At 43.8% G+C, this 72089-nt stretch overlaps 2 long non-coding RNA genes across 2 annotated transcripts; one reads left to right on the top strand and one right to left on the bottom strand.

Annotated features, from left to right (window-relative positions):
* The first annotated feature begins 26881 nt into the window (after positions 1 to 26881).
* Positions 26882 to 51287, top strand: LOC147352973 (uncharacterized). The gene is made up of 3 exons (XR_015144975.1): positions 26882 to 27068; positions 50371 to 50406; positions 51056 to 51287. It is a non-coding gene; the product is annotated as an uncharacterized LOC147352973 (long non-coding RNA).
* LOC147352974 (uncharacterized) lies at positions 44166 to 45597 on the bottom strand. Its single transcript, XR_015146704.1, has 3 exons — positions 45187 to 45597; positions 44803 to 44931; positions 44166 to 44338 (listed from the first exon to the last, which is right to left on the bottom strand). It is a non-coding gene; the product is annotated as an uncharacterized LOC147352974 (long non-coding RNA).
* Positions 51288 to 72089: the final 20802 nt, after the last annotated feature.

Raw genomic sequence — 72089 nt, 5'->3', positions numbered from 1 at the left:
ACCCCATGGCTCCTCTGCCCGTGAGATTTCCTGACAAGAATACTGGAGTGGGTTGCCATTTCCTTCTCCAGGGATCTTTCCAGCCCAGGGACTGACCCTGCGTCTCCTGCATTGCAGGTGAATTATTTGCCACTAAGCCTCCTGGGAACCCCTATCGTTTAGCATAGGATATTGACCTGATGTGAAGAACTGACTCATTTGAGAAGATCCTGATGCTGGGAAAGATTGAGGGCAGGAGGAGAAGGGAACAACAGAGGATGAGATGGCTGGATGGTATCACCGATTCAATGGACATTAGTTTGGGTGGACTCTGGGAGTTGGTAATGGACAGGGAGGCCTGGCATGCTGCGGTTCATGGGGTTGCAAAGAATCGGACACAACTGAGTGACTGAACTGAACTGATTGAATATAGTTCATTGTGCTGTACAGCAGGACCTTGTTTATCCATTCTGTGAATAACAGTTTGCATCTGCTCACCCCAGATTCCCAGTTCATCCCACCTCCAGCCCCCTTGGCACCCACAAGTCTGTTGTCTATGTCTGTGAGCCTCTTTCTGTTTCATAGAAGTTCATTTATGTCATGCTTTCGACTCCACATATAAATGATATCATATGGGATTTGTCTTTCTCTTTTTGATTTACTTAGTATAATAATCTCTAGTTCCATCCATGATGTTACAAATGGCATTATTTCATTATTTTTTATGACTGAATAGTATTTCATTGTATATGTACACCACATCTTTTTTATTTATTTATCTGTTGATAGACATTTAGGTTATTTCCATCTCTTGGCTATTGTGAATAGTTAAGCCATCAACTTTGGGTTGCTTTATTACATAGAAATTGGTGACTGGTACATCTCTCACCTATGATTCATATCTAGTTTTGAGTTTAAGCTCTGGAATTAGCCTTCTTGGGTTTAAACCTGATCGCCAAGTCTTAGTAGCCATGTGATCTCAAACAAATTATTTTAATTCTCTCTGCTTCAGATTTTTTATCTATAAACTTAAAATACTGAAATTCATTTCATAAGGTAGTTGTGACTAAATATGTTAAATATGGTACTTAAAATGCCCAATAACTACTTACTCAACAATACACTGAGAACCTGCTGCTGCTGTTGCTGCTAAGTCGCTTCGGTTGTGTCCAACTCTGTGCGACCCCATAGACAGCAGTCCACCAGGCTCCCCCATCCCTGGGATTCTCCAGGCAAGAACACTGGAGTGGGTTGCCATTTCCTTCTCCAGTGCATGAAAGTGAAAAGTAAAAGTGAAGTCGCTCAGTTGTGTCTGACTCCTAGCAACCCCATGGACTGCAGCCTACCAGGCTCCTCCGTCCATGGGATTGTCCAAGCAAGAGTACTGGAGTGGGGTGCCATTGCCTTCTCCAACACTAAGAACCTACTAAGTGGCAAATACTGTTCTTAGTTCAGTTGCTCAGTTGTGGCCAACTCTTTGCAACCCTGTGGACTGCAGCACGCCAGGCCTCCCTGCCATTACCAACTCCCAGAATTTACTCATGTAAACTCATGTCCATTGAATCAGTGATGCCATCCAACCATCTCATCCTCTGTCATCCCTTCTCCTCCCGCCTTCAATCTTTCCCAGCATCAGGGTTTTTTCCAGTGAGTCAGCTCTTTGCATCAGGTGGCTAAAGTATTGAAGTTTCAGCTTCAACATCAGTCCTTCCAATGAACACTCAGGACTGATCTCCTTTAGGATAACTGGTTGGATCTCCTTGCAGTCCAAGGGACTCTCAAGAGTCTTCTCCAGCACCACAGTTCAACAGCATCAATTCTTTGACACTCAGCTTTCTCTGTAGTCTAACTCTCACATCCATACATGACCACTGGAAGAACCATAGCCTGGACTAGATGGACCTTTGTTGGCAAAGTAATGTCTCTGCTTTTTAACGTGCTGTCTAGCTTGGTCATAACTTTTCTCCCAAGGAGTAAGCATCTTTTAATTTCATGGCTGCAGTCACCGTCTGCAGTGATTTTGGTGTCTAAATAAATAAAGTCTGGCCACTGTTTCCACTGTTTCTCCATCTATTTGCCATGAAGTGATAGGACCAGATGCCTTGATCTTCATTTTCTGAATGTTGAGCTTTAAGCCAACTTTTCCACTCTCCTCTTTCACTTTCATCAAGAGGCTCTTTAGTTCTTCTTCACTTTCTGCCACAAGGATAGTGTCATCTGCAAATCTGAGGTTATTGATATTTTTCCCTGCAGTCTTGATTCCAGCTTGTGCTTCATCCAGCCCAGTGTTTCTCATGATGTACTCTGCATATAAGTTAAATAAGCAGGGTGACAATATACAGCCTTGACATACTCCTTTTCCTATTTGGAACTGGTCTGTTGTTCCATGCCCAGTTCTAACTGTTGCTTCCTGACCTGCTGTTCTAGGCTTGGGGCATATCAGTGAAAAAAATAGGCAGAAAGTCCTGGCTTTTTATAACATTTATCTTTTTTTTTTTTAAGATTAAAAAAAATGTGGACCATTTAAAAAATCTTCATTGAATTTGTTACAATATTGCTTCTGTCTTATGTCTTGGTTTTTCAGCCCTGAGGCATGCAGGATCTTAACTTCCCGACCAGGGATCGAACCCACACTTCCTGCATTGAAAGGTGAAATCTTAACCACTGGACTGCCAGGGAAGTTTGCCATATACATCTTAAATGAACAGATGAATAAAACCCAGAACTCACGGAATCAAGGGCCTTCTTAGACTCAGGATGTATCAGTTAAATTGTGCTCCTTTGTGACATTTCTGCACAGCTCTGCTTTCTTATGTGGATAATCTTTGACTATGGTGATGGTTAAGTCACTATAATAGAGATTATGATGACTTACAGGGATGATCAAGAGCAGCCTTCAAAAGGAAAGCAGCTGTGTAACTATGGACAGCTGAACTCTCTGAGTCAGTTTCCTTATCTGTAAAATGGACCAGTTATACTGAAAGCAGTTTAAGGTCTCCCCTACCCCTGATGACTTGTGTGTGTGACAGGAGGCCACCAAGAAGGGTGTGTGGGGAGGGAAGTTGGCAGCGGTGAGGGGATTAGAGCCATTTGGATGTTTTTTGCTAAACTTGGAATTTGCGTCCATGGTCTGATAGTCTAAGTGAAGTTTCAGGGACAATAGAAAAGCATATTTAAAGAGTGATTTGAGAAAGGTAAGGCACATGACTGCCATGCTGCAGAGTTATTTGCATGTAGGTGGCCATGAAGAGGATATTTGCACCAGCACGAGGCTCCTTCATTCTCATGCTCAGACATTCAGCACGCAGCACTCTCTCTCCATCTCTTTCTCAGATTCACATGCCTTTTACAGCAGGGCAATCACTCTGATTTATTGAAGTTACCAATACCTCTGCTTGGAGCCTCACGAGTTGGTATTTTCATTTATTCATGCATTTGTTCTATGACCGTGTGTAGTGCAATCATTTAGTGCTGGATATACACAGGCAACTGTAGCATTTTGTGTTAATTGCACCAACAGAAGTTTGCCCAGGATCCCATAAGAGCTGGGGAAAGAGGCTTCGAAGGCTGGGAGGCTCAGGACAGGAGTCAAGGACATCTGTTGTTTTTGTCTTTCCAGCTCCCCTTCCCTTCTTTGCAGGCAACGGGCCTCTTTCTAGTGAAGGATAAATCCTACGTGTTCTAAGTGGGACTGACTCAGCAACCCCTGGCATGTGACCCAGACACATAAATGTCTCCCGTAGCAATTTTACGACACAGGCATTGGCAGAGACTCATTTTCTTAGGGTTACTAATCTGAAGGGGTATAAATTTGGGGTGGCCACCGGTCATCTTTCCAATCATTTGAAGTAAGTCCAATTATGAATGGAACATACATTAAAACAGCTGCAGAGACACTTCCCTAATCAATGGAACGTAATTGAAATTTGGCTGCAAAGATTTATATGAAAATCAGAAAATACACCTTTTAAATTTTAGGCTGCTGCTTTCCTATTACAGTGATGACACTGTCTTGAATGGAGGGAAAGACAAAGTCCTAATAAATAGCATTCAAGTGCCTGGATCCAACCATGCCTGAAGCTAGACATTTAGTTCTGTGTTTGTTATATGATCCAGTGAGTTGCTCTCCCAACTTTTTTCCCCTAAGTTAGTTCAAGGTAAATTTGTGTTATCTGCAAGTACAAAGTTTTGCTGGAGTATATAATGACTTAGCTGAGTTTTAATGGATGAATAGGAATTCATTAGGTGAGTTGAGGATGAGTAAGATTTTCCAGCAGATATATCATACAACAAAGGCTTGGGGAGATAATTTCTAAGGGAAGTATCTATACAAAATAATACAGTGGGAATTGTCCTTGATCCAGGCTCTTCACTTGGAAAAAATACTGCTATAGAGTGGCCAAAATTAATTTAGAAACAGTACCCACAAGAGCATGGCCTTCTGAGTAAAATCCACAAAGCAGTAATGAGTTGGAAAAATACTAGCTCATAAGACTCACTTAAAAGACTTCTGGGATGAAGTTATAATTGTGGTAGATACATAAGAAGTGACAGAAATATTACCTTTAATAAGAAGTTCCATTTAATCTATTCGGACATGCTCAGAAACATTGGGCGAAATCAATCACATTCATTTGATGGTCTTGTTTATTTAGAATGGCTGAAAAATAAGGTGTTTTATAATTGCTATGGCTAAAAAACCATTTCACCTGAGATCTGCCAATTTTCAAATACCACATACTAACTTTAATCCAGCTAATGATGAAAATGAATCTTTTGTGTCTTTCATAGCCAAAAGTATTTTCAGCACATCGGTCTCCTTGCTTGAAATGAGTCCTGTCTCCTGTTCTCCTTTGCTATCTGGATTTACCCATCCTTTAATTCCCACTTCAAATTCTGTTCTTTCAAAAAGTTGCTTCTGAATGCTATAGCAGAATCAAGACCACCTTCTTCTCAATACATGTCTGAGTTTACCTCCTGGCCTAGACCATACTTACTGTCTTTATGAAGTTAACTTTGAATTACAACTTAACTTTGGATTAGAGGCCTACTTGGATGTAGCATCTGGGGCTGAGGGGGCTTTAATATCTGATCTTGTAGCTGCAGAGTAGATTCTATATATTACTTTCCAGGAGTCCCACCAATATTTCCCTCCCCTGAATGAAAGATGTAGCCAGGAATTATAGTTTCATGGGGTACTGATAAGCCTTATGAAAAAAATGGACCTGTAATGAACATGTTTCATGTATTAGATGTAACAGTGTAAATTCAATAGGACTCTAAAGTGAAGGATTTATCAGAGCCTTCAGTTGATTTTTAAACAACACAAGTTTGAACTGTATGGGTTCACTTATACATGGATATTTTTCAGTAAATAAATACTACCACACCACATGATCCTGGTTGATTGAATCCACAGATACAGAACTATACATGTGGAAAGTGAAAGTGAAGTCGCTCAGTTCAGTTCAGTTCAGTCGCTCAGTCGTGTCCGACTTTTTGCGACCCCATGAATCGCAGCACGCCAGGCCTCCCTGTCCATCACCAACTTCCGGAGTTCACCCAGACTCACATCCATCAAGTCAGTGATGCCATCCAGCCATCTCATCCTCTGTCGTCCCCTTCTCCTCCTGCCCCTAGTCCCTCCCAGCATCAGAGTCTTTTCCAATGAGTCAACTCTTCGCATGAGGTGGCCAAAGTACTTCAGCATCATTCCTTCCAAAGAAACCCCAGGGCTGATCTCCTTCAGAATGGACTGGTTGGATCTCCTTGCAGTCCAAGGGACTCTCAAGAGTCTTCTCCAACACCACAGTTCAAAAGCATCAATTCTTCAGCGCTCAGCCTTCTTCACAGTCCCAGTGAGGAGATACCCCTCGTCCAAGGTAAGGAGCAGTGGCTGCACTTTGCTGGAACAGCCGTGAAGAGATACCCCACGCCCCAGGTAAGAGAAAGCCAAGTGAGACAGTAGGTGTTGCAAGAGGGCATCAGAGGGCAGACACACTGAAACCATACTCACAGAAAACTAGTCAACTTAATCACACTAGGACCACAGTCTTGTCTAACTCAATGAAACTAAGCCATGCCCGTGGGGCAACCCAAGATGGGTGGGTCATGGTGGAGAGATCTGACAGAAAGTGGTCCACTGGAGAAGGGAATGGCAAACCACTTCAGTATTCTTGCCTTGAGAACCCCATGAACAGTATGAAAAGGCAAAATGATAGGATACTGAAAGAGGAACTCCCCAGGTCAGTAGGTGCCCAATATGCTACTGGAGATCAGTGGAGAAATAACTCCAGAAAGAATGAAGGGATGGAGCTAAAGCAAAAACAATACCCAGCTGTGGATGTGACTGGTGATAGAAGAAAGGTCCAATGCTGTAAAGAGCAATATTGCATAGGAATCTGGAATGTCAGGTCCATGAATCAAGGCAAATTGGAAGTGGTCAAACAAGAGATGGCAAGAGTGAATGTCAACATTCTAGGAATCGGCGAACTAAAATGGACTGGAAGGTGAATTTAACTCAGATGACCATTATATCTACTACTGTGGGCAGGAATCTCTCAGAAGAAATGGAGTAGCCATCATGGTCAACAAAAGAGTCCAAAATGCAGTACTTGGATGCAATCTCAAAAATGATAGAATGATCTCTGTTCATTTCCAAGGCAAACCATTCAATATCACAGTAATCCAAGCCTATGCCCAAACCAGTAACACTGAAGAAGCTGAAGTTGAACGGTTCTGTGAAGACCTACAAGACCTTTTAGAACTAACACCCCCAAAAGATGTCCTTTTCATTATAGGGGACTGGAATGCAAAAGTAGGAAGTCAAGAAACACCTGGAGTAACAGGCAACTTTGGCCTTGGAATATGGAATGAAGCAGGGCAAAGACTAATAGAGTTTTGCCAAGAAAATGCACTGGTGGCTCAGTTGTGTCCAACTCTTTGTAATTCCGTGGACTGTAGCCTACCAGGCTTCTCAGTCCATGGGATTCTCAAGGCAAGGGTACTGGAGTGGGTTACCATTTCCTTCTCCAGGGGATCTTCCCGACCCAGGGATTGAAACTGGGTCTCCCACATTGGAGGCAGACGCTTTAACCTCTGAGCCATCAGAGAAGCCCCATACATGTGGAGGAACCACATATATGTGAGGCCAAGTGTAAGTTATATGCATATTTTCAAATGTACAGAGGGTCAGTACACCTAACCTCCACATTGTTCAAGGGTCAGTGGTTTATATACTCATATATTATCTTGGTCAACCTGTTTTCCATATAATTTATTCAACACTAGACTCAGTTTTATAGAGGAAGATGTATTACACTTCTGTTGCTCAATCAATGGCTTCTAGAAACATCTCTTCTCAGATACCTGTTTCACTTGGGAGGCAAAATATTTCAGGGTTGTCATTTTACAATAGGAAACACTCTTGACCCAAGAGACTATGCAGTATTTGCTGGACTTTCAGTTCTTTCTCCTTCTTTAGGATAAGCCAGCAATGAAGACTGAAGGAGTTTATTTTACTAAATGCAGATTTCTATAACCTTCATTGTCTAGCAGAAAGATACTCTCCTTTGTGAAAACTTAGTTCATAAAATGGCCAACTGGTTTTTCCTGCTTAACTCTTTCCATCATATTTGAATGTAAGAACTATTTTAAACATAGTAATTCACCACATTTACCTTGACTTTTATTTATATGTAGGAATTATACTTATTTCAAGTGGATTTTATGAACAATGATTTCTGTGCCTATATTTGGAAATGCTAGAAAGACTGTTTATTTCTTCCTTTTACTTATGGAATTGGTGATTCTGGGAGTCAGGATGTAGAAAAAGTGTGGGCTGTGGAGCAAACCCAACTTGGATACCTGTTCTATTTCTTGCTAACTTCATGGACCTGGGGAAGGATTTCACCGTTCTGAACCTGTTTCCTCACAAAATTAGAACCCACTTAACCTCGTTGGAAAGTTGTGATGTTCTTCTCTTGCCCTCCCTTGTCTTTGCAAACTGAAATGTGAGCTGATGCAAAGCCTCATTATTGCCCTGTGTCCATCTATTGCTCACCTTGTTTGAAACTGCGTTTCCCTCTGTTGTGACACTTCTTTTTTTCACACTGGCCTGCGCTCACCATCCACGCCTCTTCAGCACTCTGACCCTTTCTGCCTGTCTTATTGCCAGTTTTTCTGCACACGTGACATCCATGAGCAGTAGGTATCATGTGATTATTTCAGAATGTATTTGGTCAATTAGGTCTTGAGATTAAATTCTGGATTATTTTGTTCAAATAAGATTGCCCAGTATTGGGCCTTATATGCCTTCTGTTCTTTTCTGAAATACCTTGGAACAAACTTAACTATAAGAGAAATCAACCTAAATTTATCCCCTAATATTTATGCAAAGCATAACAGTGTATGAGCCTCTTTTTTTGTATTGAGGAATTTGTTTTAACTTTATGAAAAATTTCAGACATACAAAATAGAGATAATATCAGATAATAGTATAATGAAATCTCATGTACCTGGCACAAAGCTTTAACAATGACCTGTTTATGGAAAATTTTGTTTCAACTTTATCTTCCACTTTCTCCTTACCACTGAATTATTTGGGGACAAATCCACTATATCTTTGCATTTCATTTGTGAATGTATCAATATGTATATTTTGAAATGAAAAGGCAGCTTCTAAAAATCTAACTGCAATACAGTTATCACACCAAAAAATTTAGAAGTATTTAAAAAATTTTATGTCAATCATTTTGAGTGGTGATGGTAGGGGAGATAAAACGTGCAGTAGTTGAGGTTCACTACAGAGCCATGCAAACTGAGAAAACAATGCTGTGCAAAGCCTGAGCACTTTGTGACCTTGACCTTCACCCTGGTTTGCAGATCAGAAGAATCTGGCAAATTCTAAAATCATGAAAAAGAAGGAAGGGAGGTCTCTGGGATGACCACCCAGTATTCCTGCTTCTACCCAGCAAAGATTACAGGGAGCCAGAAGTTTCTGGAGATTGGTAGACACATTTCAGTTCAGTTCAGTTCAGTTCAGTCGCTCAGTCGTGTCCGACTCTTAGGGACCCCATGAATCGCAGCACGCCAGGCCTCCCTGTCCATCACCATCTCCCTGAGTTCACTCAGATTCACATCCATCGAGTCAGTGATGCCATCCAGCCATCTCATCCTCTGTCGTCCCCTTCTCCTCCTGCCCCCAGTCCCTCCCAGCATCAGAGTCTTTTACAGTGAGTCAACTCTTCGCATCAGGTGGCCAAAGTACTGGAGTTTCAGCTTTAGCCTCATTCCTTCCAAAGAAATCCCAGGACTGATCTCCTTCAGAGTGGACTGGTTGGATCTCCTTGCAGTCCAAGGGACTCTCAAGAGTCTTCTCCAACACCACAGTTCAAAAGCATCAATTCTTAGGCGCTCAGCTTTCTTCACAGTCCAACTCTCACATCCATACATGACCACAGGAAAAACCATAGCCGTGACTAGACAAACCTTTGTTGGCAAAGTAATGTCTCTGCTTTTGAATATGCTATCTAGGTTGGTCACAACTTTCCTTCCAAAGAGTACGCGTCTTTTAATTTCATGGCTGCAGTCACCATCTGCAGTGATTTTGGAGCCCCCAAAAATAAAGTCTGACACTGTTTCCACTGTTTCCCCATCTGTTTGCCAGGCAGTGATGGGACTGGATGCCATGATCTTCGTTTTCTGAATGTTGAGTTTTAAGCCAACTTTTTCACTCTCCTTTTTCACCTTCATCAAGAGGCTTTTTAGTTCCTCTTCACTTTCTGCCATAAATGTGGTGTCATCTGCATATCTGAGGTTATTGATATTTCTCCCGGCAATCTTGATTCCAGCTTGTGCTTCTTCCAGCCCAGCGTTTCTCATGATGTACTCTGCATATATAAGTTAAATAAGCAGGGTGACAATATACAGCCTTGACATACTCCTTTTCCTATTTGGAACCAGTCTGTTGTTCCATGTCCAGTTCTAACTGTTGCTTCCTGACCTGCATATAGGTTTCTCAAGAGGCAGGTCAGGTGGCCTGGTATTCCCATCTCTTTGAGAATCTTCCACAGTTTATTGTGATCCACACTGTCAAAGGCTTTGGCATAGTCAATAAAGCAGAAATAGATGTTTTTCTGGAACTCTCTTGCTTTTTTGATGATCCAGTGAATGTTGGCAATTTGATCTCTGGTTCCTCTGCCTTTTCTAAAACCAGCTTGAACATCTGGAAGTTCACAGTTCATGTGTTGCTGAAGCCTGGCTTGGAGAATTTTGAGCATTATTTTACTAGCGTGTGAGATGAATGCAATTGTGCAGTAGTTTGAGCATTCTTTGGCATTGCCTTTCTTTGGAATTGGAATGAAAACTGACCATTTCCAGTCCTTTGGCCACTGCTGAGTTTTCCAAATTTGCTGGCATATTGAGTGCAGCACTTTCACAGCATCATCTTTCAGGATTTGGAATAGCTCAACTGGAATTCCATCACCTCCAGTAGCTTTGTTCGTAGTGATGCTTTCTAAGGCCCACTTGACTTCACATTCCAGGATGTCTGGCTCTAGGTGAGTGATCACAGCATCGTGATTATCTGGGTCGTGAAGATCTTTTTTGTACAGTTCTTCTGTGTATTCTTGCCACCTCTTCTTAATATCTTCTGCTTCTGTTAGGTCCATACCATTTCTGTCCTTTATCGAGCCCATCTTTGCATGAAATGTTCCCTTGGTATCTCTAATTTTCTTGAAGAGATCCCTAGTCTTTCCCATTCTGTTGTTTTCCTCTATTTCTTTGCATTGATCGCTGAGGAATGCTTTCTTATCTCTTCTTGCTATTCTATGGAACTCTGCATTCAGATGCTTATATCTTTCCTTTTCTCCTTTGCTTTTCGCTTCTCTTCTTTTCACAGCTATTTGTAAGGCCTCCCCGGACAGCCATTTTGCTTTTTTGCATTTCTTTTCTATGGGGATGGTCTTGATCCCTGTTCAATGTCATGAACCTCCGTCCATATTTCATCAGGCACTCTGTCTATCAGATCTAGGCTCTTAAATCTATTTGTCACTTCCACTGTATAATCATAAGGGATTTGATTTAGGTCATACCTGAATGGTCTAGTGGTTTTCCCTACTTTCTTCAATTTAAGTCTGCATTTGGCAATAAGGAGTTCATGATCTGAGCCACAGTCAGCTCCTGGTCTTGTTTTTGTTGACACATTTACTGGGCTACAAGTTTTGAGGCTCTCACTGATGTCAGTAATTGCTGCATCATTGACAGAGGTGGTCCCTTCTGTTTTGGAGCTGATGGCGTCTGCTGCAGCATGGATTTTGGTCCCAAATGGGAGAATCAGTACACTGATGATACCATCATTCCTCTCAGAAACTAACAACAAGGAAAAAGGAAAAAAACTCACCAAAATAAGTCCTAAATGTGCTACTGAGGACCAGTCAGTATCCCTAAGTGTTAACATTTCTTATCAAAGTGTGACAGAAGTTCTTTTCTTAGAAAGGTGCCAAGTTAATTAGCACCTTATAGGGCCTTGCTATAAGGCAGAGCAACTTTCCATCTGCTGAAAATTTAATCGGTATACACGTGACACAAGGAAATTGAGCTTCACATTCCATTATATAATGGAAATCGGCAGTCAGTGAATGCTGCGTAATAGCTTGATGTCATTAATAAGGTTGTTTCTTAAACTTATAGCAAATATGAAGTTGTTTTCTCAGTAGGTTAAAAAAATAGAGCCAATCCATGTGGCAGTTTTGAGAGGTGAACCAGCTGGGCACATCTGCCAGGCTTCTGGAAGTCATGGGCTGCTGATGGAAGAAGATCATGTGGGCACTGAGCTTGTTTGAGGTCAAGAAGGTTCTAGAAGAACATCCTGTAGGGAGGGCAGGGTGAAGGACCCTACAGCCGCCACTCTCCCAGGTTGTCTTTAGCACTGGGCTAGGGGTGAGGGATGGGTGCTGGTCCCACTCTGGAGGCTTGAGCCTGGCTGGCATGGAGATGCAGAGAGGCAGTGCCACACTAGGACGAGGGAAGAAGAGCTTTGTGAGCAGGTGGTCCCTTCTTATGCTCCACAGGCTTTCGGCACGGGGTCCAGAACGTTCTCTGATAACATTCTGGGAACCCCTGAGGTCTGGTACCCCAGCAGAGCAGCCCAGGGAGTCACCGTACAACTGGGGGGCAGCATGAGCCATGTCCCTGCTCTGACCCTCATCCCAGGGCCAGCCTGCATGGTGGGCTCTGTGCTGCCTGGAGAGGGGGCCCCTCCCCTGCTTGTCCCCGGAGTCGTTGGCCTCGCTCCATCCGTGACTTCGTTACATGCTCCCTCTCAAACATCCCATTGCAGGTCAACAAGGAAATCCTTCCCGCCTCTTTCAGGTGGAGTGGGATTGTGTTCAAAGTTAAGACACGAAACCAAAGCAAACAGACAAAAACAAAGCCAAGTCAACAATGAAAACAGAGGAGGCAGGAGCTTTGGGCTGGCTGCAAAGATCGTAACTGTAGAAAGATCGGGTTGGGTGGAACAGAAAGACTGAAGATATCCTTAGATTGCTCAGGGTGTGGGCTGAGGGTTGACAGGAGTGGGCGTGACTGTCAGCAGCCTGGGAGGGTCCTGGGCACCAGTGAAGCAAATATGTCTGCAGCCTGGTGGGTAAAGTGCAGAGAATTAAGTCAGCCTGGAGGCAGTGCAAGACGTGGTGGCTATTTAGCCAAACTACTAAGCTCCCAAACTACGTGAAATAGACTCCAAATCCAGCTTGCTCCGAGTTCTTGGAATAACAGACTGCCTAGCTTGAAACCTGTGTCTGTTTTCTTTTTGGTAATAAATTCATGGTGATTTCAGAAAATCATGAAATTTAAATAGTAAAAATAAAGACAAGCAAGGCACCTCCCAAATATTCTATTATGTAGAAATAAATCAGTCATAAATTTGATGGATTTTCTCCTTTCTTCCTTTCCTCCTTCTTAATCTCCTCTCATGTATTTGTGTGAGTGTATAAATATATAAGGGAACAGTGTCAGACTTTATTTTTCTGGGCTCCAAAATCACTGCAGATGGTGACTGCAGCCATGAAATTAAAAGACGCTTACTCCTTGGAGGGAAGGTTATGACCAACCTAGATAGCATATTCAAAAGCAGAGACATTACTTTACCAACAAAGGTTCGTCTAGTCAAGGCCATGGTTTTTCCTGTGGTCATGTATGGATGTGAGAGTTGGACTGTGAAGAAGGCTGAGCACCGAAGAATTGATGCTTTTGAACTGTGGTGTTGGAGAAGACTCTTGAGAGTCCCTTGGACTGCAAGGAGATCCAACCAGTCCACTCTGAAGGAGATCAGTCCTGGGATTTCTTTGGAAGGAATGATGCTAAAGCTGAAACTCCAGTACTTTGGCCACTTCATGCGAAGAGTTGACTCATTGGAAAAGACTCTGATGCTGGGAGGGATTGGGGGCAAGAGAAGAAAGGGATGACAGAGGATGAGATGGCTGGATGGCATCACTGACTCGATGGACGTGAGTCTGGGTGAACTCCGGGAGTTGGTGATGGACAGGGAGGCCTGGCGTGCTGCGATTCATGGGGTTGCAAAGAGTCAGACACGACTGAGCGACTGATCTGATCTGATAAATATATCACAAATATATATATATTTATATATATATATATATATAGTATTCTACCTTATATCATACTTTTCCTCCTTAATATTGAAGACACATTTTCCTGTGTCTGTAATATTACTATTGATCACTGAATAGCATTCCACAGTATGAGTTATTCAATCTCACTGCTTAATTACTGACATGATGGTCTTTCTAGTATTTTCTTTTGGTAGATTATATTTCCTGACCTGCACCTCTAATCATGAGCCCCTACAGTTTTCTGGGAAGAAATGAGGAATGCTTATAGCCTCACAGACGCTCTTGATGGGAAGAGAACTTGGTTGCGGTTTTGGAAAACTCCGACCTCATTTTTTTGTGTTTTTGGTGCCATATATAGCCACCTCACCTCTTGGGTGGTCCAGCCTGAATTGACAGTGACTGGGAAATCACTATGTGAGAAAGTCAGCAACGAGCTTATTAAATACACATCAGAAAATGTCCTTTTTTTCCATGAGATGATCCAGAATCTGCTTTAGAACATGGGGATCTGGAGCCAGATAGACTGAATCTGGTGTCCTGGTTCCTTTGCCCGCCAGCAATATGGTCTTGGACAAAAGGCTTAAAGCTCTCTAACCCTTAGTTTCCTCCTATGGAAAACAGGTATGATAAAAGAGGAGGTGCCTCAGATGGTTGTTAGGAATATTGAATGAGATGAGGCATGTGGAATGCATAGTAAGTGCACAATAAAAGTCAGCTGTGATACAATAATATCTGCACATTATTGTAACACAGAATATACTCAGTCACTGGCACCCGACAGACCCGTGGCAATTTAAAGGCGCTGCTGTGTCATACCCCCTTCCCTGGTCTTCCTTTCTTTCAGAAGAGATTTCATAGGACAGCAATTCATATTCCTTCATCCCATCCCACTCTCTCTCTGCTGAATATACTCCACGTCTACCCACTTCTTCCTTCTCTTCCCACCCACCTCCACACTTCCCCGGACAAAACCTAAAGCCTCAAAGTGCTTGGACCTTCCAGCAGGCTCCCCTGCCTCTCAGTAGTTTGATTAGTGAACACAGGAGAAAAAAATTCTTCTGTGGAGACTTTTCATGCATCAGTATTTTTAAGAAAAATGAAATACACAGTAGAGTTTTGGTTGGCAGAATTCCTAACCTTGACACAATGGGTAACTCTTTTGGTGCTGGTGACTCAAACTGTTTTGACAACTCATGTGACTAGAGCTGTCTGCTAAAAACCATTGTGTGACCAACAAGGTTGAGTGCTTTTCCAGGTCTTTCCACTCTGACCAGACATTTTGTCCAGCCTAGTGTCTTCCTCCCACTGGAATAGATCAGAGAAAATGGTGTCTTGCCTCTAATTAAATTCTCATCTTTGCCCAACTGTTTTAAAGGGCAACTGTCTTAAACCTTTGAACTTTATTTGTAATACAAAACTTCAATTAGATAAAGGACAATAATTAGCAGATCTTTTATCTTTGGGCATAATTAAATCTTTAAGAAGGGACATTTTAATCAATAAGTTGTAATGACAAGTTCATAAATTAATTAATCCCACCAATGGAGGCTTGGCAGTAATCAATGGATCTTTAAAGAGGTTCAGGGTGAGGCGACACGGCTGTGGGAACACAGATGCTCACTCAGTTCAGTTTGGTGTAAAGATTCTAATTTATTAAGGATTAGCTGGTTCAAAAGATTACCTATTTATTCAAGGGAAAATCATTTAAAATATTAACTTTTAATGGGAGGGAAAACCTTCTTGCAAGTTTTTGCTTTTGAATTTTCTTCTCAGAGCACTCAACTCAGACAACTGCTGCTGACATCCGTTTATACCCTCGTTCTAGGGCTGTTTTCCAATTTACTCGTTTGACAGGTAGTTTGAATTAGAGAAACCAAAACTGAGAATGACCACCCTTAGATGTTTAAAGATTCTTCTTCTAAAACCTCTAAAACCTGAGGGAGTCAGCAAACTCCGGCCCACTTGCCAAATCTGGTCCTCTGCCTGTTTTTGTGAATAAAGTTTTATTGGAACACAAGACATGTCCATTTGCTTCTGTATTGTCCACGATCATTTCACACTACAAAGGCAGAGTTGAGTAGTTATTCCAGGGACTATCTGGCCTCAAAGTGGAAGATATGTACTATCTGACTATTTGTTTTATAGAAAAAGATGTTTGTCAGCCTCTGTTCGAAAACATTTTGTCCTTTTTACCAAACCTGGAGAACTGTGGTGAAATTTAAACCCAATACAGCACTACATAGATGCTGTTTACTGTAAGAATGTAAATTAAATATTTGAAACATGAGGTTCTTTGGCTTTAATATCCTCTAAACCAGATTCCTGGGGGGAAAAAGCAAGGGAAGAGAGCAGCTAAGGGAAGAATATTGTTGCTGTTGATGGCGGTGAGAGGACAGCCATGTAAAAGCAGGAGCCTGGTGTGTCCCACAAACAGGAAAAACACGAGGGTCATGAATAGTGTAGCAGGAGCCTGGGGGTGGGGGGCTGTGAGGCAAAACTGGAGGCTGGAGCTGTTATCAGGGGCCAGATAAGAAGGCTGGAATTCATTCAAACGGTGAATGGAAGCCATGGGAAAATTCTAAGTAGGGTGCACTTGCTTCCTGGTGGTGGTGGTGGGGGGTGTCACACAAAATACCACAAACTTCATGGCTTCAAACAACGGGAATTTGCTTCCTCAGAGTTCTGAAGTCCAGAAGTCCTAAATTAAGGTGTCAGCAGGACCCTCCTCCCCTGGAAGGCTCTAGGGGATGAGCCTTCCTTTTCTATCCCAGCTTCTGGGGGCTCCAGGCATTCCTTGGCTTGTGGCCGTGTCACTCCAGTCTCTTCCTCTGTCTCGCGTGGCCTCTCCTCTGGGTCTGGGTATCATGTCTCCTTTCTCTTATAGGAACACTAGTCATTGGATGGAGGGTCCATCCTAAATCCAGGATGACCTCCTTTCAAGGTCCTTAAGTACATCTGCAGAGATCGTTATTTCTAAATAAGGTCCCATTCATAAACACTGGCACTGACTCAATGGACATGGTTTTGAGCAAACTCCAGAAGACAGTGAAAGATAGGGAAGCCTGGTGTGCTGCAGTCCATGGGGTTACAGGGTCAGACATGACTTAGCGACTGAACAACATAGGTACTGGGGGTTTGGAAATAGACATATGCTTTGGGGGGACACAATTCAACCCATCATCGGGGGGCTAACACGATCACTCAGCTTTTGAATTTAGGACCACAGTGCCTGCTTTCCTGGGGCAGGAGATGGGATCAAAGTGGCACAAGCATGGAACCAGGGGGCCGCTCAGAGGCTGCTGTGAGCTTTCACCACTCCCAAATGTGGTGGCTTTGTGGTGGGCAGGGGATGGAGAGGTGCCCAGAGCAGGACCTGTTTCTCCGGAAAGCTGTCTGTGACTTGGGGGGTTCTTTTACAAAGTTAGGTGATTTTTTCCTGCTTTCCTCAGAGTGAGTGTTCAAAGAGAAGGACTCAGAAGATCAGGGAGACATGAGTTCTTGGAAGGGTCTAACCCAGCACAAAGAAGATGCTCAAACACTCAACATATGCTGGTGGAATAGATGCAAGCAGAGGATTATTCCAGAAGCTTCCTTCTCTGAGTGTATGTTGGCTTTGGGCAAAGATGCAGGTCTCCCCTTCACAAACTGTTTTGAAAAATAAACTCTTTTGAACGGGGCTTAGAATTCTTTGGCAGGAAGACATTGGACACTTGGAAATATTACTATTATTTCTGGAGCCAAATTTAGCAAGGACGGCTCTGTCTTTAATTACTGGTTGATGCTGAGTTGTACAGGCAAATGATTACATGCACAATTAGTTGTTCCCACAAGTAGCCAATTATGGGAACGATTATTTAAGAAAATTGTGGCTCCTGCTAAAGGGACTTTACATTGTAGCCTCAAAGTACATTTCTGTATAAAATTTCCTTTTATTGCATGTATTATTATTTTTTCCCTTCTCCTGGGCTGCTGGAGAAAGTGGCCCTTGTGGTCTCATTTGTGGGGAGAGAGTCCGTGGAAACCCAGAACTTTGGGACATGTTGAGACTCGGGCAAGAGTGGGGTTGACAACTGGGGTTGACAGCTCTTCCATGACCCCTTTTGCTCTGGAGACTGTGTCTTAACCCCAAAGGTGGAATGACTGGAGGAAGACTTAGCTCTCTGAATGGTGACAAGGGATCATCTGGAGGCACATGGAGCCCTGTAGCACAGCCACGTGTTACTGTTGACTCAGTCTTGGCCTTTTCCTGCTTCCGCCTGACTGTGCTTCTTACCTAGGCCTCTCCTCTCCCGGAGCATCACAGATCCCACCATGCACCCAAACCGTCCTAAAACCATAACCTTTCAGAATCAGAGGGGCAGAAACATCATCTGGTCCATCTATCTCATTTCAGAGATGATAAAACTGAAGCCAGAGAGGAGAAAGACTCGCCCAATGTTCATAAGCCCAGCTGAAACGTGACCCCAGCATGCCCTATTCCAAAGCCTTGGCTCTTTCCACTGTGCCGTGCCAGCTTCTGGGGGCAGCAGCCATGGGGCAGCGTGGCCACAAGCATGTTGTGATCGTTACAACTGAGGGGCTGATGGCTCCCTCCAGACCCGAAACACACTGGGAACCATGCCAAGGCATGGGGAAGGGAATCCAGAGAAACTTCTAGTTCCTCTCGTTATGTACCTGCGTGGAATTGGAAAATATATTTACCTGAGATCCCCTTCTCCCTTTGAATATTTCTTATGATACAGACCCTGATACCTGCATGAGCAACCCTGACCTCATATAAGAGAAACCACAAATCCAAATGCCAGTGTTTGGCATCTGGTCCATAAAACCCTGTTCCGTCCCCCTAAATGTTCAGTTGGGTTTCTGTGTTAACTGCTGTGGATAAAGAGTCTTTGCCCGCCTTGTTTTCATAGTGACACCTACTCTTCTGTCCTAATGTGGCTGTATTACGTGACTGGGCCCAACTCTTCTGAACCCTGCACTGGTATTTTACAGTCATACCCCTGCCACAGCCTCACGGTGCGTGAAATGTACTCTCCTGTTTTTGAATTTGGATTTGGCCACGTGATTTGCCTTGGCTAAAGAGTTGCTGATATATGTGGTGTGAGCAGAGCTTTGGAACATGCCCGCACATCTGGCCTGCTGTTTGTGAAGGACTGTATCCTCAGTCACCCCACTTCTGGGCCACCCTTCGAATGTCTGGAATGAAGGAATGAAAGGGCAAGACACTGCTGTACTCTGACCACAGATGTCTCTCCATGCAAGCAAAGGATTCCTTTGTGTCATATTAGGAGAGAGACAGCAATGTAATGGGTGAGTTTTACATGTAGCTGTCATTTTTTCTCTCTTCGACATGAAATAAATGGCTTACAGCATTTTATAGCCCTCAACTGGCTGTCTGATAAAGTCACCTGGCAAGACCTAACAGCATTTTGTGTATCTTTCAAAGACCACTGGTGACCTTTGCTCAGTAAGCTGGAAGTAACACCCAGATCTGCTAACCACAAATTTCTCTCCATGGCCACTCAGTGTTCTTTGCCTTTTGTGGAATCAGGATCTGGCCAGGAAAGACGCTCTCTTCACCTCATGAGAAAGCAGATCTGATTTGTTCACTGGGGGGACCATGGCACAAACTTCCCTTCTTCCAGAGCCAAACCTTTCGTGGCCTTCCATGACCTTGACACATTTGAAGAGCACTAACCAGTTATTTTGTAGAGTGCCCTTCAGTTTGGGTTTCTCTGATGTTTGCTCATGATTAAGCTGAGGTTGTGTGTTGTTGGCAGGAAATCACAGAAGGGATGTGGGGCCCTTAGGTCTCATTGCTGTGAGGTTAGTCTTGATTACTTGGTTAAAGTAGTGTCTGCCAGGTCTCTCCTCTTTAAAATTACTCTTTTCTTCTTTGTAATTAATAATTATCTTGAGGGAAGATTCTTTGAGGTTATGCAAATACGCTGTTTCTGCATGACACTACCAGCCCACTAATTTCAACATCTGCAGTTGGGGTTGGTTCTCCACCTGCCTTTTAAATCGGGAATTCTTTAGGCCTTGGTCCTAGGCCCTCTCAGCACCTTCCTATCTTTCCTAGGCAAACTCATGCCCCCCACAGCTTCACTCCTGCTAGAAAGCTGGGAGGTTCCTTTGATAAACTTTTTATTGATTAATCACCAATACCTGTTGATTCTGTCTCCTTAATCTTTCCAGTCATTTCCATGTTCACAGCCAGTACTACAAGTCAAAACCACCGTCTTCATCTCTACCCAGGACTATATTGCTTTGCCCTTAAAACTGGTCCCTGGTGCTTTGCACAGAGCACCCAAATGCAAGGCTATTCATGTCTCTTTCCTATTAGGTAGGAAATGTGTAAATCTCAGAGACCCGCACTTGAGATACTGTGTAGCCATTGCTAACAATGAGCTGATTATGAACTAGGGGACTTGAGCATATTGAATAAATGAATGAATACATGAATGATGGAAAAAAGGGAACACCTTTCTCTCTCCTTATGGTGCCAGTGGCACCTTCCCAGGGCTAAGATTAGAGGCAGACAAATGAGGCATCCACCTCAGGGTAAAACATAAATGGGGAAGAGATGCCAAAACATTCTGTAAGGAAGACAATATTTTTAATTGAATATTAAAAAAAATTAAAGCAAAAATCTAAAATGAACAGAAAATCAAAATTTAATTTTTCTTGAAGATTGTTACTCAACTAACCCCACCCCTGGCCTTCCTATTACTAATGGGAGAATTTAGCCCTGCAGATTGTAATCACGTAGAATAGGAGTTCTTAAGAACAGTGGGGAATGACTTTACCCGCTGGGGTGATAGTTGGCATTAGGAGAAGTTTTGGGGTGTCACATGGGTGTGTTGAGTGGGGGTACTACTAAACATCCCACAATGCACAGGGTGGCCCCCACAACAGATAATTATCTGGTCCCGTATGTCAATAGTGCTGAGTGATAAACCATGTCTTAGAGGTCCTTAAAAAATACTGGGTCCTTGTCTTTAAAAGCTCTACATAACTAGAATATATCAAATAAAGTGTGGCAGGGTAGTAAACAACCTCAGTAGTAGGGATATGCTTCTTTTCCCCCTCTGCTGAAAAAAAAAAAAAAAAAAAAGTGATTAGTCTGAAAAGAAATACTGTGTTGTCTCAACTTCTCAGCCACGGAGTTCGCTCCTTCACACAGAGTGGGCTGGGCTAGAGGAAGGCCAGGTAGCCAGGGGTCTCCCTGAGCAGGTCCCGCATCTGTCTTTGGTCCCTGGACAGTGAGCTCCCAGTGCGCACACCTGGGGTGATGGGTTGAGAGACAGGCCCGTTCAGGGGGTCCCCTCCCGGGCCACTGGCTGTGGACCTGGGGAGGCATGTGGGGGTGCTTGAGGCCACAGGTGTTTCCCCAGGCCTCCGTGGGCCTCGTTTGTTGCCTGTTTACTTTGTGCCCTCTCCTTAGTCTGTAGCACCGCTCCTCCTCCTCTGCCCTTGCTGTGTTGGCCTTGGGAGTGGTGACAGTTTTGCCCTATTGCTGATCCGGAGGGGAGGCCCTACTCTGTGCTTGTTGCCTCGTCCCTGTCTGCATCCCGTGAGCCGCCTTTTCACTGTCATCCGAGCTATATGGGTTGATGTCCTTGCTGCTAGTACCCTGATAGATAACCCCCTGTCAGCTCTTCTCATTTCATTCCTTGATGACCTCAAGTTTTTCTGCTAGTTTGTCTTCCACCTTCCAGCTGGACTGAGTTCTCTGTGTAATTAGTGAGGTGACTGTGAGCAGGGCTCTGTGATTCCAGCAGCCTTGGCTTTCTCATCTGTTAAACTGAGATCATAATTATCTGGTCTCCGGACCTCACAGGGCAATTTCAGCCGTCTAAAGAAATCACGTTTGCCAGTGAGCTTCGTGAATTACAAAGCGCGACACAAAACGAAGCTCCTATTACTGTTCTCATTTCTCCGCATTCACACTATGTTATCACATCTGCTTTCAAAAGCCTCCCCCATGAATCCTTAGTGATGTAGGAAGGATGCCTGTTCTTTTTAGATTTCAGACAAAACAGACTCCAGTAAGCTTCACCTGGAGGTTGGCAATGGGGCTAAACCATGGAAACTGTAAAGAGCCCTCAGCGCATCTCTTCTGAGGTACAGAGCAGTGAAGTATCCTGGTTATTGGTTAATTTAGCAGGCATCTCCAGAGTGTCTTGCATGAACTGGTACAGTGGTGTATAGCCCAGTGTCTTAGCTTAGGCTGCCATAACAAAATACCATAGAATGAGTGCCTTAAAAAACAGAAATTTATTTACTCACTGTTCTCGAAGGTGGAAGCCCAAAATCAAGGTGCTGACAGGGAGGGTTCTCAGTTCTTGGTGAGGGCCCTCTTCTTGGCCTGCACACAGCTGCTTTCTTGCTGCGTCCTTTCATGGCAGGAGAGGAAGCTCTAGTTTCTCTTCCTTTTCTTATAAGGGCACTAACCCTATCAGGGGTCCCCATCCTCATGACCTCATCTAACCCTAACTATCCTGAAGACCCCAGCTGTAAATACCATTGCTTTGGGCACTAGGGCTATAACATGTGAATTTTAAGGGGGATACAGTTCAATCCATACCACTTAGTAGTATCTGGTTTTTCTATTACCTGGGAAACTTGTTATTATGTCAGTTCTGACTGCAGAAAGTCAGTATGTCTGGGATGTGGTCAAAGAGTCTGTGTTTTCATATGCACCTCAGGTATATCCAGAGCAAGTGGTCTCTGTACCACCATGTAGGAAACATCAGGGGTAATGGTTAAGAGCATGAGACTTTGAGCGTTCTCTCTTCCTTGCTACGTGGGTGACCCAGCCTAGAGTATTCTCCATCTCTGTCTCTGAGCGATGAGGTTTGTTCATGCATAAAATGGAGATCATCATAGTCCCGTGCTTCTGTGGGCTTTCTGTGGGGATTAGTTTAATATTATTGCCTACTCATTCATTATTGTTAAGTATTAGTTCTTTATTATTAAATATTCATTACCATTTGCAGAGTGCCTGGCAGACCTTAAATGCTTTAGATACACAACTATCATCACCAACACCGTGAGGTTATTTTCTCTGCCTGCACATGATATTGTGACACCCACTTGCCCCTTTCTGGTGTCTGAAAGGATCTCAGGAGCGTGGATCAAGAGCAGACCCTCAGAATGCCGAGTGGGGAATGCTCAGCTGCCCCCTGGAGCACCCACATTTGGTGGGTTTTTCTCCATCCATGAACACTTTTTACCATACCCGCCATTCCTTTCCCCTCAGCCACAGATCAGACAGACTGGCCCTGGGCCAGGTTTTGCCTCCTGTGCTGTTGGTAAAGGCATGGTTGACCTTTGTTTTCCAAATGCCTTCCCTGAGTTTCTTGCAGCCCGAGACAATGGGTAGGGGGTGCAGCTTATCTCCAGTGGAGCCACCAGATGGCGATGTCTCCCTTGTCATCACCGGAGGCCCCGCATCCTCCATTTCAGTGCCCAGCCTCCTGCTCCAGGTGCCAGGCCTCCCTGCTGACCCTCACAGGGTCCCCAGGGGCCATCTCTGGGATGTGGGGAGTGCAGCTCCGCTTCTCTCGGCAGAAATTTCATATCTTTGTATGCACAGAGCATATGTGGTGTTGGCCCAAGAAAACCAACTTTCCCCATTTCTAGATGACCAAGCTATTGTTTGCTGACAGCTTTGGTCTGTTAAACAACTGATTCTATGGATTCAGTTGACTTTCCTTCCTCTCTTCTTTCTCTGAATGCTCCCATTCGTGGCTTTCTGATAAATACCCCAATAACTATCCTCCATAACATGAATGCAAAACCATTTCCTACACTATTTGAAAAGCAGAGAGTCCCCAGTTACCATTTTTGCGTGAGAACAGAAACAGACTGCAGGCAAAATCTTCTGCTTTGATACTGAGAAAGGACGTCAGCTAAGCGTGCGGCCTTAGCCGCCTCAGAGTACTTTTCCTGCAGCTTACCTAACGCTGCCATTGGCTGCAGCACTCCCTGTAAACTATTCGTTTCTCCAAGCTGTTCACCTCCACCTCTGCTGGGAATCTATAGGCCTGACTTCTGTTTAGATGCCCACACCGGACCTTTTACTTCTCTATTGTATTGACCACCGAGTGTGCCCTGCAGGTGCCCCGGGTAATTCACACTAGCAGGCGTCACGGTCGTTAATATGATGTCAGCCATCAGCCTTGCGGGTTTGAGTCCTGACGTAATTATTTATTTCTTTTGTGTTCTGGGTAAATAATTTAAACTCTGATCCCAAGATGCCTTATCTGTAAAATGGGAAGAGTAACGATACATACATGTCAGGTTGCTGTACAATGTAAATGAGGTCATATTTGTGAGACGCTTGGGACAATGTCTGGCATACTCTCAGAAGACTTTATTACCTGATTTAACCCTGTCAGAAGATACACAGAAGGAAGGGACTCTAGGAAGGGATGGAAGAGGAAGAGACCAGAGGTCTGAGTGGCACCCAGGGTATTGGAAATAGACACCGTCTGGAGTGGTGGTGGGGTAAAGCAGCGACGGTGAGCTTCACACGGCTGGAGCTGCCAGTCCCTCAGTCTCGTCTTACAGAACTGATGAGCCATAGACTTTGACCCCATGATGGAAAGTCTTCACTAACTGCAGATGTGTGTGTGTGTGTTTTCTCCTTCCCATCCTTCTTTCTCTGTTCACAGTTCCTGCCTTTCCCCCTCCGCCGTCTCCCCTCGCAGGGAAAGCCACACTGGCTCTGCAAACATTGCTCTGTCTTGGTTGTGCCCCAGCCCCCAGCCCTCACCGCCCTGCCCCCTGCCCCCTCCTCTGAAACTGGGAGCGAGCGCCTCCAACTGTGTGCCCTCGGCTCCTGACTCATTTCACCCTAGCCCTGGCCCTGTTACACTTAGAGTGCTTACAAATTAAATTATATGGTAATGGAAACAATTATTTTCTGTGGGCTCCCCGGGTGGCTCAGCTGTAAAAGTATCCATCTGCAGTGCAGGAGACGCAGGAGACCAGGGTTCAATCCCCGGTCGGGAGGATCCCCTGGAGTAGGAAATGGCTGCCCACTTCAGTATTCTTGCCTGGAGAATTCCACGGACAGAGGAGCCTAGCGGGCTATAGTCCACGGGGTTGCCAAGAGTCAGACATACTTAGCAACTGAACCATCATTACCACCAATAGAAATAATATCACTAAAGTTATGACCAACCTAGATAGCATGTTCAAAAGCAGAGACATTACTTTGCCAACAAAGGTTCATCTAGTCAAGGCTATGGTTTTTCCAGTGGTCATGTATGGATGTGAGAGTTGGACTGTGAAGAAGGCTGAGCACTGAAGAATTGATGCTTTTGAACTGTGGTGTTGGAGAAGACTCTTGAGAGTCCCTTGGACTGCAAGGAGATCCAACCAGTCCATTCTGAAGGAGATCAGCCCTGGGATTTCTTTGGAAGGAATGATGCTAAAGCTGAAACTCCAATACTTTGGCCACCTCATGTGAAGAGTTGACTCATTGGAAAAGAATGATGCTGGGAGGGATTGGGGGCAGGAGGAGAAGGGGATGACAGAAGATGAGATGGCTGGATGGCATCACCAACTCGATGGACGTGAGTTTGAGTGAACTCCGGGAGTCGGTGATGGACAGGGAGGCCTGGCGTGCTGCAATTCATGGGGTTGCAAAGAGTCAGACACGACTGAGCGACTGATCTGATCTGATCTGATCTGATGTTTTTTAAAAAATCAAACATTAATTATAAAGCTCAGATTGTCTTTGATAGCCTTCCTCACCTGACTGTGATCCCCTGTATCTACCTGGAGTGATGTGGTGGGGCATCTACTGTTACTTATTTTGAAACGTGTCCCTCTAGACCTTTTTTTTTTTGGTCTATTACATTTAATATGCTTGTTTGCTTCATTGTAATGTTTCCTGATAACAATATTTATTGCATTATGGTGAATGTTTTGTTTCTGTATCTGTCTCACTCAAGAGGCTACAAGCTATGAGACAAACTGTGCCCTATTTATCTTTCTCTCACCAGGACCCAGCACTGAGGCAGGCACACAAAGGCTGTGTTTCTGTAGGGAGGCCGGTGAGTGTGTGCTCACTGGTGTGAGCTGGGGAGAAGGGCCAGGCAGAGTGTGCAGCGGGGAGTGACAAGAGACAGAGAGGAAAGTTTAATTGGAGTGTAACCTCCCCACATGGGCTAACAGTCCTGGAAGATGTCTCAGATCTTTACAGGAGCCATGAGAAAGGGCAAAGTTGGAGTGAGCAGCTGAGCAGAACATTGAGTTAAGTGCGGGCGCTGATCCCTGAAAGGCCCTGCTCAGCGAGGGAGAGCAGGGGACCTGGTGTGCAGGACACGTGTCCCAGTGGCAAAACCTTCCAGCCCTGTGGCAGCGCATTACGATTCGCCTGGTCATTAAGATTCAGCGGGAGAAGCAGAGACTCTGTCTTGAAGAAACCAACTGAGAATAGACTGTACAGGCTCAGATCTGGACGGTAGAAGGACTCATGAATTATGTCTCAAAACCTGTGGGAGAAAGTGGTGTGAAGCGGCTTTTGTTATGAGAAGTGTATTTTATTACCGTAGTCGGGAAGGCTGTTTGCAGACGGGAAAGCTTTCCCCAGGATCCTCCCCACAGGTGGAGAAGGTTTTCTGTATTTGCAGCCTGTCTCCTTGCCTATAAATCATTCTGATTCTCTCCCCCTGTGCACATGTCATGGGCCTCTCTATTTGAAGACTTTATCGGTATTTATCTTGTAGCTTTTAATAAATCATTTGTTGATGGCATGTGATCCAGGGTATTTTACATGACTGGAACACCACCCTAACCCCACTCGGCTACATTTCTTTGACATGTCTGAGTAACTTCTGTTCTGGCTCCCTCTCTCTGAAATGGGAGCTGGAAAATGGGTGAAGTTGGCTATGTCAGAATGCTTGTTTGGGAAGAAAGCGGGATTTCACTTGATCTAATTATCTGCAGTCATTGTTTTAGTCAGAGGGTGCACGTTAAAGCAGAAACCTTTGTTAGAATAGTGTATACCACTGGAACGGAGGTTTGCCTTTCAATGGGGGGTGCGCTTTAATTTCCCACCCTCCTGAGTTTTTCCCATTTCTCCTAGGTTCTAATCTAGTGGAGGGCAAATTACTGCCCTCGGGCCAAGTCTGATTCACCTCCTGGTTTGTCAATAAAGCTTTATTGGCACAGGACCACACCTGTTTGTTTTACTGTATTCCAGGCTGCTTTTCATGCTGCAACAGCAGAGATGAGTTGTTGTGGCAGGTACCTTCTGGCCCATAAAACCTGAAACGTTTACTCTCTGACTTTTTACAGAATACGTTTGCTGGCCTCTGTTAATTATTTCAGGGATGTCAGCGGGTGGTGTGCCAGATCTCTGGCTAGGGGGTCCTCTACCGTTGCTACAAGTCTGAAGACAGATCCGCCAGGGAATGCCGCGCATATGCCCCTGTGAGTGTGTATGTGTGTTTGAGATGCACAAGTGTGTGCTTGGGTGGAGGGACGGTCCTACAGGCTGTACCCCAGGCCTGTGTTCCTTTTCTCTTTACGTGTGTATATTTTTAATCTTTCTGCAGCTGCTATGTGCTAGTTATACAACGATAGCAATGACAAAGCTCTGCCTTTTTGTGTTGCCTAACTTTCCCCTGATGGTTTGTGATGGTGAATTTACGTCCCTGTAAAGAAATCGAGTAGAGGAAGTGCCCCTTGTGATCAGGGACTCAAGGAGGCCTATGTGATACATGAGCGCGTGGTTGCAGCTCCGCTGACACGTGGAGAAGGAGCAATTGAAGTTATCGTTTTGGCATTAAAACAGTAAAGTATGTGTGTTTGTATATATATGTATATAGTACACACATGTAATTATTTTTCTCTCTTCCTCTTTTCTGTGCACCCTTTCTTTTCTCTTTATGTATCATCATCATTGTCATCATCATTATTTTGTTCAGAGTAATGAGTATAGAATGTTTTGAGCAAACCAAACAATGTCTTTTGAGATAGATTAGTTCATTTACTAATGGATTCCATAGTTTCGAGCACCTTTTTTATGCCAGCTGTGGTGCTACGAGGGACCTTTATCACTGACCACATCCTAAATGTCCCCCTCCCTCCTCATACCCGCAGGGTCCTGCAGGTTGATTCTCTTCGCTTATGTTCTGTCACCTTGTCTGTTTTCCTCCCCTTGGGGCTGCCATCCCCTTCTTCTCCAGAAACATTTCTAGTTGTCATTCAAAACCAAATTTTAGATTTTAACCTCTTCCTGGAATCTGCCCGAAAGCCCCCTAGAGTGGGGTAGCTGCCTCCCCCCACGATGAGCTCTCCCCCTGGAATAGGACTGTCTGCAGAATCATGATTCTCTGAGGGAGGGACGGTGTCTGGTTCTGTGCCTGGAGAGGGAGGAAGAGGAGCACAGATCACACTGGCCCTGTGTGAGCATCTTCATGCGCTCTGTCTCAATAGAAGGAGCCTGTGCTGAGGTCCTTTTCGCTGTGTGACAGACGGGGAGAGTCACAGAGACCTGAAACCATTTGGTCCAGAGCTGTCAATGGCGGGCTGAGGCTGGAACCAGCTCTGATTTCCTTCAGATTCCGAAGTTCAGGGTTTTCCTATCGTGCTGTCTTCTGTCTGGTGTTCCATAGAGAAAGGGAGGGAACAAGGGCTGTGGAGGGGCTAGCGAAGGGGAGGAAACAGGTCCGTGAAGACGTGGCAGTGCAGTGTGGTCATGGGCATGAGGGGGGTGGTGCAGAGCTGGGCACCTTGGACGGGGGAGTAACGCAAACGCAGAAGAATTGCTTGTACTGGTTTTTTTTTTTAATTGAAAATGAAAAAGCAGTCTTCTTTTTTTTTAATCTGGAAACTTACTGAAGGGGAAAACAGCCTCGGTGCCCTCCGACTCTGAGTGCTGAGTTTCCGGGCGGGGCCGCTGCTCCCTCGTGTCGGCAGCAGGGACACTGGCAGACCCGCATCCCGCCCTGCACCCCGAGGTCTGATGAAGGTTTGCTCTCCCGCCTTCCTGCCATTTGCCAATTGAAAACACACTTAGTGCCGACAGGTTTTTGGCAGGGCCCGTCTTCACCAGGTTCAAGTCGTCACACCGGAAATGGAAGAGTCAGCATCCTGTTGGAAGAGCCGGACTCTGATTCTTTGGAAAGAGCCTTGGCCTTGTCCCCCGCACGCCTCTCCCGCAGGACTCGGGCCTCTGCACTGATACAGTCCTCTCTTTATTACCCCCGGGCACTCTTGAGGCCCTGTGTGGGATTCTGGAATGAAGTCCTCATTGGAAGCAGCGGCTTCCTCCCCTCACCTCCCATCCAGGAACTTGCGGAATCTGCACCTTTGGACAGAGTGGTTCTCTTTATTGGCGACTGTATTTGGTCTGGTTTCCATTCAACTTTTTTAAGAAAGCCCGTTGCGGCTGTTGTTTTGGCCGCGTGGCCGGGCAAATGGAGCCGAGAGCTGAGCCAGTCATCTGGAAGAAGCAGGCTCCCAAGATTCCAGCTCCGTGTGTCTAGAAAACTAAGCCAGTGATGAAATGTTTGAGGTGGCTCTTTGTGTCCCTTGTTTACCCATGCTCTCATGTTAGGGGAGGGGACCCTAAGGCCTGAAAGGGGCAGGCACTTGGCCAGCTCTCACAGGACACTGCTGGCGGATGCTGTGCTGGAATCCCCGCCTCTGTCTCCAGATCCGTCCCCACCCCATCCCCTCTCCATGTATCCCAGTGTCACCACAGCAAACACTTTCCTCTCAGGTCTAAACTCAGTGGGTGGAGCTGCAGGGGACAAAGATTCTGATATTTTGTCCTTTTCTGGCTAACTTTTGTGATAGGGATTTGCACAGAATCCAAGAAACCAGGCCAGTTCTTGATGTTCACAAGATGCTGGGTGAGGAGCATAGACTTTGGAGCCTGAGCCCACTTGGGTGTGAGCATCAACCCAGCCACAGGGGACTGTGGGGCTGGGGTGGGGTCAAATCGGTTTCCTTTCCTGACATCTGGTTTCCTCCTTGCTATGTTGAGTGTGATGGCACCTTCCTCACAGGTGTCAGGTGTAAATGAGAGGCCGTGGGAAATGCTGGCATCCCTGTCAGCTCACCACACGATGTGCCTCCCTCCCTTCTTCCTCCTCTCTTCCTTAGGTGCATCATGTCACCTAATTATGTTCACTTTTGAGATCCCTAAACCCTTGGGGGTGTAGTAAGGCAGGAAAAGAGGGGGAAGGGAATATTTGTTGAACAACTCCTTTGTGCCAGGCCATATGCTTCTGGAGCCATCTTGTAATTAACCCTGGGATGTTCTTCACAGGAGAAGTAAAATCTTTCTCTGAAAGCTCATAGGTTTGGCCACTCATGTTCACCCGTTTAGTCCACAAGAATGTTAAAGCAGGCCTTGGACTTAGTCCACATCTTGTATCCCAACTCCAACCACATCCAAGATGGTGGAGATACAAGAGTGGCTTCATCTCATTCCTCTGCCTGAGAGCGGACATGCTTTGCATTCCCCCACTTGCTTTATTTTCCATGAGAGAGATGATCACCCAATTCATGGACAGGGAAGGTGGGGCTCAGAGTGCTTATACAACTTGCCCAAGGTCACTCAGTGAATGGAGTTGGGTTTTGAACATGGGCCTTTCTAATTTCTAAGCCTGCGTTTCTCTTTTGACCCAATCTTAGCTTTGGATTTTCCACAGACCTGTGTGTGAATGTCACAAGGCAATTTTGAGTAAACTGAGGTCATATTGGAAAATCAAGTCTAGAGAGAAGGCCTGTGTTCTTTAGATCTTTGTATTAACCAGCTCAGACTGCCACAACAAAATACCTTGGATTGGGTGACTAAAATGACAGATATTTATTTTTTCACAGCTCTGCAGGCTGAAAAGTCCAAGGTCAAGGTTCTGGCTGGGTTTGGTTTCTGGTAAAAGCTCTCTTCCTGGCTTGCAGACTCTCTCTGTGTGCTCACATGGAGGAGAGAGGGTTCAGGCTTCTCTTTCTCTTTTCCAAAGGGCACCAGTTTTATGGAATTAGGGCCCCATCCTTATGACCTCATTTAACCTCCTGCTGCTGCTGCTAAGTCGATTCAGTTGTGTCCGACTCTGTGCGACCCCATAGACGGCAGCCCATCAGGCTCCCCCATCCCTGGGATTCTCCAGGCAAGAACAGTGGCAAGAACAGTTAAGGCTCCATCTCCTATATAGTTACAGGATGGTTCAGAGCTTCACATATGAATTTTGGAGACATAAATATGCAGTCCATAACAATCTTTGTGTTGGGGATTCACAGAGTTGGACATGAATTTAAATGATGGATTCTGATCACAGTCTTCTTAACAGTAATAAGGCCCAGCTACAAAAGGGGAGCATGTTAGAGAGTTGAAGAAAGTATTTAGAAAAAGCCGGTCTTGTCTGAAGGACTATCCCCTGATTTTGTGTAACAATAGGGAACCCCAGACCACATATCTTGCCCTATTCATTTCTAACTCTGCTTTTATCTTCTTGGCTTGGTTTTCCCAACTTGTAACAAAAGTAGTTAACACTGTGTTGTTGTTGTTCAGTCGCCAAGTTGTCCACTCTTTTGGATCCCGTGGACTGTAGCCTACCAGGCTCTTCTGTCCATGGGATTTCCCAGGCAAGAATACTGGAGTGGGTTGCCATTCCTTTTCTGAGGGGATCTTCCAGACCTAGGAATTAAATCCACATCTCTTGCATTGGCAGGCAGATTCTTTACCACTGAGCCACCTGGGAAGCCCTAGCACTGTGTTAGATTATGCCAAATGTGTGCGAATGTTAGCTCTTATTATCCTCCTGTCTTGCTATGGTAGTTATTAGTGCAATTAACAAACTATTCCTGGATGCCCTTGCCCCATTCCTAGCATTTCTAGGACCCCTGAGTTGCGTGTAGTTGTATAACTTGCTCCAGCCAATGAAATGGGAATGGAGGTGGAGGGATCACTTCAGGTGAAAGCTTTAAGATCTAACACCTGATTCAGCCACTCCAGTTTTCCCTTTGCCACTCTAACCAGAAGAGCTCTGTTTAAGGGCTCCTTCATTAGGCTGGGTCCTGGAGGGACAACAGTGTCGAACAGAGCTCCCAGCTGATCAGCCATGGACGAGAAGCATGAGCAAGAAATAAACCATATTGGTTTAAGCCCCCAGATTCTGGGGAAAGTCGTATTGTGTCATAATTTAGCTTTATCCTGACTGTTTCCTGCTTCTGCACTGTCTACACCATCAGCTCTTGATTCGTTCAGCCCCTGGGGGTTCTGGGCTACCATCCCAGTTTGCAAAAGGGGACACCAAGACTCATAGTGATGAAAGCATGTTGTAACTGGAGACACAACTAGGAAGTAAGTTTGGTTGTGAACCCAGATTTTTCCAACTTGGGAGCTCATGAGATTGCCACACTATGTGTATACTCTCATTTCTTCTCAGGAGTCTGCTGGCATTTCGACCTCTGAGTCGGGGTCTGAGCTGTCACCTAATCGAAGACTGTCAGCCATTAGGTTAAGGGGTCTGCAAACTATGGCCCCTGGGTCATATCTGTCCCTTTATTTGCATTTATAAATAAAGTTTTATTGGAACTTGACTATGCGCTGCTTTCTCACTCCAACAGTGCAGTTGAATAGTTGTAACAGAAACCAACTGTTTGGCCCACAAAGCCCAAAGTATTTGCTGAGTCTTCAGAAAAGTTTGCTGACCTTTAATCTAGGCAGACTATGTTTCATTTGAAAAGTTAGGAAACTGAGACCAGAGCAGTGGAATATGCGTTAAAATGGAAAATTATTTTCATGCAAAGCTGTGCATAATAAACCATTAGGCATAAGAAAATAATCTTCGGGGTCTATGTGCATAACTGTTCTAAAATTATATAATTCCAACATACCATTCATTTCTCTCTGCATTAAAAACTGGCTATGTTTTTGCTTTTCTTAAAGAAAACTAATAAACTGATTTTTGATAACCCTAACCAGAGATTAAATGAGAGAAAAAAATCGACTTTTGAATTTAGAATTAAATGTTATGTTTGTTCTTACTATATGTCATAGATGGCATTGTCCCTGTTTTAGTTCACGTGACCTTATATCATGAGCATTTCCCAGGTCATTAACATTTTACATGAATGTAATTACTGATGGTTGCACAATGTTCTGCTCTATAGAAATGCTATAATTTATATAATCACTATAATGTTTTTGTTTTTTTAGAAAGTTTTCCATTATACTGCGTCTTTTTGCATAAATCTCTGCCCACATTCCTGATTTTTTCTTGGCACAGATTCGTAGAAGTAGAATTCCTGGCCCAAGCATATGAATGTTTTAATGGTTTTGATTCATTCTATAAATTTCCTTTTTGAAAGAATTTTCCAGTTTATATTATACCTTGAGCTTTAGGTTATTTGTCTTACTACAGTCCTTGAATCATTGTATGTTGTTATTTTTATGTCTTTCCAATGATGATATGTAAACATAGTATTTTATTTTCATTTCATTCAGCATGTTTTAATCACCATTCAAGGGGGATTGTTTTCATATGATACTAGCTATTTATGTTTTATGTTCTGAAAATTCTCAGTTCTCATTATTTGACTTTTTATTAAGAACTCAAAATACTTTTTAGAACTTTCCCTGATCTATTTACTAAATCAGTTTTATTGATTACTTCTACTATTTTCATTTTTAATGGTTTTCTTACTTGGTTGGAAATGGCCCTTCCTGACCGTAACCCTGATCCCTAACCCTCTCTGTTCCTTCACTCCTCTCTGAGTGTGATATTTGTCATCCTTACAATCTGCATTTCCTCATCTCAGCCCTATTCTCCTGGGTTACCAGCTTCCTTTGCCAACTGCAAAGAGTCTATAAATGTCAATGTTGTGATTGCTCAACCACGACCCCACGTGTAGTCCCTTCAGCATCACCTTTGACAGCCTTATTGCCTTGGCCTTCCATTGCTTCCATTGCTTCCATCTTCCAAATTCTCAATAAATCCATCTCATGTTTAATAAGTGGGAGAACTTCTAGAGAGAGTCTCAAAAGTGGAATCATTCAATGCATTTCCTTGATACATATTCATTGTGCACCTACTGTGTTTCAGGCACTGTTGTAAATGTTTGGAATATGTCCATAAACAAAGACCACTATGTTCAGAGAGCTTTTAGTCTATGGTGAAGACACACAGTGGTCAGTAAATTAAATGCGTCTACTAGTCACCAGTATTGCAGAAAAGGAAACAGTGGACAAGAAAAAAGGAGATCATAGGCTGGACGGTGGTTGTGATTGTAAATGACTGGTCAGGTTAGCCTTCAATAAAAAGGTGAGATTTGAGTGAAGACTTAAACCAGGGAGGGGAATAAATATGCAGTAGAAAAGCAATCCAAGCAATCCAAAGCCCTCAGGCGGCCCTAAGGAGAGAGCATACGTGGTGCGTTCAAAGAACAGTGAGGAGGGTGGTGGCTGGAGCAGAGCACTAACAAGGAGAGACAGTAGGAGATGACCCGAGCCCCGACCCTAGCCCTAAGCAGACAGGTTAAGCCCGAGAGGCCAGGAAAGAGTGCTGGCCATGTCAGGCCACTCCAGGGAGCGTGGATGCTACTCTGAGATGGGGGAGCTGGCTGCAGCCACAGCGTTGAGCAGATGGGTGACTTGCCTCACACAGTTTGAAAGCCCTCTTCAGGTTGCTGCTCCAAGAAGCCTCAATGGGGGGGCAAAGGCAGAAGCCGTGCACTGTGCTGCACTGCTGCAGAGAGGCTTGCCGCTTGGTGCTGGGTGGCAGCAGTGGAGTGGCCTCGGGTGCTGTACTTAGTCGCTCTGTCGTGTCTGACTCTTTGCAACCCCATGGACTGTAGCTTGCCAGGCTGTAGAGGTGGGGAGAGGTGATCAAATTCCAGACTTATTTTGACGTTATGGCCAACTGGATTGACTGCTGGACTAGATTTGAGGTCCTGGAGAAGAGGAGAGAGAAAAAAAGGGTAACTGCAAGGGTTTGGCATTGAGCAGTTGGCAGGATGGGCTGCCATTATCAGAGAGGGGAGAGTTAGGGGAGGAGTGGGTTTTGGAGTTGAAGACTGGGGATTGCTTTTGGGCATGTGGCATGTGAGATGCCTAATTAGAATTCCAGGTGGAGATGCTGAACAGGTGACAGGACAGCGGGTTACAGGAGCGGGGTCTGAGCTAGAAAAGGAAGTTGGGAGTTGCTAGGATATAGATCGGAGAAGGCAATGGGACCCCACTCCAGTACTCTTGGCTGGAGAATCCCATGGACGGAGGAGCCTGGTGGGCTGCAGTCCGTGGCGTCGCTAAGAGTCGGACACGACTGAGCGACTTCACTTTCACTTTTCACTTTCATGCATTGGAGAAGGAAATGGCAACCCACTCCAGTGTTCTTGCCTGGAGAATCCCAGGGATGGGGGAGCCTGGTGGGCTGCTGTCTATGGGATCGCACAGAGTTGGACACAACTGAAGCGTCTTAGCAGCAGCAGCTGCAGGATATAGATGGTATTTAAAGCTGTCAGTGTGCATGATATCCCAAGGGAGTTATTGCAGCTACAGGATGACCAGCTCCTCTACAAATGACTGTGCTCTGGTACCAGCTGGACTCTGAGTGAAGTGCAGATTGCTCATTCTTCTTCTTTCCCCTCAACTTACTGGCTCTGCGCTTTTCAATCTGAGTGATGACTCCTGCCAGGAGTCACATGAAAGTTATATGGTATCACATGCTCTGTATCTTCCTTGACTTTATGATTCAAAAAACTCAGAAAAATGTTTATCTTATACTTATGTTTTATTGAGTAGCATACAAGTGATTTTGTTTTTTAAAAGGGAAACCATCATCTTTAACAAAAACAAAAAAAATCTCATGCTTTTTCTATGTTTTGTCTCATCGATCTAATTTGATCAAAGCCAGAGGTATGTGTTCCCCAGGTTAGGTATACGATGGTAGAAAATGAGGGAAGTAACCTCATGAATTAAGAAGAAAGAAAGTCCAGAGTTAACACCTTCACTCATTTTTAAATTGGGATATAGTTTCTTTACAATGTTGCGGTAGTTCTTGCTGTACAATGAAGTGGATCAGATATGAAAGTTAAGTTGCTCAGTCATGTCCAACTCTTTGTAACCCCATGGACTGTAGCCCACCAGGCTCCTCTGTCCATGGGATTCTCCAGGCAAGAATACTGGAGTGGGTTGCCATTTCCTTCTCCAGGGGATCTTCCCGACCTAGGGATCGAACCCAGGTCTCCTGCATTAGAGGCAGACACTATAACCTCTGAGCCACCAGGGATATACGTATACATATATCCCCTCCCTCTTGGACCTTCATATCACTTGGCTTTAGAACTTTTGACAGTTTCTCAAGTCAGATCTTTCTCCCTTTGTGAAGGTTTCTAAAGCATGCAATATAGAATCTGAATGAATATTCCAAGGAAAGGATAAATGTGGTTTGGGCCATGGCAGCATTTTTATAATAAATATGTGGCCTCCTATGGTAATGATTTTGTATTCAGCCCTTCTAAGATGTGTGATTTTTTGATCCATTTGTTAAAATATAATTTTAGGTCTTTACATTTCATATAACTTGATTTATCTTCACAGTTTTCACAGTTGCACATGTATTAAAATTTTAGTCTCTCACACAGGATACACATGAACAAAGCAGTGGGGAATCTGAGGGGCCCAGGAAACAATGGATCCAACTTAGAAGAGCGATGAAGGGAAGTCCTGGGTGTATTAATCTATGTTCCTACTACCCCATTCATTTAGACTGAAACAGAAGAGTGTCAGTCTTCAGAAAAGAGATATTTTGGGGAGAAAGTCTTTGATGCTTTCTTGAGACACTAGAAATACTTAAGGATTTGCTAAAGATGAATAGTTGGAGAATAGAAAGGCAACTTAAAATGCCACAAAAAACAAAAAGCTGTACAAACAGAGCAGTGTTATCATTGCACTTTACTTAGCTTGATTAATCCCCTCCAAGGGGAGACCTGGACCACAACAGACTGGTTCCAAACAGGAAAAGGAGTACGTCAAGGCTGTATATTGTTACCCTGCTTATTTAACTTATATGCAGAGTACATCATGAGAAACGCTGGGCTGGAAGAAGCACAGGCTGGAATCAAGATTGCCAGGAGAACTATCAATAACCTCAGATATGCAGATGACACCACCCTTATGGCAGAAAGTGAAGAGGAACTAAAAAGCCTCTTGATGAAAGTGAAAGAGGAGAGTGAAAAAGTTGGCTTAAAGCTCAACATTCAGAAAACGAAGATCAAGGCATCTGGTCCCATCACTTCATGGGAAATAGATGGGGAAACAGTGGAAACAGTGTCAGACTTAATTTTTTTGGGCTCCAAAATCACTGCACTCCATATCACTGCATTTTGCACTCCAAAATGACTGCAGCCATGAAATTAAAAGACGCTTACTCTTGGAAGGAAAGTTATGACCAACCTAGATAGTTTATTGAAAAGCAGAGACATTACTTTGCCAACAAAGGTCCGTCTAGTCAAAGTTATGGTTTTTCCAGTGGTCATGTATGGATGTGAGAGTTTGACTGTGAAGAAAGCTGAGCGCTGAAGAATTGATGCTTTTGAACTGTTTTGTTGGAGAAGACTCTTGAGAGTCCCTTGGACTGCAAGGAGATCCAACCAGTCCATTCTGAAGGAGATCAGCCCTGGGATTTCTTTGGAAGGAATGATGCTAAAGCTGAAACTCCAGTACTTTGGCCACCTGATGCGAAGAGTTGACTCATTGGAAAAGACTCTGATGCTGGGAGGGATTGGGGGCAGGAGGAGAAGGGGACGACAGAGGATGAGATGGTTGGATGGCATCACTGACTCGATGGACGTGAGTCTGGGTGAACTCCGGGAGTTGGTGATGGACAGGGAGGCCTGGTGTGCTGCAATTCATGGGGTCGCAAAGAGTCGGACACGACTGAGCGACTGAATTGAACTGAAGACCCTTTTAAAAATTCTTGGGACTTCCCTGGTGGCTCAGATGGTAAGAATCTGCCTACAGTGCAGGAGACCCAGGTTCAATCCCTGGGTCGGAAACATCTAGAGAATAGAATGGCAACCCATTCCCATATTCTTGTCTGGAGACTCCCGTGAACAAAGGAGCCTGCTGGACTACATACACTTAAGAGTTTTTAAGCTAATGGTTCTCAATCTGGGGCAGTGTTGCCCCAAAGAGACATTTGGCAGTAAGCGGGGAGTGCTCTTGGCTTGCAGTGGAGACCAGGTATGCTGTTAAACATCTTACAAAGCACAAGATCATCCCTGCCTCGACCTGAACAAGGAATTACCCAGCCCAGAATATCAGCGGTGCTGAGGTTGGGAAGCCCTGCCCTAAATGAAGAGCAAATGCAGAGAAAGGCAACAAATACAGTTTGATTAGTATGTTTTTACTCCAAAAGACAATTGAGATTTTTGAGTGACTATTTACTTTCTGACATGATTTAGCAGTGTTTTGATCAAAAGATAAAAACTATCCATTTATAGTAATCTGGATAAAGCAACTACCCACTGGTATCCTGTCAAGGTTCAGGTATTTATAAAGCATGTTGGTCAATATAAGGTATATCCTCTGTGGGAGGTAGGCTGTGAATACATACTGGCCGTTGGGGTCTGCATGTGTGTGGGGGTGTGTGTGTACATGTATGTATGCACTTGCTGGTTTTGATGGGAAGTATAAATTGGGTTTTGGAAAAAGATGCCCCCAACTACCTCCAACTGTAAGCCTTGACTTCTTCCTATTAAGATTTCCCTTGCAACTTGGCCTCTTTTAAACTCCTATCTTGTGCATTCTGTCTTCTAATCTAATACCTCTGCGTACATATCTAAACATGATCAGTGACAGTTTTCGCTGCGGGGTGAGGCTTTCTCTGACAAGGCCAGTGAGCGCTGATTTGAGCCCAGCCATTGTGAGTGACTTCAGCTGTCTCTTCAAGTGACATCCAGCTACTTGAGAAAGGAGCGATGACGAAAGTTCTTTGGGCAGAAAACTTTCGCTGACAAGAAGGTGACAGGTCCTTGCACAGCTGGTCTCTGATATGCCTCGGAAGGGGCCCATGGAGTGACTAATTTGAGCTGTGCAGTAGCTGGGAGGAAGTGTGGGGCCCATGCCCTCTTAGGGCTCGTAGAAATCTGTAAGACACAGTGGCAGTGGGTGCGGACTGGAGGGACCCCTTGTTGCTGGGGCAGCAGGCCAGGAAGCCCCGTCTGTTTAGAACACGAGAAGGATGAAAATTTTCGTGGTGACTGGACGTCTGTGATCTTTGCCTGCCCAGAATCTGTTCTTCCTCCTCCTGATCACAGCACCTCATTTTCCCTTCAGCAAATCACCCCATCTCTAATTTCATTTGGAGCCAACCCTGGTTTCCTGGCTCCAGGGATTAGCAATTGACAGACCTGATCCTTTCATCACAGTGGTTGGTTCGGGGAAGGCTCAGTGACTCAAGATGATCCCAAGACACTCAGTTCTGTGCCTTTGCCACAGCAGTTGGGAAGGAGGTGTTCTTCCTCCCTGAGGTCACCACACTGTGTATGGAAGCTTGGAACTTCTAGGAATCACAATGTGGAGCAAGTCACCTAGAGAATGAACCAACTCAGAGAATAGAAAAGCTGAGAAATGGAGAGAAAGAGACATTCCAGAATCAGTGAAATTATTTGGCCCCCTCATTCAGCTGTGTCTGAAGCGCCCTGTATCCTAGACTTTTCCATTGTACGAACAATGAGTTCTTGTTTTCCCCTTAGTGCACTTACGTTTGTTTCTCAACAGAAAGATTCCTGATTGCTACAAACAGCAACCATTTTTGAGTGCCTGCTCTGTTCCAGGTGGTGTATGTCCAGGAGGTTGTTTATCCTCACAGTGACCTGTAGGGTTGGCACTGCCGATGTCCTCATTCTAGAGAGGAGATGAGCACAAACTTGGTGGCAGGAATATAGGGTCTCACAGTTCTGGAGGCCAGAAGTCTACAATCAAGGTGCTGGCAAGGCCGCTCTCTCTCATAGTCCCAGGGGAGAGTCCTCTGTCTCTTCCAGCTTCTGGTGACATCAGGTGCTGCTTGGCCCTGGAGACACATCACTCTAGTCTCTGCCTCTTTTTCACATGGCCTTCTCCCTGTGTGCCTGTGTCTTGAATCTTCTTCAACTTCTCTTATGAAGAAAACTGGTGCTGGGTTTAGGGCCCATCCTAAGTCCAGGATGATCCCATACTTAATTTAATCACAGCTGCAACAACTTTTTTTTCCTAGATAAGGTCACATTCATTGGTGCCAAGGGTTAGGACTAGTGTTTTGGGAGCTACTAGTCAATCTACCTGGAGAAGGCAATGGCACCCCACTCCAGTACTCTTGCCTGGAAAATCCCATGGATGGAGGAGCCTGAAAGGTTGCAGTCCATGGGGTCACTGAGGGTGGGACACGACTGAGCGACTTCACTTTCACTTTTCACTTTCATGCATTGGAGAAGGAAATGGCAACCCACTCCAGTGTTCTTGCCTGGAGAATCCCAGGGATGGGGGAGCCTGGTGGGCTGCCGTCTATGGGGTTGCACAGAGTCGGACACGACTGAAGCGACTTAGCAGTAGCAGTCAATCTACTACGACAGGTGTTTAGAGTCTGAATAAAGATAGGCTAGTGGGGATGGAGATGAGAAAATCTATATTTGAACAATATCTAGAAGATAATTGAGATTAATGCATAGAATGATACAATATCCAAGATTTTCTTTACAAAAATCCAAAAGTGGAAGGAAGAGAGTGGGTTATAAATTAAATTTCCCCAAGTCAGTAAATCACTGAAGTTGGGTGGGTATATGGAGATTATTATACTACCCTCTTTACTTTTGTATATATTTGAAAGTTTCCAAAATAAAAACATTTCAAAAGAAGATAATCAAGAATATTCCATTTATTTATGTTAATTACTTATTAATTAAATTTCAGTTTTGGTTAAGTCCTCACTATATACCTGCCATTAGCTGAGTCCCTTGTTGATGGGTCATGGAGTAGTTACAGATGTGTTTGTTTTTCCAGTGATAATGACACTCTCGTATCACCTGACAAATAGGCCTAAAGATTTACTTTATGTGGAGACATGCACATGTGTGAAAAGATTTTTGTCTTAGGATAAATAAAGCTTTCATCACAGGTGAACGGGAGATTCATGTTACCTTGTCCAAACCCAGAGTCAAAACCTACGACTAGCCAGCGTCCTGCTGCAAGGAAGCAGCTTGTTTTCTTTAATCTTCCCAGTGTCACCTTAAAAGTAGGAAGGAGCGACAGTGATCCCGACTCTGTAAACTGTCACAAGGAAAGGTGAGCCTATTTAGCCACCAAAAACACCACAACATTTTAATCGTCTTGTCTCCATAGCAGACGCTAGTTATCAGAGTGGAGTGAGGGAAGAACGCGATGCACTATTAAATGCAAACTAGACATTTGGGTGAATGTGATTCTGCAGTTTAATCCACGTGCTTTTTTCAGATCCTTCCTCACTTCTTTGCAAAGCATGGTATAAAAATGATGTCAGAAGAATGGTTCGCTGAGTTGTTTAAAAGCCTGCAAACACCATTTACAAGGTGTGTTGTTGACAGTTAAAAATGACGTATCTATTATTCATGGTGTCCCCCGTGACAGAGAAGATGTTGCTTGAACTTGGCGACTGTAAATGAACAAGGAGGGAAGTAATGGAATCCGTGATGTAACCTGTGCTCAGTTGCTTCTGGGGACTGTTCTGGAAGCTCAATATTGAAGTTTTCCTAGGAGGGACAACCAGCTTGGGGATATCTGAGTCTGATAGGAGCACCGCGTTAATGAAGTTTCCTTGTACCTCCAATTGTTTATCTCAGTTTCTGTGCTGTAATCGTCTTTGTTTGGTCTGCTACTTTCAGGCTTCAGGGTTTAGGAGCTCACATCTTGTGCTCAGCTGGTAAAGAATCCACCTGCAATGTGGGAGACCTGGGTTCAATCCCTGGCTTGGAAAGATCCCCTGGAGAAGGGAAAGGCTACCCACTCCAGTATTCTGGCCTGGAGAATCCCATGAACTGTACAGTTCATGGGGTTGCAAAGAGTTGGACACGACTAAGCGACTTTCACTTTCACCCTGCACTCCGGGAGACAGTGAAGGACAGGGGAGCCTGGCGTGTTGCAGTCCATGGGGTCCCAAAGAGTTGGACGTGACTTAACACCTGAATGACAACAACCCTGCACTGAAGTCCCAGCTCTGTCAATGGCTAATCTGGAAGCCTGAATCTAGCAAGTCAGCCCATCTAAGGAGCAGTTCCCCCTTGTTTTAAGTGACCATGTTTCATAAAGCTGTTGAGAGAATTCAGTGGTGTAATGCCTGAGAGACACTGAGCACAGTGTTTGCCTATGTGAATTACTCAGTGAACGTTAGGTGTTACAGAGGGAAGAAAATCAAATCCAGGTGCTTAAGTGTGATTTGCAGGCCCGTGGCAGGATCACCACTAGGGAGCTTGTGAGAAATGCAGACTCTTGGGCCCCACCCTGGACCCGCTGAATGAACGTCTGCACTCTGCTTGGACCCCTGGGTGATACATATGTGCATTAAAAACACGAAGCTCTGGACACACTCCTGTTGCAGGACACTGCGACAGAGGCTTTCCCTGTTGCCCTGGGGCTGGAAACACAGGTGCTGAGGAGCCCCTCCGTCAGACAGCCAGACACGCTGTGGATGCCGGCCCACCCCAGCTTGCTGAGGGTCTGTGCGGCTGACTCTCCCACCGTCTGGCGGTCAGTGGAGGGTTATCAGTCAGGAGTGTTTGGCTGAGAGTACAGCAGACTTAAACATTTTTCAGTTTGTTTCCCCCAAAGCCAAGTAAGGTGTTACCTTCAGGCACATCACTCTCCAAGGCTGGGGATACTTTCAAGAGGCAGAAGGAGGTATGTCATACCCATTTGGTGGTGGCCAGCCCCGTGGGGTCATCTGACCAGCATGGAGCGTGGGGAGAGGTTGGCAGGTGCCTGCTGCCTCTGGAAGTGTGTCTGGACATAGGGAGTAGAAGCTGATGCTTCTTCTGGAGGTTTCTGAGGGCAGGAACGGCCTGAGAAGAGAGCTGGGGACACTGCCATCACGGCGCCCAGGAGGGGATTGGTGCTCCCTCGGTTCCACGTGAAAGGGCGTGGGCTTAGAGGAGGAGTGGACCCTGCGGTGCTGCCGCTCTGGGATAGGCGAGCCCGGCTGGCAGCATTGGTGCGGCTGAACAGCAGCAGACGCTTCCTGTCGGTGGTAGGCTCCTTGAAGATGGATGGGGGCCAGGATGACGTTTTCCCCTGCCCGCGGCACCGTGGCTTCTCTTTGCGGAGACCGCCGTGTCGACAAGGCGCTTGGCAGTGGACAGGACCCTCAGCCAACGTCAGAATGGCTGTACTCCTTCCCCACCGTCAGAGAGGCGACTGTTTCCCCCTTGTCCTAGGTTCTGGGGAGGGGTTACCTCAGAACCAGCCTTGGGGTTTCCACCCCTCAAGTGCTGGGAAGGGGAGGGTGAAAAGGAAAGCCTCCCAGTTCCTGGGGCTCAAGCCCAGCTGGCCATGAGGAAGGAGAGGGGTTTCAAAGTGGATGTGAGTTTGCAGTTTCCAGGGCTGGATTTTGCATAGCTTTTAATAAGTGAATGTGACCATGGCATTTTGGAATCTACCCAAAATTTAACCAAGCAGATAGAAAATTACACTACAGTTTGAGGCAGTGACTGGAGAAAAGACTGTAACATTTCTGAATTACATTTCTCTATGTTGTTCCACTCTGAGCTCCAAACATAGGTTCCTTAGTCTTTTGGGTGTTTAACATCCACAGTTTTGGCCATCTGTCAGCAGTCCTTGCTTTCATGATTTCCAGTAATTTTCAGTTTTGCTCAAGGCTGGATTTGAAGCCCTTGATTGCCACTGAAACCAGGGCGTGGGCACTGCCCACTCCCCAGCCTGCCCTCCTTGACCCTACTTGGGCAGAGTCTGCTTGTTTTCATGTACGTACTTTTCTGTGTTGTTTGCTTGGAAACGGTACTAAGTCACTTCAGTCATGTCCGACCCTTTGAGACCTCACGGACCATAGCCCTTTAAGACCCCACGGACCATAACCGTCTGTCCATGGGGTTCACCAGGCAAGAATTCTGGAGTGGGTTGCCAATTCCTTCTCCAGGAGATCTTCCTGTCCCAGGGATCGAACCCACGTCTCTTAAGTCTCCTGCATGGGCAAGCGGGTTCTTAACCACTAGCGCCACCTGGGAAGCTCTCGCTTGTAAATACTGACACCGAAGAGAAGACAACTGCCCACTGAGGTAACAGTGGGCTACTGGAGACATCCAAGAAAGGCGTATTTCAGAGTTGGGGAGAATATGGAGAGAGGGATGTCCGTGCTGCTGACAGCTTCAATTGACGCTGAGCACGTTTTGGTTGGAAGCTCTGAGTCGAGATGAAGGGGCGGGTTGAACAGTTCGTGCCTCTTCTTCTCAGGGCTGAGCGTACCTTCCACGCACCAGACTCTGCTTGTGGTTTAGTCACTGCTTCAGAAAGCTGAAAGACTGTGGCCTTGACTGTATCCCAGGGTACGGGCTCAAAACAATGGAAGGGAACATTGGGGCTTTGGAAATTCACTGGAGCAGTAGGCTGCCTTACAAAGGCATGGAGCTCCTGTCACATGAACCAGGAAGTTTCGGTGTTTTTAGAGCTGTCAGGACCTGTGTTGTGATCTACATCTCCTTACCCGGTGTTCCTGATGCTACACCTGTAGGTGATAAACCCAAGACACTGTCAATAGTGTTGAGATGGAAGGGTGAGCCCTGCTAGAGGGTTAAAGTCAACACGTAATGGACCAGAAGAGAAATCTGCAAAGTCATTGTTACCTTAATCACAATAAAGTAATAGCTAAAATTATTGATTACTTGCTATATGCCAGGCACTTTGCTGATCCACTCATCTGTTCATCCGCCCATTCCCTCACCCACCCATCCATCCCTTCATGCATCTATCCATCTACTCCTCATCTTCTTAAATCCCCTGTGAGGTTGGTGTCAACATCTGGGTTTTATGGATACGGTATGATTCCCAAGTCCACAGGTGTGATCTGTAACCTGACTGAGAATATTCAATGTCCAAAGATAAAACGCATTTCTAGGGCTGGAGCTAGTCAGTCCTGAGAGCGTGGAAAAGGAGAGACAAAGAAGCAGAGTCCCGGAGGGCAAGGCCTACCCAGTCTCAGATTTATTCAGAGGAAGAGGATTCTTGCCCAAGTGTCCTCCAACTTCATGATGTCCTGGTCACGCTGACCCTTTCCCAGGGGAGGTTGTCTACTTCAGGAACTCCTCTTTGCTGTCGCTTCTGTGGATGTCAATTTGGGACAGGAAATAGGTTTTATTTGTATCTTAACTGAAACTTCATTAGGAAAATATAGTCTGTAATGTGTGTATGAGAGATCATGAATACATGTGTGCATGTGTAAAATAGATCATGTGTGATATAGTGGATTATACCTGGCATAGATCTACAAATATATAATTTGTGTGTGTTATGTTTTATGTCTTCCTCTCTTCTGTATTTTGTACACACACGTCCGCACTCATCGTTTGAGATCACCTGAGGCACTGGAGCGGGTGGAGGGCCAAGGCTTCCTCTCTGTGCTGGGGGCCAATATCTGTTGTGTCCCTGCTTTGCACCAGTTCCCTCTGGTATGTGGTAGAGCCAGAATTTGGACCCAACTCTGGCCACTTTCAAATGCAGGGCTCCTCCAGGTGAGAGCAGGACGAGCTGTATTTCCTGCTCTTTCTTTGGAATACCGGGCAGTCGAGCAATCTTGTCTGTAGCTGAGCATCAAGTAGACATTTGCTCTCTTTAACTTACGCACAACCCAGAAAAGCAGCTGGGAGCAGCGGCATGGGGGCCAGGAGCTGCGTCCTGGGTCTGGGCCCTTTCTCACGGTCCAGTCACTGAAGAGCAGCCACTTCGGCCTGCGCCTCACGGCTCTGAGCTGGCTGTGGAGTGATGTGAGCCGAGGTGTCTGCAGTCCTGAGGTGTAAATAAGTCCACAGAGATCAATCTCAGCTGTGGAGGTGTGATTCCACTTCACTCTATGCTCCTCAGAGGCTTCGAGCAGCAGCAGTCGGAGCCTTTGCCCAGGAGGGCAGTCTGAGTCCATCTCCCTGAGCTGGGTTTCCAGGGGACCAGCTGAAGATGCGGCTGAGCCAGGCTGGACCTCAGGGTAGGAGCGTGGGGCTCATGTCCTGACTTTGGCCAAGGGCAAAGTTTCAGAGGTAAGAAGAGATTCTTTTAGGAAATGCTATCAAGTATATATTCCTGTTTTGTTTTTTTTTTCCGTCTGTCTTGGTTTTTGTTACTGTGAAAGACAGTGTCTTTTTCAAAACCTACAACCATGTCTTCAAAGTAGTTGATTAGGACATTACAATGATTAATTTTGTTTTTGCAGCAGCAGATTCATTTGCCTGTGTAGTTTCCTCTTTCCTTGCAACCCCGTCCTCCCTTAGAATGCACCTGCAGTGGCGAGCAGTGGTTCCCAGGGGGTTGGACACTGCCCCCACCCCCAGGGCGATGCAGTGGAGCTGAGGTGGCCTCTGAGTTCACCCTGCATGTGTTTAAAGTCGAACTGCTTAGAAAAGCGGAGCATTCATTTTGCCAGTCCAGGAATGCTGCTTGCTTTGGGTGGGAATTCTCTTTTCCTTCGTGCACAGCTTCATCCATCACTGCGCTTCCTTGTCCGATTTCATTAACCTGAGCTTGTGTTCATCTTGTGGCGGCTTAATAACCTTTATTTGTGGAATCCCTCAAAGAAAGCCTTGGTTATAAATCCCACGTCACAGAAATGAAGGCATAAATGCCAATCTGTGTCACTGCATAATATTTATTATTTTAATTAAAGAAAATGGATAGTGACATTTATTAGGTCACAAGTTACTTGTTAATGGCAACAAATGACAAAAAAATTACTGATTTTATGAGCAAATCTTGGAACGTTCCTCAATGATTATTCTGTTACACTCTCAACGTGAGTGGTGCTAACAATGCATTGGGCACATTTTTGGAAGCTCATACTGATTTTAGGTGAGACACACACTTCCTGTAGGGGTAAGTATCGGCTTAACTGAGAAGCGAAGTCAGAACTGACTGTGAACTCAGTTTCCCGCCCCCTAGCCCCCAGGTCTTTTTAGCATATACTCTGACTTCCTGAGATAATTGTGTGTGTGTGTGTGTGTGTGTAGGTTACTTCCAAAGCAGAAAAAACATAGTTGTGAGAAACAAGGATGTTTATCACAGTGTTGTTCTGTGTTGTTTATCACAGAATACATGGTAGCCCCTTACTAAAGCACCCATTCAGACCGGGAGACAAGTGAAAAAGAGTGATATGCAAGAAAATAGTCCAAAGGCTGGGGACTTACAGTGTCTTTAAACGTGTATTATTTCATTTAATGTTCACCCTCCTGCCAAGAGAAACGTACTCGCCTATCTCCATCTGTTTATTTATTCACTCAGTCAGTATACCTCATCAGGATTAGTTACTTTAGGGCAGAGTTTATGGATGAGAAAACAAACACAGTTGTTTAGTAACTTGTATGTGGCGCCACAGCCTGGACCTGACAAAGCTGACATGTGAACCTTTCATTTGTGTGGCTGCAGAACCTGTGATTTTATTAATATCCTGCCCTGTGCCCGAAGCAGTGTCCTCTGACCACAGGGAATTTTGGCCACGACAGTGGAGCAGCTGAAGCTGGGTGGCTCTGAGGAGCTCACTGCGGCTGAAGTTAATTTTAGTTGGCCAGGGTAGCTGTGAAGTTACGTTTCGCAGGGTTTATTCTCCTTTGACTATTGTATGACTCGTTTCCTGAGTGAACAGGCTGAGGAACACTGCTGGAAGTTTAAGAAACTGGTCTCTTTCACAACGGTTATTAGCTTGTTTACAGTCATAAATGGTTGTGGTCTTTTTTTTTGATGTATATTTTGTTTTCATCCTACTGATGACTAAACATTAAAATAAAAAGATTGTGTTGTTTTCACTTTAGTATCCTGGTAGATTTTTATCCCTTGAGTCCAATGACAAGAATAATTTCGTTCTAAAGACAGAGTCCACATTTACAAGGTGGGCTTAAAGATAAAGCCACATGAAGAAAGAGAGAGAAACGGGTATTTATTGAATACATACTTTTTGTTAGCCATTATCCTAAACACTTTCCACACGTTCTAGCATTTAATCTTTTAAGATATACTCTATTATTTTCCCACTTTATAAATGAGATAACCAAGGCTGAGAATCTTCCCACTATACAACCCAAGTGCAATGGTTGATGTGTATTCCCACGAAGCCTCTGATCCTAGGGCACTCACTGCCTGACCTTTGCGAAAAATTTTGAGGAATAACTTATATACATCAACACGTATATTAAGTCACAACAAGTTGTGACAAGTGCATACACCCGTATAGCTGACGCCTCAATCAAAATATAAGACTTTTTTTAACGTCACTGCAGAAAGTTCCCTCATGCCCCCTTCTAGCCAAACCCACCACCCACAGGCATCCGCTTTCCGGATCTCTTCACCATAGATTCTTTTTTCCTTTTTCTAGGACTTCATATGCATGGAATTGTATGGTGCACTATTTCATTTTTGGCTTCTTTCATTCAGCATGTTTTTTAAGACTCATCCATGTTGTATGTATCAATAGTTCATTCATATTTTATTGCTGATAGTGTTACCTTACATGGGATGCTACTGTTTATTTATTAATTTTCCTATTAATGGATATTTGAATCCTTTCCAGTTTGGGGAGATTATGAGTACAGTTGCTATGAACATTTTTTCAGAGGGCCTTGTGCAAATCTGTGTTTTCATTTCTCTTGGGTGAAGAGCTAGGGTTGGGATCACTTGGTCATAGGGTAGGGAGATGGTTAAAGTTATAAAAAACTGTCAAACTGTTTACCAAAGTGACTGTACAATTTTATGCTCTCACTAGAAGTATGTGAGAGTTCTGGTTGCTCTGTATTTGCCAAATTTTGCATGTCAGGTTTTAAAATTTGGATCATTCTGGTGATTTGTTGATGCCTCATTTTTTTGCTTAATTTGTATTGCCGTGATAATTAGTGAGGTTGGGCACTTTTCCTGTGGGCTTGTAGGGTATTTGAATATCTTCTTTTGGGGAGCTCCTACTCAAATCTTTTTGCCAGTTTTCAAGTTTTAAAAAATTTGATTGATCATGTAAATATTATTGATTTGAAAGAGTTGTTTACAATTTGAGGGAAAATTGATATCTTAATAATGATGATTTTTCAAGCCCATGACCAGAATATATCTCCCTAATTGTTAGGAACTTTGTTAGTTTCTCTTAGCAACGTTGTGTAGTTTTCAGGGTCTAAATCTTGCATACATGTTAAATTTGTTGTTGTTGTTTAGTTGCTAAATCATGTCCGACTCCTTTGTGACTCCATGGACTGTAGCCCACCAGGCTTCTCTGTCCATGGGATTTCCCAGGCGAGAACGCTGGAGTGGGTTCCTTTTCTAGGGGATCTTCCCGACCCAGCGATCGAACCAACGTTTCCTGCATTGGCAAGTGGGTTCTTTACCACTGAGCCATCAGCGAAGCCCCATGTTAAATTTACCCTTGTATATTTTTGGTGCTATTGTAAATGATATAATTAAAAATTTTTATTTTGTAATTGTTCATTACTGGTATGTTGGAATGGATTTTTGTGTATTTACACTGTGTCCTATGATCTTGCTAGTTCACTTATTAATTCTAGAACTTATTTTACAGATTCCTTAAGATTTTCTATTATACATAATTATGTCATCTGAAAATAAAGATATTCTTACTCCTTTTAAGTTTTATTTCTGCCTTATTGCTCTAGCTAGGACTTTCTGCTAAATATTAAGTAAAAGTAGTGAAAGCAGAAATCCTTGTCTTATTTCTCATCTTAGGGGAAAATTTCATTTTCTCTTAAGAATGATTTTAATTGCAGCTTTTAAAAAATTAATGCTTTTTATTAGATTAAGAGATTTCTTTTTGTTCCTAGTTTACTGAGAGTTTAGTTTTTAATTATGAATGGGAATTGAATCCATTGAGATGACTGATTATAGCATATTTTTCTTTTTACTGTTGATATGATCAATTACATTGATTTATTTTCTAATATTGGACCAATCTTGCATATTATTGATAAAGAGTATTTTTGTTGTGATATATTATCTTTTAATAAATTGCTGAATTTAATTGCAAGCATTCTGTCTAGGATTTTTATGTCTACTTCAGTGACATACATTGGGTTGGTTTGAAATTTCCTTCCTTCCTTCCTTTCTTTCTTCTCTCCCTCCCTTCTTTTTTCCCTTCCTTCCTTCCTTTTTTCCTTTTTGTATCTGGGTTATATTACCTTCATAAAATGAGTTGTCAAGTATCCCCTCCTCCTCTATTTCCTGAGTTTGTGTAAGATTGATAATATTTATTCCTTAAACAGATGATAGAATTTATCACCTAGACCACCTAGGCCTAAGCCTGGAATATTCTTTGTGGAAAATTCCACAAAGAAACTTTTAAATTATGAATGCATTTTTAAACAGATGTAGCACTCTTAAAGTTTTCCATTACTTCTTGTGAAATTCTGGTGATTTATGTCTTTCAAGGAATCTGTCTACTTCATCCATGATAAATTTATTGTGATACATTTTTCATAACAGTCTGTTATTATCATTTTAATGTCTGTAATGATATAGTCTCTTTCATTATTGATATTGATAATTTATGTTTTTCCTTTTTCTTGTCAGATTTGCTAATAATGCTCAACTTTAGACCTCCTTTTGGTAAGTTTTGTTGATTTTTCACTATAGCTTGATTTTTTTTATTTCATTGATTTCTCCTCTTTATTATATATTATATATCTTTTATACATCGTTTCTTTTTAGTTACTTGATTTAAACTTGTTCCTTTTTTCCAGCTTATTCCTAGTGTTAGATCTTTGATTTTACACCATATGGTTTTCTAATACAAATTTTTGAAGCTGTAAATTTCCCTCTAAGCAATACCCACATTTTGTGCCTTACTCACATTTTGATACATTTTTTTCCCCATTGTTGTTCAGGTAAAACTATTTTCTTATTTCTCTAGTATTTTTTTTTTTCTTTGAACCATGGAGTGTTTAGAATCATGTATATTTAAAAAAAATATTTGGAGTATTTTATAGGTTTTTTTCTTACCGATTTCTTATTCAATCCTGTAGTTTCACATTGACTTCTATCTGTGTTTTCCTCATAATAACTAAATTCTCTTAGTCCTTTAAGTCCTTACAAAAGGTTGATGTAGTAAATAATGCTGCAGTAAATATCTTTAGGTGTGTATGTGACTATTTTTGTCTTCACTGTTTGCTTAAGACATATTATCAAAAGTAAAATTATGGACTTACAGGGTATGCAATTTTTAAAATGGTCTTTTCTTTTACAAATTTTTGCCAAGTTGTCTTTCGTGTAGCTGCTACTCTTGCCCCATCTCTGTGAACTGGATTTCTATTTTCCTGGAGTTTTCCTGAAGAGATTCCTGTCTGCATGGAATTCAAAGCCCCAATGTCTCCTGAAGTTGTATGGTATGGCTGCTTTGAGGAACAACCCAAGTTTTAAAAACCTAGATTCCACAAGAGGTAAACAGCCTCTCCCATTTCCTGTCTCCAAAACACACTTTTATTTTCAAATTTTGTTGTTGCTCAGTCACTAAGTCGTGCCCGACTCCTTGTGACCCCATGGACTGTAGCCTACCAGGCTTCCCTGTCATGGGACTCTCCAGGCAAGAACACTGGAGTGGGTTGCCATTCTCTTCTCAAACTCGGGCTGTGGGAATAATTGCTACTCAAAAATTCTGGCCACGTCCTAGGATCTATCCCACTTTTTTTTTAAATGAAGAATTTCAGTCTTTAAGAAATTTCACATTTCCATAGAAGGGCCCTAAAAATCACTTTCTTGGAGCACCTGATTTCTTGGTATCTTCCTAGGGTTTCTGAGCAATCAGGAGGCTCGTAAGACACTCACAGATTGTATAACATTTCCTTTGTTTCTAAACATCTTGCTTAGAATGCTAAATCCACCCAGGGTCCTGAAATCAGGCTATAGGGCTTATTTACTATCAATTTCTTCACAGCTTAGTAGAATCCCAAGACCTCTGAGAACCCATATCCTCCCCCAAGTTCCAATTGTCTCTAATAGAGTCATTACATTTATAGTAAACATATCATCTCAATCCTATTCTAGGGCTAATAATTAGTCTATGGTGCAGATATACATAGTGCTGGGATTTATAATGATGACAAAGAAGTCTCTAAGATATATGCCTATTTTACAGGGGCTTATTCAGTTTGTGGGTGTAAACAAGAGTTCATTAACCCTAAAGCCTTCACGCTGTAATAGCCTCTATATTCAAGCACACTCCGCTTTTGAGTCCATATGACTAACTTGTACTGATTGGTCTTGTTGAGTCTCACTGCTGTTTCTGCCAGATGCAGCTGAACCTGCTGCCTCTAAGGCCAGTCCAGGTTTAAAAGGAGAATTAGACTTTCCCTTTCAATGGGTGGAGTAGTAAATACTGCCATGTTTAATTTTCCACAAAATGAAACAAAACAAAAACCTGTTGTATCATTCTGAGATTAGTCAGGAAAACAGAGCCTCCACATACATTATGGGAAAAAGAAGTTAGCTGTACGACCTGTCTTACACTAGTGTGGGAGAAGTCTAGGTGTGGTGGTTTGGAAGCCAGATGATCAGAGACGCAGTCACTGGTGACTGAGGCTTGAGACTCAGTCACATGGAGGAGTCGCAGGCCCTGGTGAAAGGCGGGGAGCCAGGCACATGGTAGCATCCTGCGCCCGGGAGCTCACAGAGGGGTCTGTGGAGCTGCCACACCTGGCTGTCACAGAGTCCCCGGCAGCGGTTTCTGCCTCACTGCCACCTTCCCGATTTCACATGAGTTCCTGTCGTGGGAAAACCTTCACTTGCACCCGTATGAGCAAGGAGTTCCCAGATGCTCTTCCTTTGAACGCTTGGCACTGCCCAGGAGCTCTGTGAGGACTGCTACGCGTCCCGTGTCAACACTTACTGGTGCTCTCTGGAAACCTTGCTCTATGCTGTGACGGGAAACTATAAAATCAGAGAAGCTGTAGGAAAACAAAAAACAAAAAACACATAATGACCTGTCTAGTCCTCAGCCCAGAGACACACAGGCCCTAGGACAGACAGAGTCTGCACATGATTTGGCCTGCTGTCAAGATGCTTCTGTGTTGAATATTATCCCTCTCTGGAGCCCGAGAGTGGGTTAGTCATGTGGCTTTCCATTCTAGGTAGATCAGTTGCTTTAACATGTATCCTTTTAAAACGCAAACACCCTCGAAACCATGACATGGTCTCTGACTTTAATGTAAACTCATCTTATTGACATTGCTTGCTGACATAGAAGTCCTCCTGTAAGCAGAGTTAGTGTTAGCCAGGGTGTGATGACAGAGAGGGCAATGGCACCCCACTCCAGTACACTTGCCTGGAAAATCCCATGGATGGAGGAGCCTGGTGGGCTGCAGTCCATGGGGTCGCTAGGAGTCGGACACGACTGAGCGACTTCACTTTCTCTTTTCACTTTCATGCATTGGAGAAGGAAATGGCAACCCACTCCAGTGTTCTTGCCTGGAGAATCCCAGGGACGGGGGAGCCTGGTGTGCTGCCATCTCTGGGGTCACACAGAGTCGGACACGACTGAAGTGACTTAGAATAGCATAGCATAGCATAGGGTGTGATGGATCTACAGAAAGACTCACTGAGCATCCTGTCAAGGGGTTATAAGGTACGTACTGGGGCCTCTGACGAGAAGAAGCATTGGATCACTAGGGGCATCAGACCTGGGGCCCATGGGCAGTGAGAGGGCGGCGCACAGGTGCCACCTGGGCCTAGAGGCAATGGGGAGAAAGCTCTCGGGAGAGAGGGAGGGAAGAAGATGCACATGTCACTAATGAATGACACTGTTCTTAAAAATTTGCCCCAGATTATCCATGCATATTCAGAAAGAGCCTAAACACAGAAGAATGAAGGTCACACTCTTAGGTCCATTTGATATCTTGAATTGAGCTAAGATGGCAGCCAAATTGTTACATGGCATGAATTTTTGGTGATCCATAGGCAGATTGTAGAATTAGGTAGAGCGACATCCAATGGAGATACTGTGCTCTGCTTAGTCGCTTCAGTCGTGTCCGACTCTTTGCCACTCTATGGACTGTAGCCTGCCAGGCTCCTCTGTCTGTGGGATTCCCCTGGCAAGAACACTGGAGTCGGTTGCCATGCTCTCTTCCTGAGGATCTTCCCAGGGATGAAACCCGTGTCTCTTATGTCTCCTGCCTTGGCAGGTGGGTTCTTTATCAGTAGCACACCTGGGAAGCCCCGACTCAGATGCTACCTGACTGGCAAAGCTATCTACGATCACCCCAGCCCTGGTTAACACAAAAATCCATTCCAAGTCCACTGGAAGGGGATGCTAGAGTGCCAGACACACTTTCTATCTCCTCTTCTCTGTAAATGACCCAAATGCTGTGAATTTGCCTTGCACAGCAGAAGCCAAACAGCTATGACATCTAAGCAGCCTGTAGCAGCCTGTCATGTGACGGACAGCTACTAGGGAAATTTTTCCCTCTCCCTGAGGATATCACCAGCCAGCTAGCCTCATTTATCTTTTCTCTCCATCACTTTGATCAAAGCCTCTCATTGTTCGTTGATTTAGCATTTTAAGTCTTACCTTGTATAGTTGAGTTCCCTTTTATTTACTTGCACCTGTCTAAACAAGTAATGGCAGAGTTCCTTCTTGTGTTTTTTAGCAGATAAGAAACCTTGGCAGTCATCAGCATAATCTTAATAGCCATTATCACCATCACGATGCCAATATCTATTGAGAATTATGCCCAAGGACCTTCTACGTGCTTAACGTGTTTCATCTAATTCTCAAAAGAGTTCTAAAGTTTGTAGCAGTTATTATGGGTTAACTTACTTGATTACGGTCACACCTCAGAAGCAAATTCTTGTTGGAATTCCGAACTGAAGACTGACAAGTCTTGTTTTATTGCCTGATAACTTGCTAAACTTCTCAGAAACTAAGTAATTTCAATAACCATGGGAGAGAAGTTAACAATTTCCTTATTTTTCTATTACTTTTGAAGAATCTATAGGTACTAGCTTTGTTCTTTTGACTTATATTCCATTTTTAATTCTTAAAAGAAAAAATATGCAAATTTTTCTTTATCATTACATATTTTCAATATTTCTTTGATTTTACTCTAACTTTGTTTTCAACAATATAGATCCTTCTATGTATGCATGCTTCTGAGAGTGATACTATAAATCATTCTTATTAAATTTAAGTTCATCTTCATACCCAACTCTAAAATCTTCAATAGAAATCTGGTTTTCATAATCTAGCCTAGACTAGATTGGAGACATGTTTCACAGATCTGTAAGTCTTTACATGGGATCTTAGACTAAAAAGGGCAGGTTGGGGATGAAAAGAGAAAAGATAGTTTAAAGTGGACAGCAGAGCGGTGGAGAAAAGCTTTGTGAAAAAGCCCTAGGGACAAAGGGAAGCAGAGGTCAAAGTTAAGTACTCTGGGTTTTCAGTGGTGTTTCCACCTCTGAAAATGGTGACGGGTTCAGACTTGAGGGGTGTGATAGAACCTGGAATATCAGATAGGGAGAAGGCTAAGTTTGTATGATTAATTTAGGTCTTGAGAAATATGTTCTTGGGAATATGAGGAGAGGCTCATTAATAATTTTCCCGTGTAAAGCACCCGTGGCCCCTCAGTGGGACAGACTGAAGAAACAGTACTCCTTTGTCTCTCCCTCGGCTCAGGCCTCTGTCCACACTGGAAAACCAGCTCTCAGTTCTAGCACGTGTATTGCTTTGTGTTTTGGTTCCAACTGTTTGCAGCTCAAGCTTTTTGTAATGAAAGAGACAGTGAAGTTCACGGTCAGCTCATCCAGCTGGCTCAGAGAAAGGCTGTCTCGCTGAGACACAGTGCTGGAGATTCTATTAGCATTTTCACATTTTCATGCGTTGTGGACCATTTTAAAATAATTTCCTTTTTTAAAAAATGGAAGTATAGTTGATTTACAATGTTTCAGGCGTGCAACAAAGTGATTCAATTGTGTATTTATATGAGTGGTTGTTTGTGCATTCATTTTCAGATTCTTTTCCATTACAGGTTATTATTAATATAGCATATTGAATATAGTTCCCTGTGCTTTACAAGTAGGACCTTGTTGTTTATCTTTTTTATATATAATAGTATGTATCTGTTAATCTCAAATTCTTACTTTATCTCTCCGCCCCTCTCCCCTTTGGTAACCATAAGTGTGTTTCCTATGTCTGTGAATCTATTTCTGTTTTGTAAATGAGTTCATTTTTATCATATTTTTAAGATTCTACGTAGAAGTGATATCATATGATAGTTCTGTCTTTCTCCGACTGATTTAGTGTGGTGATCTCTAGGTCCATTTATGTTGTCACAAATGGCATTATTTCATTGTTTTTAAATGGCTGAGTAATATTCTACTGTGTATTGATGGGCATTTAAGTTGCTCCCAAGTTTGTAAATGGTGTTGCTGTGAACATTGGGGTATATGGATCTTTTCGAATTAGAGTCTTCATCTTTTCTGGATATAAGCCCAGGAATGAGATTGCTGGATCATATGGTAGCTCTATTTTTACTTTAAGCAACCTCCATATTGTTTTCCATAGTGGTTGTACCAACTTACATTCCAATTCGTAGAAGGGTTCATTTTCTCATTGTGGACCATTTTTTTTTCCTGGTAATTTTCTCCTTTTTAGGCGCTTTGTTTTCAAATTGTCTTCTTATAAGGAATTCTGAAAGAGATGGGAATACCAGACCACCTGACCTGCGTCTTGAGAAACCTATATGCAGGTCAGGTAGCAACAGTTAGAACTGGACATGGAACAACAGACTGGTTCCAAATAGGAAAAGGAGTACGTCAAGGCTGTATATTGTCACCCTGCTTATTTAACTTATATGCAGAGTACATCATGAGAAACGTTGGGCTGGAAGAAGCACAAGCTGGAATCAAGATTGCCGGGAGAAATATCAATAACCTCAGATATGCAGATGACACCACCCTTATGGCAGAAAGTGAAGAGGAACTAAAAAGCCTCTTGGTGAAAGTGAAAGAGGAGAGTGAAAAAATTGGCTTAAAGCTCAACATTCAGAAAACGAAGATCATGGCATCTGGTCCCATCACTTCCTGGCAAATAGAGGGGAAACAATGGAAACAGTGTCAGACTTTATTTTTCTGGGCTCCAAAATCACTGCAAATGGTGACTGCAGCCATTAAATTAAAAGACACTTACTCCTTGGAAGGAAAGTTATGACCAACCTAGATAGCATATTAAAAAGCAGAGACATTACTTTGCCAACAAAGGTCTGTCTAGTCAAGGCTATGGTTTTTCCAGTGGTCATGTATGGTCACAAGTCAAACTTGTGAGAGTTTGACTGTGAAGAAAGCTGAGCGCCAAAGAATTGATGCTTTTGAACTGTGGTGTTGGAGAAGACTCTTGAGAGTCCCTTGGACTGCAAGGAAGTCTAACCAGTCCATCCTAAAGGAGATCAGTCCTGGGTGTTCATTGGAAGGACTGATGCTGAAGCTGAAACTCCAGTACTTTGGCCACCTGATGGGAAGAGCCGACTCATTTGAAAAGACCCTGATGCTGGGAAAGATTGAAGGCAGAAGGAGAAGGGGACGACAGAGGGTGAGATGGCTGGATGGCATCACTGACTCGATGGACATGAATTTGAGTGAACTCTGGGAGTTGATGATGGACAGGGAGGCCTGGCGTGCTGGGATTCATGGGGTCACAAAGAGTCGGATACGACTGAGTGACTGAACTGAACTGAACTGAAGGAATAGTTTGTGACTAAGTCATTTACATTATGCTGTGGACTGAATGTGTTTTCTTAACATTCATATGTTGGATCTCTAACCTCTCTTGGACTTCCAGGCCTCAGAACTGTGAGAAATAAATGTCTGTTATCTGAGCATCTGGGCTTCCCTGGTGGCTCAGACAGAAAGAATCTGCCTGCAATGTGGGAGACTTGGGTTCGATCCCTGGGTTGGGAAGATCCCTGGAGAAGGGAATGGCTACCCATTCCAGTACTCCTGCCTAGAAAATCCAATGGACAGAGGAACCTGGCAGGCTACAGTCCGTGGGGTTGCAAAGAGTCAGACACAACAGAGCAACTGACACTTTCTTGTACTATCTGAGCGTCCAGTCAATGACAGTTTATTATAACAGCCCAAACAACTGAAAGTTGTGAAATCCTTGGGGGAACTAAAACCCTTTCAAATCAGTAAAAATCAATTGAGAGTAGCATAATATGGAAACAATACAAGCTTTGAAGTCAAGCAGAGTTGTAATTGTCCTTGAGTATCAGTTTCCTAATCAGAAGGATAGAGATAATTATTTCTAAATATTCATACATATAAAATAAGTATACTTCTTAAACACTAGGCTTGGTATATGATAAAACCTCAGTAAACAGTTATTTGTAGCCACAGTAATGATCAACGTTTTCCCTGAGAACACCAACTGCTGGGGAGGATATGGAGCAACTGGAATGCTCATGCATGGCTGATGAGAATGTAAGTCGGTACACCACTTTGGAAGACTTTGCCACAGTATGTGCTAAGACGGAACAAAACAGAGCCTATAACCGGTAATTCTACCTCAGGTATGGCCCCGACCGAAGCACATACCTGTGAGACGCAAAACTATGCACAAAGAAGGGTCAGTTCAGTGCAGTTCAGTTCAGTTGCTCAGTCGTGTCCGACTCTTTGCGACCCCATGAGCCACAGCACGCCAGGCCTCCCTGTCCATCACCAACTCCCGGAGTTCACTCAGACTCACGTCCATCGAGTCAGTGATGCCATCCAGCCACCTCATCCTTTGTCATCCCCTTCTCCTCCTGCCTTCAATCTTTCCCAGCATCAGGGTCTTTTCAAATGAGTCGGCTCTTCCCATCAGGTGGCCAAAGTACTGGAGTTTCAGCTTCAGCATCAGTCCTTCCAATGAACACCCAGGACTGATCTCCTTTAGGATGCATTGGTTGGATCTCCTTGTAGTCCAAGGGACTTTCAAGAGTCTTCTCCAACACCACAGTTCAAAAGCATCAATTCTTTGGCCCTCAGCTTTCTTCACAGTCCAACTCTCGCATCCATACATGTCTACTGGAAAAACCATAGCCATGACTAGATGGACCTTTGTTGGCAAAGTAATGTCTCTGCTTTTTAATATGCTGTTTAGGTTGGTCATAACTTTCACAGAAGCACAATTCACATTAGTCAAAATCCCCAAACAACTCAAAAAACTGTCACTAGTAGATCCAGCAATGAGAAAAATGGACTATTGCTGCAGACAAGTATTTGGATGAATCTCACAAGAATAACATTGATCAAAGAAACCAGAAATAAAGGAGTATATAAGGTATGATCCCACTTATGTAAAATTCAAGGCAAGCAAACCTATGTAGACGTCAGGAGAGTGATTACCTTTGAGGAGAAAATGAGTGGTGACTATGGGTAACAGGGTCCAGGGACCACTCACATTCTGCATGTTCTTAGTCATTTCTTGATTTGTTACAAAAAGCCAGGCAGTTAGTAAAAATTCCTTGAGACACATTTATGATTTTTGCACTTTTCTGTATATTTTTTTTAGATTTTTTTTTAATGTGGACCATTTAAAAAGCCTTTATTGAATTTGTTATAACATTGCTTCTGTTTGGTGTTTTGGTTTTTTGGCCATGAAGTGTGTGAGATCTTAGCTCCCCGGCCAGGGATCAAACCCACACCCCCTGCATTTGGAAGGCGAAGTCTTAACCACTGGACTGCCAGGGAAGTCCCTGTATTTTTATAGTTAACAAAAAGTGTCTGAAACTGAAGCTGTTATTTCTCCGTATCGTTTGCTAGCTGTCTCCAGAGGGGTTTGCTTTCATTCTCTTGCTTTGCAACCTCTGCTCCATCCAGAGCCTCTCACTGTGAAGGCAAGCCCAGCTCTACAGTCCTCCACTGTCAGCTGCGTGCCACCCTCCTGGGTCATCTCACAGACAGCAGTGTAAAATCGGACTTGACTCTCCTGTACAGCGACTCTTCCCTGCGCAGGAGGGAGACGGCAGCCCTGGCCCTCAGGCGTGATGCCCTGCCAGCCCCTCAGAGCTCTTGGTTGATTGAACGCTACATCTTGCCTAGCTTGCAAAGTCCTGGATCCTGTTTAGATCTTAGCCCCTGGAGGGAGGGAGGCCTTGATGGAAATGCTCATATTCTGAACTCAGAGAATAAAAGGGGTTTTAAACTGTGTTCTTGGGCACAAGTTTATTCATGGATGCTGCTATAAACTATACTAATGGCTAAGAGAGAGGTCTTGTTCTTAAAAAGGAGATGGATTATCTTCAAAGAAAAGAAAGTCATTTGAAGCCCTAATCTAAGTTGGTGGCAACTTCTCTCATCTTGATCTCCTCTGTTTCCTTCCCATATGAAGACCTGTGTCTTTTTAATCAAGCACCTGGTATGTACAGACCAGGCATGATGCTTATACAAACGTTATTTCACGTTTGATCTTCAAGGAAGTTCAGCAATACAGATATCCTTAGTTCATATGTCCCTATGTGGAAATCGAATCTCGTAGAGCTTAATGTCCACCTATGGACACAGGACTATTAAATAAGAAGGAGCTGATTTTTGGAGAAGGCAATGGCACCCCACTCCAGTACTCTTGCCTGGAAAATCCCATGGACGGAGGAGCCTGGTAGGCTGCAGTCCAGGGGGTCGCTAAGAGTCAGGCACGACTGAGCGACTTTGCTTTCACTTTTCACTTTCATGCATTAGAGAAGGAAACGGCAACCCACTCCAGTGTTCTTGCCTGGAGAATCCCAGGGACGGGGGAGACTGGTGGGCTTTTGTCTATGGGGTCACACAGAGTTGGACACAACTGAAGCGACATAGCAGCAGCAGCAGCAGCAGCAGCAGCTGATTTTTAAGTATACCTAAAAATGTGAGGGCCGCAGCACAGTCATACCCAAACAGCAAGCTAAACACCATGAATTTCATGTCTCAAGAGCCGATGAGTCTTGATGCCAGGATTGTTTTGGCAGAAGGTCAGGAATAAATCTGTAGGTGAGTGGAGCTCAGCAAGCAGGAGTTGAACAAACCAAGAGAAGGCACCTTGGCATCTATACCATCACTTCTCTTCTGTTTTTTTGCAAGTTTCATTATTCTGTCATATTGCGATTTCATGGTTCAGAGGCTTGCCTTGGGTTCCTGGCCAGGATGCAGGCTTCCAGAGTGAGCACACACTCTTACACACCTCACGTTTTGCAAGGTGTCTAGGCGAGGGCTGTGCACATAATGACCCTGATGTGCCTCTCACAGTCAGCTCTGGTCATTAGCACATCTTAATGGCCATGGGAAAATGCCAGGTCCTTGGCTCTTGGCCTCTCTCTGGGACTTCTGATTCGTGCAGTAAAAGGAAACCTTTAGGACATGGTTTTTCTCTTGTCAAGCTGATGGGTAACTGCCACTCTGTCCTTTCATTTCCTCAGTCACTGCTCTTCGGTTAACTCATTCCTTAAAAATCTGTTGATTAAAGATCTCCCATGATAGTGGCCCAAGTGACTAGAGTTACCATGCCACATCTCAGGGCTCCCTGCCAATTCCCTGGGAAGTTCCGCCTGCCCAATTAAGCACCTCACTTCACCCTGACTGCATCTGCCGATCCTCCTCTCTCCCTTCACCTGTTATGGAGCATTAAAGGCAAACTCAGTTTTATGCAGATAAATAGAGTTTAGTGGTAATGTGCCACACGACCTTTGAAGTGACAAGATGACATTAATTTTTAGGGATTCTACCTTCTCGGGCTGTCACTGTTGAGCATGTAACTTGATGAGAAGTGGAGGTCTCTGCATTTTGAGGACGCACTTACAGTTTAACATGCTGTTTCAAATGTAAGGAGGCTCTGTCTTTAATTTTTTTTCACCAGCTTGACAGTTTTTCAAACATATTCACTGTCAGCCCTAACAACCTGTCAACAAATGCCATTATGTGAAAATTGCCAAGACTCACTTGAAGACTGTGAATAGTGACAGACATGCCACACGGATAAGTTTCTCAAAAACCCAGGGCTGAAACTTTTGAAAGACACTCTGGCCCTTCCAAGGAAAAAATGAACAGTCAGATCTCCAGGAAAAAAAAAAAACCATACACTTGTCATATCAGATATCTGTTTCTTTCCCAGGCAAATTAAGGTGTATGTGAAGGAATAAAACATACAGAGGACAATAGCTGCCAAGATCCGAGGCTGTGCCGTATCTCCACTCTTATCAGTGAATCCAGGAAAGGAACAGAAAACCACTTTTTTTTTTCTCCCACTAGAGAATTTAAGGATAGGTCGCCTTCATTTTTAGGTTGAATGTTTCTGGGAATAGGAACCAGGAAGCAACAGAAACCAAGATAAAGCAAAGTGAATCCCATCATGACATGTGAAAATGAGGACTTGTCCTAGTATCAGAACAGGCTGTATCTTGGTGGTAAAATATGGGATGGGTTGATGGTGGGGATGCAGTGATGTAGTACAAAAAGCCTTGGATATGAAATTAGGAGACCTGGTTTTGAAGCTCAGCTAGCTGTTTAAGCGATGTCTGGCCTTGAGCTCTTTCGTTTAACTGTCTCAGATTCCTCACCCGTGCACTGGAGATGGTAATATTCACACTAGAGTGTTATACAGAGAATGAAATGAGTTAATGTGTGAATGGGAATTTCCTCAAAACATGGAGTTGAAATCAAAGACTCAAAACTGATGTGGCAAGAGAATGTCTCAACCCCAAGGGTCCAAGATCTCATTTTGGATGTAATCTGGTTCTTCATTTGTAACTGAGGTTTCTGTTTACCCAGATTCAACCCCAGTGAAATGCTGTGTATCTTGGGTGATGTTTCAAACCAAAGGCAACCCATCCATGAAAAATGGTGGTGAGAGGGTGGCTGGTGACAGAGGAGAGAGGAAAGCCCTCTGGACTGCAAGTGTCTAGCCCCTCCTGTCCAATGATCTCTGTCATTTGATTTACCCATGGGCCCTGGGGCTGCTGGGTTGTGTCCTTGCTGTTGTTTGGACATTCTTATTCTTCCTGTTTTAAACTGCAGGGCTTTACTATCTGTCTCCCTCTTACAGCTGGTGTCCCAGAGATGAGAAATTCTCCCCTAAAGAGGAGCCCACGTGGGAGAGCCACAAAGGGACCAATGGAACAACTGTCCATGGCCTTCTAGAAGGGCAGGGAGGGCCTACCCTCGAGTCTCGAGTGTTTTGTTCTCAAGAGGCATAGAAAGGGGATATTTGAACAGAATTAGAGTGAAGCTTCCTAGGGACCCTGCCTAATAAGTAGAATCTGAGATCAGAGCACATTTCTGTGCTGCAGATACCTGTGTCTTTTCCTGCTTCTCCATACCTCACTTTCAAAGTCACCTTCCCATTTTCAGATATATCTGGGTGCCCTTAATCCTAGAATATCTTACATTTTCCTGCTGTGATGGAGGGGACGTCTTTTAAAAGAGAACCCTTTTTCCTTCCCTGTGGTTTTTCTTTGGACCACAAAGCAATGTTGATGCTGAATTTGTGGTTCAGAGGAACGTCTTTGGTGCTACTCAGGAGATGTTGATCCAGATGGAGGTCTCAAATGATGATTGGCTGATGCCTGTCAAGGCCCTCAGTATCCCATGTAAAAGCCCAAGGGACAAATGCCTTCTGAATTGACTGGGTGTAAAATCCACATTTGTAGGGTCATGACCCCAAATTTGTGATCTGCACTGTGATCGAATGTGTGGATTATGGTGATGGTGCAGGGACGGATGCAACAGTGCCAGGAAGACACTTGATTCAGCTTGGATAAACGTTGGTAAACATCTTGACTTGACTCTTGTTTAGTAGATTAGATAAATAATGTCTTTCTTAACACAGCTCACCTTCTCTGAGCCTGTGTTTCTACCAACTGTGAGATGGGAATGATGTCTGTGTTTCTGAGCATTTGGGGAGATGAACTGAGACTGTGTGTAAGAGGATGGAATTCTTACTCTGTGACTACTTGTGGGGTCTGATCTAGGTGGGTGCTATTGCACTTCCCGCAGTTTCCTCTTGGAAACTATTTGACTTGCAGAAAAAAGTATCTAAGACATTCTCTCTTCTGCAAAAGTGATCACGTTGTTAATTGTGATGATGATGCTAATGAAATAATAATGACGACAGCCCTAGATCACTTATAGAATATTTACTTTGTACAATGCATTCCCCATTGGGGAAACAGTGGAAACAGTGCTGCTTTATTTTTCTGGGCTCCAAAATCACTGCAGATGGTGACTGCAGCCATGAAATTAAAAGACGCTTACTCCTTGGAAGGAAAGTTATGACCAATCTAAACAGTATATTAAAAAGCAGAGACATTACTTTGCCAACAAAGGTCCATCTAGTCAAGGCTATGGTTTTTCCAGTGGTCATGTATGGATGTGAGAGTTGGGCTATAAAGAAAGCTGAGTGCCAAAGAATTGATGCTTTTGAACTGTGGTGTTGGAGAAGACTCTTGAGAGTTCCTTGGACTGCAAGAAGATCCAACCAGTCCATCCTAAAGGAGACCAGTCCTGAGTGTTCAAGGACTGATGTTGAAGCTGAAACTCCAGTACTTTGGCCACCTGATGTGAAGAGCTGGTGGCTCATTCGAGAGTCATTTGGAAAGACCCTGATGCTGGGAAAGATAGAAGGCAGGAGGAGAAGGGGATGACAGAGGATGAGATAGTTGGATGGCATCACTGACTCGATGGACATGGGTTTGGTGGACTCCAGGAGTTGGTGATGGACAGGGAGGCCTGGTGTGCTGTGGTTCATGGGGTTGCAAAGAGTTGGACACGACTGAGCGACTGAACTGAACTGAACAATGCATTCTGTATGTATAATATCATTTAGCCTCCCATCACAATCAGCTTGGTTGTAATAAGTTATAAACTTCTGTTACACTCCTTCCCAAGGTGAATAAGCTGAGGTTTAATTGAAGTTAATCACCTTCTCAAGGTTATACAGCTAATAAATGGAAGAGCGAGTCCCACTTTTGTCTCAGTCCAAGTCTAGAGACTAGATCTCAAAGGTACATGATTTTCACGAAGTCTAGAACTCGATTCCTAAAGTCCGTTATGCAGCTTCTGAGTTTTTACAGTTTAATCTTCTTCTTTTTGCCTTTATGCCCTTGGGAGCAAGCCGTCACCTTGATCTTGGCTGTAATTCCCATTAACTCTAATGGTCGTCTAGCATGTCTCCCCAGCATGTTGAGACGGAGATTATTTCCAATCCAATTGTTTTAATGTTGTGGGTGTTGAATGAGTCTACAAACATTTAACCTTTGGTTTCATTATAAGGCTCAGAGCAGACAGGGTGTGGGGAGAAGATAAACCAGCACAAGGATGCTGGGAAAAGATGTATTGAAGATGACTTTATGAGAGCACAGCATATGGGATAATAGAAAAATAATTACAAGTACATTTGAGAAGTGGCTGGATCTTTCTATTTCAACTTGGAGCATTGGATAAATATTGCCAGAATGCAGAATGGAGATGCTAGAAGGAAGAAAAACAGCCCACGTTATATAAAATTGTGATACAATAGCTCTGTTTATTTTTCCATTATTTAAAAAAATAATAATATTCCTGAGTTTTTAGAGTGGATATGGGTTTTGTACAGATGACTTTAAAATTGTTATTTTCTGGTCTTCATGATAATCTTGCATGGTTTGAAGGTCTTTGGATGCCCTTGCTTTGAGTCCCACTAACACCACTTGTAGGTTTGCAACCTAGAGAAAGATAATCCTTCTGATAATAAGGACACATTCATACTTCGTGGAGTTATTGTATGAAATATACATTATGTGAAGGTAGTTATATGTGTGTGTGTATATATATATACACACATATATATGTATATATATATTACCCTGTAAAGGGCTTGGACCTGATTAGGTGCTCATTAGATGCTGTTGTAATAAAACTATTATTTTTATTCCACATGCTTCATTAATTCCACGAGTAAGCAAAGGCTCAGAGAGAAGACTTAAGTCTCCATGGTCACACAGCTCATTCGTGGTTAGGAGGGGGCAAGAGGTAGGGTCTCCTGATTCCCTCAATGTCCGTTTTTATTGGTTTTACAGGGCATAAATAGTTGGGAAAATGTGGTTTCCTGATTCCACTGATAAAGTCTTCAGAAAGCCATTCCCAAACCATTCTCAACCAGATCAAGTGGTTTCTGAGACCATTTCCGTCCACAGCCTCACCTGACATCCCTCTCTCCCAGCTCGTGGGGGCAGCCGCCCTCCCAGTCCCTGTGTACCCATAACCTTGTGCCTGTTTTGCTCTCACTGGGAATCATGCCCCTGAGGTACCTTCGGTTACTAAGTCCCAGTGCGGGGTTGGTGTGCCGAGCTGCCTTAGCGCTCTGATTAACCAGACCCCTTTTCGTAACCCCACCCCTCTCCGCAGGGTCTTAGTGTGGGACCTCGAGTAACTGCACATTGCCACAAGCAGCAGCTTCTCTCAGCCCATGGCCATCCCTGATGTCTTTCTGGAAGTTCTGTTTGGACATTGGACGTCGTGAACTGGTCCTCCAGTTTTCTTCACTTTTCTCCACTATATGCCATTTTTCTTTTTGTTTCTTTCTGAGAGACTTCCTATACTGTATCTTCCAATCCTCCTATTGCTCCTACCCACCCCCACGCCTCTGCCCCATTTCTGCTATCAAGCTATCCAAGAGTTTTTCTTTTACTGTTTGAATGTTCCCTTTGTAAAGCACGTTTCCTCTGCAGAACTCGCTGTTTTTGCTTCAGGGTTACTATATCCTGTCTTGCTTATCTGGGTATAGAGATGATTTTGACAATGTTTTCATTCTCTGTATGGTCTTAAACTTCTTGAAGTTGCATTTTTCTGTTTTTGTTGGCATTTTTCCTCAGATAATCCAAGTAATCCTTGGTTGAGAAGGTGTGGGTCTGAAAAGCTGATTGGAAACTAAGCGTGTATAAGGTTTGTCTCCTTTCAGTTTTACTGTAGAGTGACCTGAGTGGACTCTGAGTAATCCAAGTGATCTGAGTAAACTCTCGATATTAGTATCTGTATGTTTTTCCTCCTGGGTTGGTCAGGTATCCCTGAGAGGAATCATGATCTGATTAAATGGGTAAAGGTCTGGCTGCTAGTTTTTTGGGAGCCAGAACTCAGTGGAGGAAGGGGTTGGGGAGTGTCTGCTTTTGGCATGCTTCTGTTCATTTACTCCTCTCTTCTCTTAATGAGACCCAGGCAACCTCCTAGTCCAGGTAGACTCATTTACTCTCTGCCAGGAATAAACATTTAGTCTTCTGGGGAGGGAGACACTCTCCACTCAGCGGCATAGAGTGGGGGAGTGGATCTAAGTATCTGATTGCTTCTCTATTATCTCTCACCCAATTCTGCCTCGTTTATCTCCTTACCTCTCCTGGCCTTAGTTCCTGCTGTGACTGGTGGTGTCTGCTACCTAACCTTTTGGCCATTCTGCTGTGTAAATCAGGATGTCTCTTCACAGGTACCTAGAGTTGATAGTAGTCTCTGATTGTTCAGTTATTATGCATCCATCCGTTGTCCAGTTATCAAAATTCTGCTTTTTTTCTTACTCTTCTCCCTGTCTTTGTGAATTGTCTTTTCTATTTTCCTTTTAAATTCCTTTATTATGTGTTATTTTTGCTTTTGTTTAACTGTCTTCACCTGCAACTCACTGATTAAAGTTTTCCATTAAAATTTTTTTAAGGATAACCCTCTGAAAGAATTGGAATAGAATGTGTAACTCCAAATCAGTGGGGATAAGGGTGTTGAATAATATGTGGTCATTCAACTAGAAGCCAGGAAAGGAGAAAAAAGAAGCAAAGAAATTACTTAGGAGTTAGAAAACAAAATAAGATGATAGAAAGTAGCTTGAATATCTCCATAAACCAATACATTAATTTCAGATTAAGCTTGCTGGTTAAAGGAGAATAAAACCTTAAAAATACTAACTAAATGCTTTATATTAGTAGATACATTTGAAATTTGGCTTCCCTGGTGGTTTAGCTGTAAAGAATCCATCTGCCAATGCAGGAGGCATGGGTTCAATTCCTGGGTCAGGAATATCCATGCCCTGAGAAGGGAATGGCTACCCACTCCAGTATTCTTGCCTGAGAAATCCTGTGAACAGAGGAGCCTGGCAGGGTACAGTCCATGAGGTCACAAAGAGTCAGACACGACTTAGCAACTAAACTACAACAAAATATGTATTCCTAAAATTCTTCAGAGGTTCACTGCCACCATGAGGCACTACTGAGCTTTTGACGTGTACACAGGGATGAGTAAAGGTCACTTCTCTTGAGCCTGAATTTTTCAAAACTGAGGGTAAAGTAGAAAGGATCTGAGGAAGCTATTAGGAGAGTGAAGGGTCATAAGATCGATTTTCCTTGTATCTGGAATCTAATACAGAAATGAGAACATGTTCAATCGTTCTTATTCACTCTAAGTTTGTCTGCTTTCAGAGCGTTTGGTTCTCCTTTCCAGTTTAGGGTGCATGTAATGGGGTCAGCCTCACTGTGGGTTTGGGCTGGATATTAGATGCTGTCTGCTGGTCGTTAATCAGGCTTAATTTGGAAACTGGCAGCTCTGGAAGGATCATGGTATTACTTGTAAAACCTGTAGAGCTGGTGTCTGAGCCCATTATAAAGAGGTTTACCTGTCATGTGTTCAGATGGATGTGTGAGTGTTCTTATTAACGATTTTGCTCAGGGAGGGCGAGTTTCTGAGTAGCAGTTTAAATTTATCAGACAGAGATTAAACCCTTCCCATTGTGCACCTCATTGTCCCTCTTTTCTCAGTGTAGGTGAAAACCATTATGACCTCTAATATTTGGGACTTCTGTTCCTGAGACAGTAAACTGAGATGAATGTTTCCTGGTTCTGATGAGTTCAGAAAACATTTGCTACAGTGTCCATCTGATCAGCTACTTACTGTCTCAAAGGTTTCAGTGTTGTCATCCTGCCCACGAAATAAAGATCATCATCATTAACAAGGTTAGCAAGTCCTGATCAGACACCCACAGTGCTTAGAATCCCCTCTGTGCATTTCCTCTGGTTCTTCTCCATATTTCCAGGCATCTGTCTTAAGGGAATATGGGGTTTGCTTTAATCAGATTTGGTAAGACTTACAGACGTGAAAAGGCCTGCCTTGAGGGGAGAAGTCTGGCAATGCTGGATGAGTAAGAAAGATAGGAAGGTAAGTTTGAAGGAAGTCTAGTCTTTTTCTTTTGTAAGTTGATATTCAGAAACCAGGAACTTTCTTTATGCAACATCACCTGAAACTGTGGCGAAGTAACTTCAGCAGTGTAAGAAGAAGTCTGCAGATTCTTTGTATTTCATAAAACCGTGTAGACTTGCACCACAAATTTAATAATACAACTGGGTGTTTATTTACTATTAAACCCGGATATCTTCAAGGACAACACACTTTTCTCTCTTGAGATTGATATTCTCCCAATTCAGATTCGAAGAACATTTCTTGAACGGTTACACTTTCCAATTACACTTTCACATTTCTTTGGTGAGGGTTGTGCTCATTCTTTAAATAAGGAAACAAAAATTCAAAGAGGATAACTGACTTGCTCGAGGTCACACAGCCAGAATCAAATCTAAGTCTGCTGTTTCTACATTCTGATCCTCGTCGCCATTTAGCCAGATATGGCTACATAGTCTGTCTTATTATTGACCTTTCTTTCATTCTGGTTTGGGCAGCAGCGTGACTCTTCCAATCAATAATAAAAAAAAAATCTTGCAAGTTATTTGGAACCTGTAGTATTTCTTGTGCAGACTAGGACTTGGGTGGAGAGGCACACAACCGTCCCTGTTGGCTAAGCACTTACTGAATCTCCCACGAGAATAAGGCTGCATGGCCTCTTCTTGAGGAGCTAATATTCCACGGGAGGGGGCACATGATAAGGAAGTAAACAAATGAAGAAGCAGGTAACTGTGATCCTATGCCATGGGCTTTGAATGCAGTAGGACGCTGAGAGACGTTTTCTTTGTGGCCGAGAACTCTGTTAAATGGGGTGGACAGAGAGGAGTGACGTTTAAGCCAAGACCTGGAGGATGAATGATTACTAGTTATGGGCCCATGTGGGGAAAAGCATGCCAGCTACAGGGAAGAGCACTGGAAAGGCACACAGGTCAGGGCTTTCATCTTGGGCAGTTTTGTTCCGTTAGCAAGACGTGACGGAGGAGTCCAGGCAGACGGTGTGTGCAGCACACTGCCTGAGAGGCTCCGCTGGGCAGGCAGTCGCCCAGCGACCAGCAAGGCTCCTACAAGGGCAGCTAATTGCAGACCACAAGACTGGTGCTCCTAGAGGGCTGATGAGACTGGCAAGTGCCAAGAATGTCACCCGTGTCTGGAAGCCCTGAGAGCCGAGGTCAGCCCTCATCACCTGTCCCCACCTGCCTGGGGTGGTGGCAGGCAGCACGCGCCCATCGTTTCCCCCGTGGTGCCGGCAGTGAATCGCAGCTGGTTGTTGCTGAATTCTGGGTTTGCTTCTTGGAGAAAAATAATTAACACTGGCAGGAGTTTGATTGTATTAATTCACAGAAAGAAACACCCAAATGATAAATCCATAGTGGGAGAAACTGCCCATATGTTACAGATTGGCTTAACATGGTCGAGGCATTAAATAAAAGAAGTCTGGGAAACAAAAACCTTTATCAGCTTTATTAACGTTGAACTCTGTGGCTTCCACTGGGGCTGACACACTTAATTAAAGATGCTCTGGTCTAATTAGGTTGCACATCAAATATATAAATACAAGCTTTTAAAAAGCCCAGTGACTGGAGTTTGGATCCCCTCTGCTGTGCATATTTACTTCATGACAACACCAGGACCTTCTCTGGTGAGATACGGACACGGTGAGGCAGTTCTGCCCTGTTTGGAAGGAGTAGGTATGTGCTTCTTTGTGCTGAACTTCTTTGCATCCAGACGAAGCTGGAGAAAGCAGACTTTGATTTTCTTCATTTTTCTGAAGAAGAAGGATGCATTTTGGAAAATTCATCCAGAAAGCCCTTTTGGCCACAGTTTTGATACAGTATTTGTTGGCTTATTCATTTCAATCAGCCATTGTTATCCTCTTCCTCATCTGTGTCACAATCATTACCTATTTCTGAGGGTTTAATTCATATTGGTTGTTATATTAATCCGTTTACTTACATTATTGTGGCTTTGGGAAAGTTACTTAATGTTAAGTAACTTTTAAAATCTTAGCTATCTATTGCTGCATAACAAATTACCCCCACACTTAGTGACTTAAAGAACAAACATTAATTATCTCACAGTTTCCACAGGTCAGGAATCCGAGCACAGCTCAGCTGGGTTCCCTATGTCAGCTGTTGCCAGACCCGTGATCTCATCTGAAGGCTCAACTAGGGGAAGATTTACTTCCAGGTTCACTTTTGTGGTTGTTGGAAGGATTTGTTTCCTCACAGGCTGTGGGCATGAGCGTCTCAGTTCCTCACTGGGGGTAATTGTAGTGCTTACCTCATTTATTTCTGTCCCTCACAAGGTTTAAAGTCTTGTGACAATTGTTTTTCAGTGTCTGAAACCAGCCATTTCATATATCCTGTCTCATTTTCTAGTCGTGCATGGCTGCATGGGAAGTCCAGTGCTGCTTATATCAACATGTTCAAAACTGCAAGTTGAAAAATTAGAGATAGCTATACATTTTGTATAGTAATTTATATTGTTAAAAAGTGAGACTGTTCAAGTAAACCTGGGGCGTATCCACTGAGGAAACCAGAAAAGGTTGACATTTGGGGTTTCTTACCCTTCACTGACTCATCAGTCAAATTTACTTGAGCCAATGGCCACCTGTGTCCTCAAATACTTGCTTTTGTAGTTGTAAAACAGAACATGATGAAACCTAGTTGTGAGGCCTAACCAGCTCTGAAGAAGGGAGACCTGCAGAGGGCTTCTATGTAAGCCTCCCATCTTGGAGTAGAGAACAAAGTTTTTCTAAAATTAATGTTGTTGTTTTTTCCCCCCCTGGGAGACTGTTTCTTAAGGCTTTAATAATCCATGGACTCCAGTAAAAACGCTATTGTTTCAAACAATTTGTAAGTTCTATGAGTCCCTACCTATTTTCAGTTTACCTGTTGCCTCTGATGACATCATCTGTCTGATGTCCTGGAAAAATTTGGCAGCGAATGTATTTACCTAATGCACCCAGGACAAAATGGAAGCCAGGACTGGGTGAGCAGGCCTGTGCTCTACCCTGGAGGGGCTCTTTCCCTTGCCCAAGAATCACCTGAGTGTGATGTGAGGAATGGGTGGTTCAACAGCCACCGCCTCCAGTGTCCCAGGCTCCAGTGCAAATTCCC

The sequence above is a fragment of the Bos grunniens genome, chromosome 18 (genome assembly GCF_055505025.1).
Source record: "Bos grunniens cultivar Pamir isolate PY7600 chromosome 18, Bosgru_T2T1.0, whole genome shotgun sequence".
In the NCBI taxonomy this organism is placed as follows: domain Eukaryota; kingdom Metazoa; phylum Chordata; class Mammalia; order Artiodactyla; family Bovidae; genus Bos; species Bos grunniens.
Note: the sequence above shows the minus strand (reverse complement) of the source record. Positions and strands in the feature narration are given on the sequence as shown.